We start from the raw sequence: 72,089 nt of genomic DNA, 5'->3' as shown, positions 1-72,089 counted from the left end.
TAATAAGCAGTGGCCTAATCCACAGCAAAGGATAGTCAGTGCAGACAAAAAAAAAAAAAAAAAAAGCTCGTGGAGTTTCTCAGGTTCTGCATTCAGACCTTCTCTATACTGAGAGTTTTACTTCCAGCAGTTCATCATGGAAGAACCACTGGGGTTGCCTGTGTGAAAGAAGCCGTACACGTTTGCACTAGGACCCTGAATTCCTGACAAACTCTGTTCTCCTAGCAGAAGACAAACCAGAGTTCGTGTAATCATGTGTGGGCACCTGGTCGGGAGAATATTCCAGACAAAGGAATGACCCCTTAGTCCACTGAGAATATTTTGCTAGACGCCAACTTTCCTTTACCTCCTTTTATTGAATTCTGAATCTTGAGCCAGGGTGGGAAACTTTTAAAAATAATCAAAGCTTTCTTCATTATTAAATAAAAACATTTTTTTCCAGTGCTGTTGGAATCAAATTAGCTGCTGCAAAAGAAAAATCTCAACTTTCATTGCTGTTTTCACCCTTTCAGCTCTAATCATCTTCAAGCGTTAAGGTGAATAATAATAATTTTTAAAAAGTTGAGGTCAACAGGAAGGGCCACGTGATGGGGACTGGCTTTAATAGGACAGGGAAAGCCATGGGACAAAAGGGGCCAGATGTTTTGACAGGGCACTGTGGAGCAAACAGAGTCTGGGAAAGGGAAAGAAGCATTTCAACACTTCTCAGAACAGGGGGCTTTTTGTATCCAGCACTTGGAAAGATCCCAGATCAAGCGCTTCCCTCTAAGAGGCAAAAGATGAGAAATTTGCATACGCATCAGTATTGTGAATGCAACATGTTACTCATTAATTATGAAAACCTCCACAGAGGGAGTATTTACCTATGCTAAGAACTTTACATACATCATCTTATTTAGTCCTCCTGCAAAGTTAGCTTTATTATTCCCATTTTACAGGTGAGGCCATTTATGCTGAGAAGTTACTTTACTTGTCCAAAACATTCTCAGTGTCAAATGTTGTTGCTAAATTGGAGCCCAGGCTGCCTGACTCCAGACCTGTGCTCCATCCCACTTGGAGTGACAGAAGGCACGAGAAGACACTTAGAACTCCAGGATGACTGTCTCCTTGTTACTGAGATCTATCAGACATTGCTCCCATTGCTAAAAGCAGTAGAGCCCCCTGGGGCAGTTATCCTGCTCCTCCTACCCACCATGACCACCACCCCGCCCCAGGAAAAATAACAGTCACAAAGAACTTCCCACATGGACTTGTTTATAATGTTGACAGAATTTCTTAGCGTGGCTTCATGAAAGGAATGCCACAGAAGCATGCCCGTCAGAGAGAAATGCACAGCTGGATTTTCTTCTTTCCTTCTTCAGACACAAAAGGAACGGGGCAACGTGTTTGTTGGAGGAAAAGAAAATCCTTCTGTGTGATATGTGTGTCCTTGTGCATCAATCTTTGGAAGACGTGGTCAAGTTGTAGCGCTCAGAAACTCTATCCCAGCACTCCTCTCTTCGGTAGTGAAGGTACCTCAAGGCTGGAGCTGGCTGAATGCAGGCTCCCCAGCTGCCAGGACCTGGATCTGATGGCTTTCTGGGCACAGCTGTTGGGGAGACTGGGCACCGTTCCGAGGGGAATGTGTCATCATCCAACTGCCTGGGCGGTAACAGGGGATGGGTGAGGTTTAGAACTCAGAGGAGCCCATTCTAACATATTCTTCTTTCACTGAAAGCTCGTGTCTTTTTGTCCAGGAGCTCTGCGTGTCTTTGGCCTCTCCTCTGCTTTCTGTCCCCTCTCCGTCCTCCAGACTCTCAGTGTCAGAGCAGATGGCTCTGTCATTCTCCTGGGGAAAATTGCTTTGTGTAGGCGACCAGCCCCTGAGTGTTTCCGACCCATAATATTCCTCAGAACAAAGCTGAGAAATGTCTCTGAGATGCGAGGTGAACTGCAGGCTAGGCTTCCAGAGCCCCTGCCCTCCGTCCAGCCGTCCTGTCCGGGACAACTGAGCTAATTAATGTGACTGAAGAACAGTTGAGCTACTCATGGGCTCCGAGAAGTTGCAGGGGGTCCAAGACAAACGTTACTTGACTCATATTGCTAAACAGCTTAAGTTTCAATTTTACTTAGATCGTCTTCTGTGCCAGGCAGCCAGTTCAGAGAAGGGATGCGTGACAAAGCTACCCCATCTGCAATGAATACCCTCTCCATTTTATTTGACCTGTGATGACGACGGGGTGGAAGTGGAGTGGGGAGGGGGTTTGTTCACAGCCTGTCTGAGGCATCATTGAAGGAGGAGAGAGAGGGAACATGTGCTACTACTTTCCTTTGCCCAGGTAAGACAAAGCAAAGTAATCAGGTTAAAACTGTATTTCAATTTCCTCCTCTGAAGAATGTTACTAAGTGAATTGATGCGTTCTTTCTTTTATCTGAAGATCTGTGATGACTCATATCTCCTGAAATAACTGATGTGCTTTTTTCAGCAGAAGTAGATGACCTGGCGTTATTGAAAAATGGCAAAGGAATCTTATAAGATCTTAGGACAATACTTTGTATCTATTTATGTATTTTCTTAGTCACTGAGGCACTGCTATGCATAGTGTAGAAAGGCAGCTCAGTTAGACACACTGGGTTAGAATCCCTGTGCTGCCTCTTGCTGGCTATTCGGCCCAAGCATACAACTTAATCTAAGACTCAGCTTCCTCACTTGCCAAATGAGGGGAATAATCATACCTACTTCCTTGGATTGTTATGAGGAACCAATGAAATAATAAACATATTAAGCACTTGGTCCAATGGCTGCATTACACTGGGTGTTCAATAAACAAATCCTAGTTCAAATATATCTACCTCAGACCATTGTAAAATTAAATATGCCAATGTGTGCCAGGGACCTGCACATAGTAGGTGCTTAAATATTACTTCTCCCATTCCTCCAGTGTCATGGCATCCAAGTTTGTTAAAACATTAGACGTAAGACTACACTTACGTTTACTTTCTATACTTTACGTCATTTTGTTGAATTACCTTGTGGATTTTAGTATTCCATCTATCGACCACTTTTGAATCAATGTGTCTCCTGAAGGAACCAAATTCTGATTCCTTCAACAAACAAGCAAACAAGCAAATTCAACCACAGATGAATTCCCCACTAAGCCACCATGTTGAGGACCATGTGAGGATTGCGCCGGATTCTCATGGGTACCACATCATCCAGTCAAACTCGTACATGTCCATCTGGTTCAGGGCCATAAACTTGAACTCCTCGGCTCGCCCCTCAGGCCTCAGAAATCTCTTCTAGCAAAGAGTGTATCTACAGGCCTGGCTATATGATTTACAATAGTCCTTATATATTCCAAGTCATGGGGAGAGGAAGAAGGCACTAAATGCCAGGGTTTTAAAGACAGTGCCTCACAGAAATGACCATAAATAGCAGCTCAGGAGGCCACTTACATGAAGTTAGACCCGCTTAGGACTGGGGGCTATTACAGGGTGAGCTTATCATAACTTGATTCAAGTGCAATAAGCGAGAAGTGGAGAAGATGACCAGTCAGTGTGAGAAAGCCAAGCGGAGATCAGATAACCACATTAAAAAGATTAAAATGTCCAGCCCGCTATAAATGCCTGCTAAAATCCTAAAAAGGAGTCTGGAGAGACTCATAAAATCATAACTAAGAAAGTAAGGGAGCCCTGAAGCTTTAACCAGATGTTCCTGTGATATGAATGACTGTGTTAGTAAATTTTCATCCTAGCAATACAGCTTTGTATTGATCTTTTGCTTTTATTAGTCAGTGCTGCTAGGAGATTAAATATTGTCTGGAAGGAAATACAGGCTTCCCTCTCTAGAAGGCTCTTCTCAGTAACCCAGTGTTTGTTATCGCAAAGCGCACCAGGGAGTTTATAATGAATTGCTCAACAGAGCAGAGGCTTGAGTCTATAAAAAGAGTTATAGAAGGGGTAGCCTTATAGAGAATAACCTCATTTGGGAAGCAAGCATTGTGTGCCGTGCCGAGTAGGAAACCTGTGGAGAGCTGTCTGAAACAGAAATAGACATGAGTATTTATGACCAGAAGCACCAATTGCAATATACAGTGCTAAACACTTAATCTATGGTTAGATTTTACTCCAGATCCAAGCTGAGGTCAGCAGAATTAAATCTTCAAGTGTATTTCAGCAGCCTTAAATCCTTCTGATACTGTTAGCGGTGGCAGGGTTCCAAAATGCATTCTGTTAATAAGACAGTAAAGTATAAAATCGAGTTATCTCCTTCAAGGAGAAAAACACAGAGTAAAGGAAACGAGTCTTGTAAAATTACATTCCCAGCACTCAGGCCTTTTCTACCTGAGTTCCTTTCAATTTAGTCTTTTACTACCAGACCATTCTCCTTGACAAATAACAGGAAAAAAAGAAAAGAAAAGAAATCATCTCCCACATTTTTTAACTATGAAAGAAATAGTACCCCTGAAAAAAGGCTTAGGATTTTTTTTTCTTATCTTTACAGGTCAGAAGAGGTTAAGATTTTGCCCATCAGCTTGTAACATGCAGTACGAAGTCTCCTTGGGCTAGCAAAAAGAATTCAGCAGCTGTCACCTTTTCTTTTTCACTTCACATAACTTTTGGTTTACCTGCAGCTAAAAGAAATTTATGCAGCTTACACAGGGGTGTTGTTCAAGATCCCAAGGCAACTCCATTAGTTTTCCCTGGAGCAGCATTACAAAGCTTGTTAAGATATGAAAAGGAAAGAAGGATGGAAGGAAGGAATGAAGAAAGGAAGGAAGGGAGAGAGGGAGGGAAGGAAGGAAAAGAGGGAGGATGGGGAGGGATGGAAGGGGGAGGGAGGGCACCGCACCCAATGCCAGCACCCTTTGAACACAGCATTGACCTGAAGCACTGCACTTGCTCAAATGAACAAAGTCAAAATGAAACCTAAAACTTCTGAATATCCGCTCTCACAGCCTAGAGTTTCTGCACAGATGGAATAAGAGACCACCCACAGCTCTGAGATCCCTGCAGGGCACCTTGGGTGTTAAGTAATGAATTTTAACCTTGACTCTGAATTTCATTGCTCTCAGGAGTTTCACGCAAACTCCTTGATTCGTCAATATGTATAACTGTTGGCAATTTCATGTTCTTTAGCAATTCTTTTTTTTTTTTTTTTTTTGCCTGTTCAGGAGTTTGAAAAAGATAGAAATTCCCTTGTGTTATAGAACTAATGTGATACAAGAAATTGAGCTGAAGCAATCCACTGGGCAGATACAAAAATACATGAAAGTATAGATTTATACTCCACTGGAAAACTATGTTATAGTTAGCTGAAAATTTAATACAGTGATTTAATGTTTCCCCTCAAAGGTAGTTCGGGATCTCTTCATAGGTAATTTTGGTTTGGTTTCTTTATTTGTAGATGAAAAATACCTGGAAAATACTCTATATGATACTTGGATATAACACCTGTGCATACTGGATAGCATACACCTTGATATCTTAGAACAAAGACACACACACACACACAATTTCATCACAGAGAACTGTGAAACTGAGGAAAACAAGAATATAAAACATATTGTAATTGAACCTATAATTAGAACAGAGACTTAGAAGTTCTTAAGAACTATTTTCATTGAGCTAAACAAGATATATAAATTATTTTAGAAAGTTTTCTTGGATAACTGCTTAAAATGAAACCTGAACAACTCTCATTCTCCTCCTCTAACTTTGCTGAGTTCCATGCAGACCCCTCACTTTCCTGTTACAACATCAGAGTTAACATTTATAGACCACAGCTTTTTAAAGCTGATTTGAGAAAGTCTAATCTAGATAGAATGTAAGAGATGCCCTATTTATAGTGACCCAACCACAGATCATGGGTAACTTGTGCAAATGGGGAATCTTTTTGTTGTTGCTGTTCATTCCATTCCCTTCAGTGAAAGAGGAAATTGTTTTTTGAGTTTGTCCTCAAATTCTGGATGTTTGACCTAGTCAGCACATATAGTTCCCAGGGCCTGGCTATTAGAACTACTATTCAGTGTGAATAACTCCAGCTACATTTTTTACCTTAAAGGTTCTACTCTAACAAGTCTTTCCAAATCCTGCTAGTTGACACTAATCCCTTCCTTCATCTAGCTTCCCGTTTGTATCTACCATGATTAAAGTTATTTCTGTAAGTGACTTCATGCCAAATTGTGAGCTTCTCGACTAGGTTTTTGCCATTTTTTATATCCTCTTCAGTACCCAGAACAGTACCTTTCACATAAAATGTCCCACATAAATGTCCCTTGGACTGAACTGCCTTTTCTAAAAACAGGGAATTAAATCCACCCATAGAGAACAGGATGAAGATGAATGAGCAGAGGACAGAAACGTACTCTAATGGTGTCGGAGATGAAGCCAACACACACCTGGTCCCAGACCCTTGCTAAGATGTGTATGTAAAACGAAATTAACTTCAAGAGAACTTAATGAGTAAAGTGAATGCTTTTGCTCCTCCAGGTGCTCCTGGAGAGGAGGTTAGCACCATGAGACGAGGTGGAGGGAGGAAGAGATGTTGCTGCCTCCGACCCCACAGTGATAGAGACAGGCACTCTTCCCGCTTGCCTCCGGTCTGCGTATGTCAAAATGACAGCAAGGAAAACAATTTACCCTTGACTCCAGGTGCCCCTGGCTGTAGAACTCCTTCTGTCACATCAGAGAAATGAAAAAGAGACCCCTTTTTCCATAAACAATTCTGAGCCACATAAATATTGTTCTATTCCCACTTAGAGCAGTTTCTGTGGCTGGTCTTTGTTCACTGGCACTAAATCCCGGCAGTGCAGTCACTCCTGTTTCTATGCACCAGATCAGAGCCCTGCAGCTGTCCCAGGATGGAGTGAATTGTGATGTACAGAGGCTCAGAAAGGAGATGGGTTGTTGCACTTTGATGCTATCTTGTGATGCCCTGTTATAACTTGCATCATTCTGCAGTGATAAAATGTCATCTTAACTTGAGATCATCCTAGCATCACCTTATTGCCTAATGTTGCTGTTTCCTTCTCACTGCTTGCCCAAGGAGAGAGAGGTTCTCAAACATTAGGAGATGTTCTTCTGATTTAATCAGCCTGGAGCTGTACCCAGAGATATGCATTTTAACAAACAGTCCATCCCAGGTGACTCTTACACAGTTTTATGGGCTAAGAGACTTTTTTGGTGGGGGGAGGGGGGTTGTAATAGACGGGTGAGGGAAATTAGAAGAAACGGCTCCCTTATTTTTTAGGAAAGAAAACATAAGAATATAATAATATAGTTAACTTCAATTTAACAAATAAACATATATTTCTACATCAAAAGCACTAGTTACTGAAGATTCAAAAACTGAATGAAACGGTTCTCTGTGCTCAAATAGCAAACGTGGACCAAAAAGAATTACCATCCTGGCTCAGACAATGGATCAGTTAGTTCAATGCCCTGCTCAAAAAGGAGAAAAAGGAACTTTAGGTAGAAGGACATGGTTAGTCTTTACCGTCAACCTTCCCATAAATGTCTGATGTGTCCTGACTTAGCATAGGAGTCAGTTGTCCATGTAGGTACCACTGATAACAGGGCGCAAGGGCACACCAAAGATCATCCAGCTCTGTCACCCCATGTCACCAATGAGGTAACGGAGGCCCCAAGAGGTTAAGGAACTTGTGAAAATTCTGTGGTTACTTTGCAGCAGAGCTCACACTAATACCAAGCCTTCCTATTCATTCCTTTTCTCACTTTAGCCTATCACTTGGAGTAGGCTGTCCATGAGTTCATTTATCCATTCAACCATTCATCCATTCTACAGATGCTTAGTAAGCACTTACCACAAGCCAGTTGCTGGGCTATACACTGAAGATGCAAAGTTGAGTAAGATCTTCTTTCTGTTCCCATAATGGCATAATCTACGGAAGATTTGAGATTAGAAAACAGGTTATACAAAGCCAATTTCCTTTGGTTTCTGTCATTAATACAGCTTTTCTAAGTGTTAAGGGAGATCCTTTCATTGTCTCCTGGCATGATTTTCAGATTTAGGTTATATCCTCGCTGGCATTTTGTTTCACTGTCTGATCAGCATGGATCTGTTTCTTCAGGCCTCTCATTGAGACTTCTCCACCTGTTTCTTTTTAGAGAGGAGGCAGCAAGCTTCAGGGATGGATGTACCATGATTTGGCACAGGGTAAAAGTTTTTATTACAACTTCCTTCAAAACAATGGCCTTTGAACCTGCAACACTTCTTTGGAATCATGACTCTCAGACCTTCCTCTACTTCCCAACGGACCCAACAGGCGATTATCCCAGATATAGTTTAGATATCTTTTTGCCTATACGCCTCACCTTTCATTGTCATGCATGAAAGCACACATACTCTGTCCGTTCACATAGCCTCTCAAGATGGTTTTAAAGTTGGCATTTTACAAACAGAAGATCTTAGTTACAATTTTTAAGTTTGAAAAGTTTACTGGGGACTCCATGCCCCCGGCTGTTCTTCTTAAATTACAAGAGAGAATGAAGGGATGGTTCTGATTCCTGACCCTCCTGAAATTCAGCCTTCTCTGTACTAGCCACTCCCTTTAGCAGCTGACTCTATTAATGAGCTCATCCTCTGTCTTAACTTCTCAGCCAAGGCAAATCCAAGGTAGCAAATTACATTTTACAGCTATAAAATCTAAAACATTATCCCACAGGAGCCTCAATACCTTGAAAGAGCTCACATTTGTATTATAGTAAAATGTCAGCAGCTCAGAAAAACAAGTACCCAGGTCCACAATGCACCATTTCTTGCTACTGTCAAGGATACTAAATTATTTTTCCCATGTGTGTATGTTACTTAGTAGTTTCCAAAAATGTACCTAATTTACCACCCAATTAGAGGATAAATTTCTTTTAGAACAGGGACTACATCTCTTATTTACTTTCAAAATAAAACCTAATAGATACATTTTTGGAGACAGTAGATGCAATTTGTTCAAAGGTCCATTTTGTCCTTAAATTCTAACAGCATCAATCATTCATTCAATTGTTGAGTGACTATCTCGTATTTGGCATAGTCCCTGTACTCAAGGATTTTGCAACCTTACTGAAAAGAAAAACACACGTGAAATAATTGGGATAATAGATCTAGAAGAACCTTAAAGTCTATCTCGTCATTTTCCTTGCTGTTCACCAATATTTCTGACTCCTCTCTCTTCTGAGTACCTGGGAAAATTGCATTTCTCAATCCCTTGAACTTTAGGTAGATCATGTGGCATGCTTTGACAAACAAATGCAAATGGAAAGGTTGTGGATCACATATTGGTGGAAACAGTAAAGAACTGGAGCATGCGTCTCCATTTCCCTTCTTTTTAGCAATTGTGGAAGAAGTTTCATGGTTGTCTTAGTCTTTTCAGGCTGCTATAACAAAACCCCATAGACTGGGTGGCTAATGAACAACAGAAACTTAATTCTCACAGTTCTGGGGGCCAGAAGTCCAAGATCAGGGTGTCAGCACAGGTGGGGGAGTGCCCTTGCCCAGGTCACAGACTTCTCATTGTGTCCTCACAGGTGGGAGGGGCAAGCTAGCTCTCTGGAGTCTCTTTCATAAGGACACTAATCCCATTCATGGGGGATCTGCTCTCAGGGCCTAATCACCTCCCAAAGGCCCCATCTCCTAGTATCATCACCTCAGGCATTAGATTTTCAATAAACATTCAGACCCCTGCAGTTGTGAAAGGCACAGAGCCTGAATTGCAGATTCAAGAGCATAGAGGACAGCTTCCCAGGGCCCCCTCTCCTCCCCAGGAGACTTTGTGTGAGCTAGAAAAACAATTTTTGTTGTGGTAGGCCACTGAGATTTAGGGTTATCTGTTACCAATAACCAGTCTAACCTAGACTTTCATTTCATAGATGGGAAAATTTTGTGTCCACCTGTGTCTTACCGAACCTCAACGTATTAAGAAACCAATATATTCATGGACTGGAAAAGCTGAAGATTTCTTCATGGGAGATGTCTCACTTGAGCTTCTCTCTGTAGGACATGTATGATTAATCCTGGGGAAATGATTATGGCATGGGTAAGAGTGTAACGGTGGCAGTGATGAGACAGCCCAGGTCAGGAGAAGATGGGAAGGAAATGGGTACCTAATTATAACAATAATAGTTCATAGCTGTTGGTGTTGAGCACTTTATTTGCATTATCTTATTTAATTCTTACAGCCATCCCTATTGAAATAATAATCATAACTATCTCAACCCTCCCTACAAGATAGTCATGATTACTATTTCCATTTCTTTTCAGAGTTAACCGAAGCTTAGAAAACTTTACTCTGAATATCTGGAAATCCTTCCCATCTTCTTCCCTGAGGATAGGAGGTGTCTCTTTTCTTCTGAAGACTCACTTCTTCACATATGCAATGAGTCCTATCCTCTCCTTTTCTCTGTGATGTTGCCCTAATGGTTGTCTCTTCTGTTTCCATTATTTGTAAATGCTCTGTTTCTACTGGTTCCATCCCTTCACCTTAAAAGCTAGGCAGATGAGTCCCATTTTAAAATAAAAAATGTTAAACAAAAATAAAGAACCAAAATAATTATACCCTAATTTGCCTTCAAGTTAGCACACTCTCTGTCTTCACCTCCTTAACCCATCACAGAAACTTTCCTGGATGAATCACCACTGACTTCTTGGTTGCCAAGTTCAGTGGACAAAATGAGCCCTGATTTTACTGGATCCATTGGCTAGAGCTAACTGGGCTTCTGAAGTTCTATGCTCCTCTGGATTCTTTTTACTCCTTTACTATTCTTTTTTTTTAAATCCAATTTGATGATTCCTCTTTCTGCACTAGCCCTACATTTGTGTCTTCAGTCCTTATTATTCTCACAGAGGACAGAACCCTGTCCACTTCTACAGGTGGACTAAATGTCAATATATTAAATCCCCTCCAAATCTAAAGCTCTGGAGCAGTTTTCTCTCAAGGACTTCATAAATGTGTATTCTGCCTCTTTATTCATGTGTTACCAAGTCCCCTTGAAATAAATAGGTAAAAAAACCAAACTCATCCTTTGCTACCCCAAACCTTCTCCTTCCCTTGAACTCCTTATCTTCATAAATAACTCCTTCAACTACCTACTCCTACAAACTGCAAGTCTGCAAGCCTACTTTTCTCCTCTTTCAATATAATTAGACTCCACAGCTTGAACCAACCATTTAGATAGCTCTCAATTTCTCTTTTTTGCCATCTTTGTTATTGGTTTAATTTAAGGCTTTGTCATCCTCATTTTGGCTAGATCACTTCCTGAATCATAGTAAGACTCCCTTCAAACCATTCTTCACACTTGAGCCAAAGCAATCTTTCTATTCCAGTATGTTCACGCCATTTCTCTACGTTGTTCATCACATTCTGGATAATATCTAAATGCCTTAGGAGATACACATGGTCTTTTATGGCCTGATCTTTGCTCAGGTCTCTAGCCTTTTCTGCTGCTACTCCCTTCTTCACACTAACTCCCTGAACCAAGCCAGAGATGTGCTGGCCCAGGAATGAGCTGAGGTCTCTTTGCCTTCATGCGGCCTCCACTGCCTGAAATACTCTTTACTCTTCCCAGTGGCTCCTCGGAAACTTTTCACCTGGCTTCTAGTCACAGTTCAAAGCCTTCTCTCCTGAAGCCCAAGTGCTCCCATGCTAGTGCCCCTGCAGCACATTGAGCGCAATCTCTAATGTTTTCATCATATGGCATAGTGGCCACGGTGACTGTGTACATGGCCCTCTACCAGCCGCAGGTACAAAACTACTGATCTCAGAGTCTGTGTTATATACTTCTTTTTATCCCTGTGCCTACACCAGTAAATAAAAACAGATGCTCAGTAAATATTGTTAAATAAGTGAATTAGTACAGATTATTTTAAATATAGATTATATCAAAAATTACTTAAAAATTTCGTTTGCATGTCCTAAAAATTAAGAGGAATTTTTTTTCCACATGATCATTTCATAGCTTGGTTCCATTTCTCTTCTCAAACGTATTTATCTATTTCACAGTAAGGGTTAGGCCTTCAAAATAATGCACAAAAATATAGTCAGCACCTTGTCATCAAGATTTATAGAACACCCACTCTAGGTTCAGAGCCCTGCAGTTAGGAGAGAAACACCTGGAAAACAAATGGACTTTTTTTTAAAATGTTGCTTGTCTCATTTATAGCTTAGAAGTTGCTTCTGAACCACAGGTGGGCATAAAGACAATTTGATCTTCAAGGATTACTGATATGTTTAAAAGATAGTTTTTATAATTCAACCTGCTTTCTGGATGACTGGAGCACACCAAATCACTCAGTGCCTTGATGAAAATAAGAGGGCTAGACATACTTCTGTTCAATACTGGAGCCCATATTTTGATTTTTTGGTGTGTGTGTGTGTGTGTGTGTGTGTGAGATAGTAATATAAATTGTCTTTTTTCATTTTCTCAGTCTCATTAACTTCATTCTCCGTTGCTTCATTATTTTCAGAACTGTCTTCTATAGCTGCATTTTTTCTAACCCACTAATCTGTCAGCTGTTACAGTGTTTTTAATTATATTTTTCCAATATTTCTTTGCTTGTCATCTTTTATTTTTAATTTACATGCATATATTATTTTTATGATGACGCATAAGAATGGCTGCATGCTATATGCAATCTATAGTTACCAAACTTTTTATAGGAACTTTGCCTCTTGTGTCTCACAGTGAAATTGCATTTCTGCTACTCTTTCCAGATTTATGCAGAGAAGAGACCATTAGGAAGAACTTAGACCCATGTTGGTAGGTTCTGAAGATTAGCTCTCAATCAGTGATTGCAATAGATAATCTCATTCTGATTTTGGTCCTTTATGTTTTAAATTGCCATCCTGAGCAGAAGCATTTAGAAGGTGGCCCTTAGTAACAAACTGTCTTCAAGGTCTTAACTGTGACAAACCAACCTCCAACATCAAGTGCCATGGTACATGAGGGACACCCTGATCAAAGAAGAGCATGATGGAGATGGAGCAGGGATTTAGAAGAAGCTGAGCCACAGAGAAAGCCAGTGTTCTGGAGAGTAAGTCGGTCAGCTGCACTAGGACTGAGGTTAAAATTCAGGCTCAAAGTGTTCATGTTCTTTGTGACTGTTTGCATGAGTATTACTGGGACTCTAGCTCAAAGCACGGATGTTCTCTGGCTCTGTGTCATGGAACAGAAGGAAGCAAAATCATGATAATAATACCAGATAATATTTATTGAGTTTTAATGTGTGCCAAGCACCATTCCAAATACCTTCAATGTACATTATATCATTTAACCTCACAACAAACCTATGAAGCAGGTACTTTATTATTTTCATTTAAAAAATGAGAAAACCAAGGACTGAGGATAAAGCAACTTGGCCAAAGTCACACATATTGATACGTAATAGAGTTAGGAGTTGAACCTAGGCTTTCTTACCCCAAAACCCTTGCTCTTAGGTACTGCACTGATAAAAAATACCAGCAAAATACATATTTAGGAGAAATATTGGAAGATCAGTTTTTTTCTGCCCAACTCTTTAACGCAAGAATGCCCCAGTCTTTGGTCTTTTTTTCTTTACTTACACTCAGATCTTTAGGAGCTCAGCCAGCCTTACAGCTTTGAGTAACATCTGTACGCTGACAAACTCCCAAATTTAGATCTTCAGTTCAGATCAGTTTCAAAATACCAAACTCACGTGTCCAGTTGCCTTCTTGATATCTCCACTCTGATGTGAAATGAATACCTCAAACTTAACAACCCAAGCTGAACTGATTTTTTCCCACAGTCAAATTTCTCCCACAGCATTCCAGATCTCAGTCAATGGTAACTCCATTATCCCAGTTGTTCAAGTCAAAACCTAAGTCTTTCTTGACTCTTTCACTCTAATCCAATCTGTTGGCAAATCCTGTTAGCTCCCTCTTCAAAATTTATTTAGAATCAGATGACTTCTCCTACCCCCACCATGAAACCATCCTGGTCCTGACCACCATTCTGTCTCACCTGAGTTACTGTAATAATCTCATAATTGGTTTAACTGCCTCCAATCCCATCCATTTACAGTTTATTCTATACAGAGCAGTCAGATCGATTGTTTTAAAGTGTAAGTCAGATCACAGCAATCCTCTGTTGACAACCTTGCAATGCCTCCTAATTTCACCTGGAGTAAAAGTCCAAGTTTTATAATGGCCTATAAGACCCTGTGCGATCTGACTCTCTCTTAAAAATGTCTTGAGAGGAGAGGATATTTTCTCCTCTTTTTCTTTTCCTCCTCTCCTCCTTCTTCCTCTCCTCCTCCTGCTCTACTTTATTCTCATCTTTATTCTACTTCATTGTTGACTTACTCCATAACAAAAGTTCCAAACAAAATGGAATTCAGTACTTGGTAGTGTTTATTGAATGAAACATGAATTCTCTCTTTGGCCAAACAACTTTCCACACAGTCATGTAAACGAAAGGTGTGGAACTCATCCTTGACTACTCTTTTTCCATCATTCATTATATTTAATTAGTCCTGAGACCATAGACATGGCTCTCAAGTCCATTTTTTCCTCTCTATCTCCATTACCCCTGCCTAAGTGCAAGGCCTTTTTACCTTCCACCTATATCCCCACAATAGCCCCCAAGAGTTTTCCCTTTCATTGGCCTCTTCCTTCATCTATTCTCCATCCTACAGACAAAGCTATATTTCTAAAAGGTCACTCAGATATCATTTCTTGACTTAAAGAACACTAATGATTTCCCTTTATTTACAGCTTTGCTTTTTAACCTTTTTGGATCAAGGATCCCTTGCAAGTCTGACAATATATATGAACTTCCAAGAAAAGTACAAGTAAGTACCAGAGTTTGCACTGAATTTCAGGTGACTCACAGATGCTCTGTAACTACCCAAGGAAGTATTTAGCTCCCAGGGATTCCACATTAACCAACCTTGGATCACAGGAGAGTGAAGCACAGTTCTTCAGTCTCTGGCCCATGACCACCAGCAGCCTCATCTTCCACGACTACCTTTACTCTTCCAGACCAAGATCAAGGGAAATATTTTTCTAATCTCCTCACAAAGTTTACCCTTCCTATTCTCTGCCTCAAAAGCATGTATATCAATTATTACATTAGGTTTTTTTTTAATTGAAGTATAGTTGATTTACAATGTTGTGTTAGCTTCTGGTGTACAGCAAAATGATTCATATTCTTTTCCATATTCTTTTCCATTATGGTTTATTACAGGATATTGAATATACAATTATTTAATACTTGTGCTATACAGTAGGACAATGTCATTTATCCATTTCATATATGGTAGTTTGTATCTGCTAATCCCAAACTCCTAATTTATCCCTCCTCTTTTGGTACCATAAGTTTGTTTTCCATGTCCGTATCACATTAGGTTTTAAGTATTTCTAAACATTTTCTCTCCCTAGAGCTTTCAATTTTTAGAAGAGAGGTGTAGTATCTAATTTTGGGTTTATGTCCCAGTCCTGCCATAGATGCTAGGGCACACTTGGTATTTGGTAAATATTTACTGGGTGACTATATTAAAGGTTAGAAAAAAGAAGGATGTTGATTTCCCTGTTAAAGATTTGCCCATCCTGGCGTCTTCTATCCTTTCTGATATCAACCAGAAAAGAGATAACTCAAGCGCATCAGATTACAATGTGATGGTAATTATATATAACTAACAGTGGTTACCAGTGGATCAGGGAAGCAGGGGACGGGTCAAGACAGGGGTATGGGATTAAGTGATACAAACTACTATATAAAAAGTAGATACGCAACAAGGATACATTGTACAGCATAGTAGTTATAGCCATTATTTTGTAACAATTTTTAATGGAGTATAATCTATAAAGTAGAGTCACTATGCTGTATACGTAAAACTAATAAACTATTGTAAGTCAACTATACCTCAATTTAAAAATTAAATAAATAAAACTTTCTTAGTGTAATGCTCTATATACTAAAAATTGGGAACCACTGACGTAGAACTCACTTTCATTCTCTTTCATTTGTATGTTAGATCTGGGTTTCTTCCTTCTTTTATTGACTCCCCTTTGTTAAGACAATATTTTAAATTCATCATGACTGCTGATTACCATTTTTTGTTTGTTTGTTTTCGTAAGCAGGAACAAGATTAAGAGGAAGAGGTTAGATCTAGAAAAGTGGGCTAGCAATACTTAACTCATAGGATTATTGTGAGAATTTAATGGATAATATATATAAATTTTTTATTTAGCATAGTTCACAGCCCAAACGAAGTGCTCAGTAAATGGTAGTTATTACTAATAGTAGTAATAATAAACAACCCTGAAATTTGTCATTTTCCCAATAAGATATAAATATATAGTTCATAGTATATGTACGTTTGCAAGTAATTAATATAACATTATTATATATAATACTATAATATATATATTCATATAAAAGATTTCTAATTAGTAGATCATTTGCCTCTTCTTATTCACCTACTCATTGTCCTGTCATCTGACTCCTGTCTGTCTGTCTAGCAGTTTGACTATCAGCCTCAGCTCCGAAGTAGAGGTAGTTGAAGATCAAATCTTATTCAGCACTTAGAAAATTGCTTCATTCTATTAGGTAATTTTAAAAGTACTCAGATGAATCACTATGAAGACTAATTTTGAAAACCATGTTTGATCAGTGGTACAGTTTTGGTTGATAGCTCTGCTATTCCCACAGGAACCTTAACAAAATATTTTCAAAGAGGAACACTTTGAAGGAAGAAAAGATGATGGGAGGAGGCAAACTTGGGGGAACAACCGTGCTTCATAAGAATTCTTCACACGGTTTCTCACTCATTAGACAAGCTTATGAACTGTGAATCATGTCGATGGTGACTCTCTATCAACTAGGACCAAACTAAGATTCTGGAAAGATCTCTTCAATAACACAAAGAAAATGAGTCAAGGAGAGTCTCAAAGGTTTTTCTATAGGAAAAAAAAAGTAAAGCAGTATAAATTTGATTTAAGCCAGACTTCTCTCTCCTGAACTAAAATTTGTCACGATCACAGCCACCCTGATGTCATTTAGAATTTCTTCATCGTTAGAAATCTCTAAGTGAGAACGAAACTGTAACATGAGTTCCCATTTTTAAGTTTGAAGGTTTCAGCAGGGATTCCATCAGCTCCTGAACTCTTGCTGTATCTACCTTATGATTTTCAGGGGATTGAATAGAATAGCACAAAGAACTCTGGGATCTGGAAAGTTGCAAGTGAGACTCTGTGAAATGCAACTTCCAATATGCATTTGCCCTCTTTGTAATAATCTCTATCTTTAGTTCTTAACATGCAGGAACATAAAAGGCTTTACTATAATAGGGGTGGGGTAGGGGAGCACAATAGGACATTCCATGAGAGTCTGAAGAGACAGGGACATTTGTTAGCTATGAGACAAGGTTTCCAGAGGATGCTCTCAAACAATAGAGAGCAGTGGGAGATGGGGTCTGGAAGGAAGGACTGCTGCCTAGTATGGGGATGAGAATACAGGAGAGAACAGCTGACACAAGATTGACAAAGAGTTACCTTCTGAGAAGGCTTCACCAGAACCTCTTGTCAGCTTTTTCTTTACTGATGATCCTTCTCATATTTTCATGTCCTTCCGTTTCCACTCAGATCCCACAACATATCACTTCAGGAACGCTCCTCCTGATATCCTCAGACTTTTCATCTCATTGTCCTTTTTATAACCATTCATCTGGCTAAATCCTAGAAAATTCTGTTTGTCCTTCCCTGTGCATGTGCCCAGGATGCTAACCACTGCTGGAGAGAACCACAACTGGGCAGTCTAGGGTCACTGTAAATTCATGTGATGGAAATTCAAAGATGTCTGGGCAATCATCATTCCTCCTACTCACTGCTCTGTCCCATTCAGCATGGCAGTCTTGTCAAATCTCCCAAATCTTTAAATCCATGTCCCCTCAGTCTCCCCTTACACTCTGAGCAAACAATCGATTATTTTACTGGCAATATGGACACTGTGGGATGAGAACACCTCTGCTTGCTGCTCCCAACCCCACAAAATAAGCCCCACTTTACCCATGCCTTCCCACTCCCCTCCTCACACTTGGGAAGAGAGAGTTCCAGATTACATGCCTTCTGTTCTATCACTTTTCTTTTCCTTGCTCTATCCTTCAGGTTCTCCCTCTCTGATTCTTTCTGTTCAGCAAATATTTCTCCTGTGTTAACTTTAACTTCCCTTCCTTCTCCCTCCTTCCAACCAAGTATCTTGAAAGAGCTGTTTGCATTTACTCTTTTACCTCCTGACCTTCCCCTCCCACCAGTCCACCAAATGGCTCTGCCTTCCAAGTCACAATTCCAATGGTTGTTTTTCAATCTTTATCTGACTTACCCTAGTCACTCTCCCCAGCCATGAAATTCTTCAGGTTTGCTCCTCATCTCCCCACGCTGCTCTTCTCACTCTCTAATCCAGGCTCCCCTTCCACACTTCATCCCTAAAATGTCAGTTTTTTGTTCAATTTAAATGTGGTAGATATTTGCATTTGTGTGTCAGTTGTTGTTTGTGACCTCTGGGGTAATTGGATTTTTCTAAATTATTTGTGAAAGGTATTTTACATTTTGAAGTTTTAAAGTTACCCAAACCTCATAGGTTTTGTCATAGGCATTGAAAATATTCCAAATTTTTTATTTGCTTTTCAATTTTTAAGAAAATTTTACTTTTATGTACTAAAATATGTTGATCCTTTCCTTTACAGTTTCTGTTTTTGGTGTCATGATTAGACAGGCCTTGCTTATACTAATATTAAATATTGATCTATTTTTTATAAGAAAAAATTTTAGAGCAGTTTAAGGTTTATGGCAAAATACAGAGGAAGGTACAGAGATTTCCCATAACCCTTCTGCCCCGCACGTGCATTGCCTCCCTGATAATCAACCTCCCCACCCAAGTGGTACGTTTGTTACAACTGATGAACCTGATGGTGACTGATACATCATAATCACCAATAGTCCATAGTGTACATTAGGGTTCATGCTTGGTGGTATACATCCTATGGATTTGGAAAAATGTTTAATAACATGTATCCATCACTACAGTATCACAAAGAGTATTTTCACTACCTAAAAAATCTGCTGTAGTCCACCTATTCATTCCTTCCTCACCCTGAACGCCTGACAACCACCGATATTTTTACTGTCTCTGCAGTTTTGTCTTTTCCAGAATGTTATACAATTGGAATCATATAGCATGTAGCCTTTTCAGATTGGCTTCTTTTACTTAGTAATGTACATGTGTTTCCTCCATGTCTTTTCACCGCTTGATAGTTCATTTCTTTTTAGCACTGGATAGTATTCCATTGTCTGGATGTATTACAGTTTATCTATTCACCAATGAAGGACATCTTGGTTGCTTCAAAGTTTTGGCAAATATGAATAAAGCTGCTATAAACCTCTGTGTGCTGGTTTCTGTGTGCACATGTGTTTTCATCTCCTGTAGATTAGGTACCAAGGAACACATTTATTGAATCACATGGTAAGAGTTTGTTTAGTTCTGTAAGAACTAAACTCCAAACTGCCTTCAAAGTGACAGCACCATCTTGCATTCCCACCAGCAATGAATGAGATTTCCTGTTACTCCACATCCTTGTCAGCATTTGGTGCTGTCAGTGTTCTGGGTTTTGGCCATTCTAACTGGTGTGTAGTGTGGTTCTGTTTTTCTTCTGATAGTTTTATGGTTTAATTTTTGAGGTTCAAATCTTTAATTTATCTGAAATTTATTTGGGTGGAAGTTTATTATGATGTGGAGAAGAGAGCTACTGTTAATTTGTTCCAAATGTTAAGCCACTTGCCTCCCAAAGAATTTACTGAAAAATCCTTTTCTAAAGATATTTTAAATATCACCTTTTTTGTTCTATTAACTTCCCATAATTCTTGGGACGTCTATCTCTATTTTGGTCTATTCTGTTCTGTTGATCTGTCCTATTTCTGGACCTATTCCTTAATGCTTTTAATAATGCAGATTTATAATGCAGTTCAGTAACTTGGGATAATAGACTTCTATAACTGTTTTTATTGACTGGTTTTATACTTTTATTTTCTCAGGTAAACTACTGAAGCATTTGCTCACATTATACAGAGTAATTTACTATTTATGTCTTGATTGTAGTTTGTTAAATTTGTACATTAACTTGGAGAAATATGGAAAACTGTATGCTTTCAAGTTTTTTCTTCCAGATGTTATATCTTTCTTTTTTGATTCCCAGGAGAGGATTAAATTGTTCTACCTATAAATCTCATGGTTTTTCTTAATTTCAATCCTAGATAATTTACATTTTTTGTTTTGGCTACCATTGTGAATGGGATTTTTATTTTCCATTATATTTGTATAGAGGTAGACTTTATGTGATTATCTTGATTCCAGGTACTATACAAAATCTGCTTAGTAGTTTCAGTAATTTTCTAGTTTATTCTGTATCATTTTTAAGTATTTTAATCTATAACTTGCAAAAAAAAGAGATAACTTCTCTTTCCAATAAATATAAATTTAAAATTTTGTTTTATAACTGACTGCAATGTAAATAAATTTCGTAAAATATATGAAAAGGAATGGAGATTTTTCTTGTATTTAATTTGGAAGTCTCTGATTTTATTATTAGGCATGATATTTTCTGTTTAGTTAACAGATTTTATATCTATGTATTTATTCATATGCACCTAGAATATATCAGGAAGGATAACCAGAAACTACTAACAGTGATTGTGTCTGGGAAGGAGTCTGATTGGTGGCACAGTTAAGTAGGGATATACTCCATGACTATACTTATGTGTCTTGAATTTTGTACCATTTACAAGTATAACTCATTCAAGACAGAAACAATAGAATTAACAAATCAAAGAAACATTTATTTTGTTATTAAGAAATTATTTATTTAGTCTTAGTTTCTATGGTGTTAAAAAAATACTTAGCCATGGGTGGTGAATTAAACATGTGTTTCTTTCTATATTCATTGACCTGATCATGTGATTTTTTTAATCCGATCTTTGGTATATTACATCTAAAATGTATCTAATTTTAAACCATCTTCATTGGTTTTGATATTTTAGTCTTTTTTCCTGATGAAATAACATATTTTATTTAGCATCTCTGTATCTATGGTCATAAATGAGATTGTTTGGCAGTGGGGGGAGTTGCAAGGTTTTGATCAGGTTTTGATGTCAGTAACATGAAACAAACTGACAAGTCCTCCAGACTTTCTTATGCTCACAAGTTTATTTAGTATGGAATTTCTCCAGTGCTTGAAAAATTGAGGGAACTCATCTGTAAAACCACCTGGTTTAACACTTCTTTTGGAAGAAATATTTTGAGAAAATCTTTAATTTTTTAAATTACTATGATTCTATTAAAGTTTTCAATGAAGAAAATATGCCTTAATATTTCCTATGAACTATTGACTTGAAAGACACCTTCTAAACGCAGTCAGTGTGAGTGTGATTTTAGATCAAGTCTAGACCACACTGTGTTTATAAATGATAAAAATCATTAAAAAGTGAATTTATTAACATAAAAAGTTTACTTTCTGATTTAAAATTATAAAATTTCTTTCATAAATCACCAAATCTTGCTCTTATCAAAATAGAAATACATATTTATATTTCATAATCTGAATTTTTCAACTAACTCACCTGGTTACATGTGTTCATTAATAACATAAGCCAACTCTTAAAATATCTGATTTTCTGCTCAGAGTCCATAATAGTAGGAACTGAAATGAAAAATTTATCTTACTCTAGAGAAGAAATCTCTGTAACTCAACCATATCTCTGCCACTCATGAATCACCAAGTCTGGGCTTTACTTGTGGGATAAATATTTCTGTTATGTATACCTTCTTGTCCTTTTTGTATAACTATATATTTCTTTCTTTGCATCCACTTTTATTTATATGCATCCTACCTCTGATACTCACAGTGGAGACTTAGCTTGGAGGAAATCAATTAAATCTACCAGTATTCTTTTTGCTGTATAATACTGCTGATCAAAACAGCAAATTTGCCAGGGTCTTTACCGTATTTTCTTCAAAGTAGAGGCACAAGCTGGAAAAGGGAGTGAGGTGAACATTTGATCAAGATGACAAGCACCAGTGGATCCCTGCTGCTAGCTGGAACACAAGCCCAATGACATGTATTTGGTGTCATTCTGATGTAGATTCTGACAGAGGCCAATTTATGGTCCAATTTATCTCTTGACTCTCAGACGAAGGCCAAGCAAGCTATAAAATGTAATAAGAATTTCTTCAATCAATGTCCAGAGGAAAAACAAATCACTCAGTTACTGACACAATATTGCACCAACACCCAGGCAAAGTTCTCACGAGTGTATGACATGCCCCCAAGCTACAAAGAGCATGGAGACAAAAAACCCACCATAGCAACACCACATCCTAATGGAGGAAGTCCTAAACTTTACAGCTGCTAATAGGTCCTCACCTTTCTTTTTCCTTTATTCTAATAGTACTTCCATTTGGGGGAGAAGGGGAGAGGAGTATCAAATAAATAAATAAATAAACTATTCTCCTTCCTTCTGAGATTTTAGTTTCAGGCTTATTTCTGACCTCCTTGCTGTGAACTCCTTCTTTCCTCTTCTCCCTACCTCCTTTCCATCCTATCAGTCCCCCTTTGGCAGAGAAAGTGACATATTTGTCCCTTGGCAGATCATTCCAACTTAGGCTCCTAGTGAGGTAACAAAGATTAGTCCCTGATCGCAGTTTCAATCCAGCCAGTCGTGAGCTCGTGTATTTTCACTCTGTCTCTTCTTTTAGATGTTTTCTAACCAGACACATGCTGTTAAGCACTGCTACAAGTCAGTGCATGGAGGGTTTCAGAGAAGAAAGATGGGAGAATCAGCTGTCCATGAGGTCTACTCTAATTGTTTCTGATTTGTTTCTTCCAAATCCTATTTTAAGACTGTCACTGTGCACCACGCCCCGAAACACACCCAAAGTGAAAAGCTATAGGAGTGCCATTGTGTTCTCTTTCAAATGTGGCTTCATATATGTGTGCAGTGAGGGCTGGAGTCAGAGTAATATTGTTTATTGGTATGAGGGGACAAAATGGCTAACCTGAGGCCCTTCATATTTGAAAGAGTTTGCCTTCGGAACATTAGGAAAGTTACAGGGCAGGGCAGGAAAACAGAACACATTTTTTAGAGGTGATTTTTCCTCTTTTTGTAGAAGAGTAGGGGAACTGTTAAGAAGACCTAAAATGCTGAGAGACATTGTGGGGTACTGGGTGAGAACCGCGGGCAGCTCTGGTTCACGTGGCAGTGCCGGCACTTCACGGCTGTGTAATGGGTTGGGAAGGTATCCCCGACTTAGCAGTGCTTCTGAAAAGGCCAGTGCTCACAAATGAAAGAGTCACGCAGTAATTATCATTAGTATTTGGTAATTATCTAATATATTCCTGAAAAGGAACAAAGCTCAATCCAGTCAGGGCAGATTTTGTCCATGCACAGTTCAAGAAGGAGTGGTCTCATGCACTGATTGGCTTTGCCTCTGGAACCGTCCCCAACCCCACTAGTTCAAAATTAACCACGCCTCCTTGTGTTCTGAAAGCAAGTCAACTGTGATTCTCTATTGTCAGGGAAAATTCAGGTGTTGTAGGGCCCAAATCAATACAATTGGGTGGACTTTTAAAAAAATACAAAGCAATTTTCAAAAGTGATTATTTATTTTAGATTGAGAAAAGAAACCACAACTTCTTAGAGCGTTGGAGATTTGCATTCCTTTCTCCCGACACCTCTTTAGGTGTTTTACTAGTTGTGTTTACACAGAAGCGATTCCTGGTTGCAACCTGGCTTTCCCTCCCCACCTAGAACCTTTACCTGCACCAGCAACTGCCAGGACTCAAGAGACTGGTGCTGGTGAGCAGCCCTGGAAACTTAAACTTCTGTCTTTCATATTGTTCCTCAACAACGTGTGTCTCTCTTTCCAGGAGATCCCAGAATGCTGTCTTGAATAATATGGATACAGTAATTGCAAATCAAATCACATTCTGAACTGTTTCACTGTTTATTTCTGTTGAGTAATTTTTCCAATTGTAAAAGTGCCCTGAGTTCATGACGGAGGTTTTGAAAAACCCAGAGAATGAATTAAAGAAGAGAATTAGAATATCAGTAATGTCATCGCCATTAAATATTGTTGTATTTCCTTCTTATCTTTTTCCTGTAAATATATTTGTATGTGTTACATAATTTCACTTAAAACATCCTGCTTTTCATTTTTATCTTTTTCTAATTTCCTTTCTCATTAAGAACATTTTGAAAGCATGAGGTTTAATGGTGAAAATCTCATGTTATATAGATGTACCATACTTTTGTAGCCACTCCCCTAATATGACTCAGGGCACTGTGTCCTATGTTGGGCCTATTTCTAACAAATAGGCACAATACCCTGTAGTATCCTTCTAATGTTTTTAGTCCTCCCACTTTATCTCTTGGCCTTTGAGATGGAGATAATACAGAAATCTTGGAGTTAGGCTTCAGGGCAGTAGAGAGAAGGAAAGGGTATAGGCTGACTAAAACTTGCTATTAAATTTAAATTGCTACAAAATTCCCTACACCAAAAAGTCTATTAAACCTATTAAATAGAAATTAAGTAATAGTGTTTTTCTCTATACTTAAAACCCTACAAAAATGTTAAGCACAGATTTAGTAGATATATAGATAAATGAATAGATAAAAAGGACAATAGATTCCATTAAAATAGCACCCTGAGAAATGGTTTAGCCACTTAATTGGAACGATGGCCAAGGGAGAAATTTAAAGCAAAGCATTTCAATGACTATAAACAAATGAACAAATGGTTCACTTAATTCATTTCAGTGTCTGGTCTGGTGGTACCCAAAAGTCCATTCAAAAGAATGTCTCCTTGCACTGCCCCAGGGGTTCCTTCTTTCTGCCCTGCTCTGAATATATACAAATGTTTAAAATTCATGTCTGATATAAAAACCATCCATTCAGATCATGTTAAATGTCTTGGGTTCTATTTTGGAGTCTCAGAATTCTGACCAACACCACAAGAATAACATGATCTGACTTTAAAGAAGTCTGCCTTGGGTTTAGAGGGTGCCTCCCCAAGCAGGAAGAGTTCTAAAAATGTTTCATTATAAAGCATTCATTTGTGACTAAGCTATACTTAAGATGGAAGAGACTTGGACTTGGACTGCAGAAACATTTTTGGAGCATGTACATTGTGCCAGAAATTGAACAGTATGCTTTCACATTTTTCATCTCATTTAATTCTCCAAAGAATCCTCTGAGGAAGGATTCTTAAACCCACTTAATGAGTAAAGACAGTGAGACTCGGAGATGCTTAATGATGAGCCCATAACCCTCATCTGTTTACTCATCTGTTTATTCAGGAAATTTTTTGAGTATCTACTCTGTGCCATGCCCAGAACAAGGCTCTTAGGATACATAATCCCTACCTTCAAACTGGTTACAATCTTGTGTACTTCACTGCTAGACGAGTAAACAATGTGAAAATGCAGCAATAGGAGTAAAGTGGTGTCATGGGATCACATAGGAGTGATGTATAGCTTGGGTTTCAGATGGTGGATCCAATGCAAGCTTTACAGTGGAGGAAATAACAAGCTAAGGAAACGTTTTCCCAATGAAGACTGGCAGGACATGGGGGAGAATGGTTAAAAGTATTCCAGGCAGGGGGTAGAAAAGACACAGTAGGCTGAAGGTGAAGAAGAGGATCATGTGTGTGAAGGTAGGTCTGAATGGATTTCAAACTCTAGGTGAACGGAGCGCAAAATTATAGCTCTATGAGTGGTATAGCCAAAGAAGTAAACATTAAGATTTTATGTCAAATTAAAACTTTTAAAGTTAATATTAAATCCAAAGGAAAGCCTTTGATGTTAAGCCTTTGTGTTAAGCAAGAACAGACATAGCCAGGCTTGTGGTTTAGAAAGAGCACTCTGGCTGTGGCTGGAGAATGCATTACGGGCTCTAAAAGTGTTAACATAGAGGAGAGTCAGGAGACTACTAGGTAATCCAGATAAGAAAGATGATGATGGCCTGACTAAGAGGCAGTGGTAATGGGGAGAATAGATCTGAGAGTTGTTTACGAGAAGGAATTAATACAAAATTAACTTTTACTGAAGGGTAAAAGGGAGAGGGAGAAGAGCCATGACTTGGCTGGAGAAATGACAATACCATTCACTGGAATGGTTAGTACGAGAGAGAAAAGGAGGTCTGACTGTCAAAGATCAAGAGCTAGGTTTTGAACATGTAGAGTTTGTGGTCACAGTGTTAAGTTGGAGGTGCCCAGCAGATAGCTGGACTTATAAGCCTGAAGCCTGGATCCATGGGCATGAAAGTCAACTGAGCACCGGTGCTAACAGAACCCACCCATGGAAGTTGACGAGAAACAGTTAGTGGAGGAGAAGAGTTCATAATGGAGAGCAAGAAGGATTGACTGGAGAGGTATAAGAAGAACGCGAAGAATGTGTTCTTTCAGAAACCAGAAGGGAATAAGGGGCTTTAAAAGGGAAGAGCTAATTTGCAATATTATATGTGGTCCAGTAAGATAAGTGCTGAAACTTGCCCATTACCTTTTGCAAATAGGAGGATATTGGTGACTTTCTCTAGGTCACCTTCATGGAGGTAAGGGTAGAAACCATATTGTTGTGGGTTTAGGAATAAATGGGAAGTGAAATGGAGACAGAGGGCTAGCTCACTCTATTGGGAAGCCTAAAGGAGGAAGCGAAAATATTGAATGGTAGCTAAAGGAGGAATGCAATTTCAAAAGAGGGTTTTGTAAAATGCAGTTTTGTGTGGATGTGGACGTGCACGTGTGTGCATATGTGTGGTCGTGGTATTTTCATTTTTCCTCTATGTGCGTATGTGGTTTTCTCTGCAGGGTTACTTTGAAGCCAGGTCTTCTGATTTCTATTCCAAGACTTTTTGGTTTTACCACAACTAAAGAGCCTGTGCTATAAAACTGTTATAAAAGAATTCTGTAAAGCTGTTCCAAAGGCCAAGTGAGCCATTGCCCTAAACCTAGGCTAAGTAGTTTTTATCCCATTAGATTAATAAATGGTAAATACATGTAATACACCATGAAGACCAGATATTCTTGCCTAAATGAATTAGAAAAATGACAGGACTAGTAGCGAACAACGCAATTACTAAACTGTTACTGAACAGTTCTTTTGGAGGGAGACACTTAAAGAGGCAATAATTAGCTAACTTTGAATGTTAGATTTCTTCCCTTGGCTTCGGAATTTTTCAAGCAAATTCTAAAAAGGAAGCAGCTTGTCTCCATGGTTGGTAATCTTTGCAGCACAATGAGAACATTTCCATAATATGCTTTGGAAAAAAAAATGTGTCATTCTTTTTTCTCTACCACATGACTTTTAAGTTAAAAACTTAGGGTGCTTAATGGACACTGCTGTTTATTAGCACCTCTATCTTAGGATGAGCAGGAGAAGGGAAAATATTATAAAATTTAAATCATACCACATATAAAAACTAATGCAAAATGGATCAAAGACCTAGATACAATATCTAAAACTATAAAATTCTTAGAAGAAAACATAGGCAAAATTCTTTGTGACCTCAGATTAGGCAATGGTTTCTTAGATATGACATCAAAAGCACAAGCCACAAAAAGAAGAGGTAAATTGATTTCATCAATAGTTAAAACTTGTTTTTCAAAGGATTTCATCAAGAAAGTGAAAAGACAACACACAAAATGGAAAAAATATTTGCAAATCATACAGCTGATAAGGGACTATTACCCAGAATACATAAAGAACTCTTACAATTCAACAATAAAAAGACAAATAATACAATTAAAATATATTTGAATAGACATTTCTCCAAAGAAGATATACAAATGGTCAATTAAGTATGTGAAAAGATGCTTGACACCATTAGCCACCAAGGAAAAGCAAATCAAAACCACAATGAAATACCACATCATGTCTACTAGGATTGCTATAATCTAAAAGACAGATAATGGGCTCCCCTGGTGGTGCAGTGGTTAAGAATCCGCCTGCAAATGCAGGGGACGCGGGTTCAATCCCTGGTCGGGGAAGATCCCACAGGCTGTGGAGCAACTAAGCCCGTGTGCCACAACAACTGAGCCTGCACTCTAGAGCCCATGAGCCACAACTATTGAGCCTACATGCCACAACTACTGAAGCCCGTGCACCTAGAGCCCATGCTCCACAACAAGAGAAGCCACCGCAACGAGAGGCCCACACAACACAACGAAGTGTAGCCCCTGGTCTCTGCAACTAGAGAAAGCCTGCGCGCAGCAAAAAAGACACAACGCAGCCAATAAATAAATAAATAAATAAAAGACAATATCATGTATTGGTCAGGATTTGGAGAAATTGGAACTCTCATACATTGCTGGTTGGAATGTAGAATGGTGATGCTGCTTTGGAAAACGGTTTGGTAGTCCTTTATATTAAATATGTATTTACCATATAGTGTATGAATTCCACTTCTAAGTATATATATACTCAAGAGAAATGAAAACATACATCTACATAAAAACTTGCAAACGAATGCTCATACAGTGTTATTCACAACAGTCAAAAAGTGGAAACAACTCAAATCTCCCTCGCTTAACTAATGGATAAATAATGTGGTATATTCATGTAAGCAAATATTCTTCAGTCATAATAAGGAATGAAATACTGATACATGCTACAATATGATGAACCTTGGAAACTTTATGCTGAGTGAAAGAAGCCAGGCACAAAAGGCCACATATTGTATGATTCCATTTATACGAAATGCCAGCATAGGCAAATCTACAGGGACGGAAAATAGATTACTGGTTGCCAGGGGCTGTGGGGAGAGCAGAATAGGAGTGACTGCTAATAGGTATGGGGTTTCTTTCTGGGTTAATAAAAATGTTCTGGAATTAGATAGTGGTAACGATTACACAGCTTTGTGAACATACTAAATAACACCGAATTGTACATTTTAAAGGGGTAAATTTTATGTTATGTGAGTGATATCTCAGTTTTAAAGAAGAAAAAAAGAGACATCGATCAGTAATTACTTAAGAAAGACCATTGATTATCAGCTCTGACAGCACATTAAATACTAAGTTCTATTAAACCCCATTCCTCAGGTTAGACTATTTTCATCGTATTCATGTTTAAATCCTAAGAGAGAGGATACACTACATATACAGAGAGAGAGAGAGAGAGAGAGAGAGAGAGAGAGAGAGATTTATACTATATGCTTCAAAATATCTTGAAATAAAAAGAAACATTAAAAATTATTTTCTTAACCTGCCTTAGGGACCATGGCTGGGAACCTTCCATAGAGAAGGATCGCACAGCTTATCCATGGAATCTGTGCAGCCAGCTGATGGTGCACAGGAGAGAATGGTCTCTGTCTTAGACGCCTGGCCAGTCAGTGTACTTACTCATCTTTGAGTTTCCTAAGCAGTGAAAGAGACTTAGCCCAGCATGGCTGTCTCCAGTCCCTTCCAGCTCTGTCATTCAGGGTCTCTGAACACAGAAAAGTCTGTCTAGACAACGCAATGATACTTTCACAACACAGGGCTGGCAGACCATGATCTTTCAAGAAAACCAACAAATGAAAACAGAACAACAAACCCCAGTATGGTCATATAGAGATGACCTAATTTGAATCCTCTGTAATGAAACTCGATCTTTTCTTGTTCCTTCAAAGACATTGGAATAATCCTCAATGAACAACCAGAGCCACCTCCAGAGTGAGATTAATCAGGACAACTGCCACCAGCTCAGTGCCAAGCACACAGTGCTTGGTGCCTGAGGACCCAGGCCTGGGTGGTACCAGGGCTGAGGATGATGTAGTATTTCAGGAAGGCTACGATGGGGATATAGGGAGAAAAGAGAAATGAATTCCCTAATGAAATCATCCTGAGGCTTTTGTAATCTACACATGTTCGTATCATTGTCCAGTGTCCTTCCCACCTGCCCAGTTATCAGGCCTCTTGGCCTCTTCTATGCTTTCCTTCTCACAGATGCTTAGACTAAAAAGAGGAATGGGGAGAGGGGAGGAGAGATAGAAGGTGGGTTTGCCACAATCTCCACTCCACCTGGAATGCATCAAGAGTGAGAGCTTCCTGGAAATGAGATGCTTTGTGAACTGAGGAAGGTCAGGGCAAGATGATAAACAGCCGGGCTTTGAAGCCACACTGCCAGGGTTGGAATTCTGACTCTGTAACCTACTGGTTGTGTGATTTGGGGTCAACGTTTCGTCTGGGAACTCCAGTTTCCTCATGTGTAAAGTGCTATAAATTCCTACCCCAAAGAGCTGTTGTGAGAATTAAATGAAATATGTTTATTAAATGGTAGATATTATTTTAAACAATGACAAAATGCTATCGTATCTGTGCTCATAATTGCTCCATCTTTAGTCCTATTTCCCCCAGCATTTTCTAAGTTGGCTTAGATCTAGCTATAGCGGAGTTGATCCAACTATGCTCTTTATATCAACATGATTTGATGCATATTTATTAAGGTCTGTGTTAAAATCCCAGGGATCAGACAGAACCACCTTCACATTCTTGACCCAAATATACATACCAGCTGTGGGTCCCTAAGAAAGAAGTGTAATTTTTCCAATACTCATTTAAAAAATATATAAAGTGGAGACTTTAATAAGATACCATGTCTAAAGTCTTAGAATAGTACTGAGGAAACAATTAGTATAAATAAAGTGTAGTTTTCCTCCTCTTCCTCCTTCTTCTCACGTGTGCTAAATTACCTTTATTCACGTTTCTTCGATAATTCAAATCAATTAAATTATGTTGACTGGCTCAACAACCAACAACCTGATGGATAACTGATTTAACCAGAGTAAATTGTACAGATAGTGAAAGTAGCTGAAAAATACAAACTCTCTCCATTGTTATGATCTGGAGCATCTGCTAAGTGGAGAAACTGTGTTAGAGTTTTAAAAGTAATATCTAGAGAAAATTGTTGCCAGGGTTTACCTTGTCTCTCTGTCTCTGCCTCTGTCTCTGTCTCTCTGTCTCTGTCTCTGTCTCTGTCTCTGTCTCTCTCTCTCTCTCTCTCACACACACACACACACACACACACACACACACACACACACACACTGCTTCTGGCTTTAACTTAGCCCTTCCTTCACAAGTACTCAGCTTTGCCTTTCATTTCTTTCCATATAAATGTAGAAATAAGTTTCTCCAATTTACTGAAAAGTATCTCCCAAAGGGACCAAGGGAGGCAGGAAATTAAACTGTGGTGCTGAAATCATCTCAGCACTCCAGCTTTACCCCACAAATGTAAATTTAGGGAATTCCACTTGTCAGTCCTCTTTGAAGCTTTGAATAATTGGATCCCAATTATTCTTAACCACATTATTCAGGCCTATGTTCAACTTAATATCTAAATAGATTACATTTTTTGCCACCTACTAAAATTCCCCAAAGTGAATCTTGCCATATTATGCTCTTCAGTTAAGAGTGAAATTTCTGACTAAAAATGTTTTTACTTATATTCCGAGATGGCTGCAAAATCCTCCATGATAACTAAAGCTGTGAGAATTGGCATCACGTTTGAATTGGTATCAACTTGTAGTAAAAATATGCTCAGGAAGAAGGAATCATTGTACTTTCTACCAATCAGTTTAATACCTGAGACATCTTCCTTCTTGCTAATAGCTACTCCTAATAGTTATAAAGTCAAAACAGAGAGCAAAGAATATAAAGGAAAATCATAGTATCTGGAAAATATCCTTTTGAACAGGTTGAATACAGTATAAATTACCTATTCTTACTCTACCTTCGAAACAAATTAATGTTTAAAACCGTGCCATGCACATTCTCTTGTTATATTATTTTCTTTTGATTTTCTGTTTCATACAGAGCACTGTCATCAACTGGCTATGCTACAGTTTTGTGGACCCTGAATATCAATGCTTTCTTCCAACTTTGCAAGAGAAAGTAAGACTGTAGCATGAAAACCTTTCTTAAATTGATTTTAAAAATAGACATATCTTCACAGAGCATGGAGAATGGAGACGGTGCTAGTATTATCTTTATAGCATACACATACCATCACTGAAAACTATTTACTAACTACCTGAGTGCTCTACTAGATGCTTCCTTTCTTCCAGTTGTTTAAAAACCTAAATTCACCTTTATTATCTTGGATGAATGTTCACAGAATGGGCGGGGCGCGGGTGCGCGCGGCGTCAGAGGAGGGGGCGTTAAAATTGTTCAGCGTCTATGATGAGCCACACCCTGAGCTTGCTATGCACTTGTTATACCTAATCTCACTTAATCCTCACAGAAACCAAACTCTTTAGGATCAGTAATGTGCTCCAGTTTTCACAACTAGGTCTCTCTGACACCACAGGCCTGTTTGTTCCATTATACCGAAGGTTCTCAACTGGGGAACTTTCGTCAATGTCTGGACGTGTCCTGATCATCAGGACTGCTGGAAGGCAACTTGCATCTAGTGAGTAAAGGACAGGAATGCAACTAATCGTGCAACAATGCAAAGAACCACCCCCGTTAGCTGCTGCACCAAAGGATTATCTTGTCCAAAATGTCTTTAGTTTGAGAACCCCTGTATTACACCACGTCACAAATAGGGACATTGACAAGATATAATAAAATGTCATACCAGGCATGAGTGGAGAACTATGTTTACATTTTGTGATTACTTGAGACAAAATTACTATATGGATTTATCAATCCTAATTTAATATCACAAACCAATGATGACAGAACGTGATCAAGAAGTTTATCAGGTGGTAGAAACAAATCATTCTAGAATAAATTTTTCTTTTTCCATTTCTTACCCCCTAGAACATCCACAAAACAAATTCATTTGTGTTAAGAAATAATTATTTTTTAGAAATTTATCTAACTTTTCCATTTTCTTTTCCTGATTTTAAATCCTACAATTTTCAAAATAGATAGGGTGAATAAGAAATATTGAGCCAATGGATTCAGAGTTCAGAGTCTTTACACTCAAAGTATTTTAAATACCATATCAAGTTTATTGTAATAATAATTCTATACATAGTGTAGTGTGTCATATACTGTTTGCTATTGTTATGTGAGAAAAGAAACAAAAATGGGTAAAAAGAATTTCTAATCCACTGGGTGGCCATCAGCCCCAGGCAAGGTTCTCCATGAATTACTTAATACTCCCTCAATTCTCTTTGCCTCTCTGGGTACAACAGCAGGCTGACTCTTCCTCCCCCCCCCCCTTCTTTCCTTCCTTCCTTCCTTCTTTTCTCCCTTCCTCCCTTCTTTTTAATCTTTCTTCTCTTTTTTTTTTCTTCGTTCAGTACAAAATTGACAATGAGAAAACAGTAGGGGTTAGTTGCAGTCATGAGATTTATAAATGGTTGGTTAGAAACAATTTCCAAAGTCAACTCCAGCCCACACATGAACTTTACATGTCTCATTCCAAGTCTGCCCAGATGGGCCATTTACTCTGCAATGGGTATCTGCAGCCTCCATTGTTGTCACTTGCTTTTCAGGAGCCACTCAGATGGCAGGTTAGTATTTCCCATCTCTGCAGGGCTACTCAACAGGTGAGATGGGTGACGACTGAGGAGAGCCTGTTTGGCCCCACAGGATGCTACAATGGCACCACTTGAGGGAAATCTTTTTTCTAATGAACCTCTCTGCCTCCTACCCTGCTCCTCCCAGGTGTGGCTTGAATTTTAAATTCTGGATCATAACAGTCAGATGTCTATATCTTATATTTCCGTATGTAAGCCAATCATGAGCAGTAAAGTACAACTTTCTTCCCCAAATGGTCACTAGTGTCAGAGGCTGGCAGTTTAAAGAACATGCTACATATATTTTTAATACTGACTTTAAAATCTGTTCTTAGCAGTGTTTGAATCTGGACCTGCAAAATTACAGGCGGTTGTCTCTGTTTTTCTATAGTTTTTTTTTTGTATTTTTCATATTTTCTTGGGTAAAAGATAAATTAACTGTGTCATTAAGCTAATTCATCTATAATGCCATAACTGCTGTGTCTGTACAATAGGCAAGGAAGAACACAGCAGAAAGTTTCACAGGCTGCTGAGAAACCTCAAAATGTAGATCTCAGAACTAAAAAGCTATTAGAAAATATAAGATAGAAATAATAAGCATAAAATTATGTACAGGTTTCAAATAGATTTTGAGGTAGATTTCCCAAATGCCATATTTGAACTGTTCTTTTGAATGGACAGAGACACATATTCTTTTTCCATGTAGGTAGAATTCATTAGTAGGCCAATCTCCTTCTTAATGGTTAGCTGTAAAAATTAGAAATTCTAATTTCTTAAGATGTAATTGTTCAGGAAAAGACACATTAAAACTCAAATATACAGGAGGCTTTTACTACATTGAAGCTACTGCTGTATTGTAGATTATCTCAGCATCTTCTTTCTTGAAATCTAAAATCTCAGGATTTGGGACACCTAAGTTATACTCATCGAAGATATTTCTAACTTTCCACATTAAAAATTGTCCCAGTAAGAAATCTGGACTCATGTGATAAAGGACGAGTAAAGTACTTGCTATAAATGTGCCAATTTTAATTTTAGAAACAGTGTTTTAATACAACAATTTCCAAAGTGCAAAAAGTTATCAGGAAAGATGACTTTAAATCTATCCTAGATTTCCTACTGCAAATACTACTGTATTTACTACTTATAAAATATACATGTACTATATGTAAATGCCAGTATATTCATGTGCCGTGTTTAGGAAAGAAGCATTCTCATTGAGTTAAGGCTATGTGCTGCTTCTAAAAACACTGCAACAAAATTGTAAATCATGCATGAAATGGAATGACCTTGCTGAACCATAGACAGAATATTGGGCAGGACATGCAATAGTTACAGTGCTAAGGCTTTTCTATTCCGATAACATATTTGGAAAGGAAAAAAAATAGCAAAAGCAAAAATAAATGTAAGACATATTTCTGACCAAGATGAGTAACAGGGACCAGAGTTACCCTACCTAGAAACAACCAAAACAAGGACAAAATATATAAAATGTTAGTTTGCAAGACACTGTACATCAGACAACAACAGCAACAGCAACAACAATGAAAACAGTACCCTTAAGAGATGGTAAACAAAGTGAGCTGAACAGAGAAAGGGGTCTAGAGATCTACAGAGGTTCCCCCTTGAGTATTAAGCTGAGTATTGATCGATGCAAAGAAAACTACTGCTAGCAAGGGAAAGAACTTGCAAGGATTAGAGGTTAACAGTGCCCAGAGCTCAAATAGGACTGGAAATAGTGCCTGATTCTACTAGCCAAGCTAGAAAATCTCAAGATTCATAAGGCATTGGGTAGCAGACTCAGAAAGGTCTTGCCTCACTAGTAAGGAATAATTAGCCCTAGACTATGCATGCTCTGGCCTTACCTACTGAACCTTAAAACCAAGACCTGAGAAAATTAACATGTTTCTAAGCAACTAACTGCATCCCAGAACAAAGATCCAATATATTTATAAGAATTCAGAAATATCTCTTTTATTAAAAAGGTAAGATACACAATGTCTGGCATCCAGTAGAAAATTACCAGACATGCAAAGAAATGGAAAAATATGAACCATAATGAGTGGATAAATCAACCAATTAAGATTGACTTAGAACTGACAGAGATGTTGAAATTAGCAGACAAGGACAATTAAAGCAGTTTGTATAACTGTGTTCCATATACTCAAAAAGTTAAGTAGAGACAGTGGGAATATAAAAAATAACAAAATCAAACTTCCAGAGATGAAAACTACAATGTGTAAGAACAAAAATACATTTGATAGGATTAACATCTTATTATATAATAAAGATGAAAAGATTAGTGAACTGTAGGAACATTAAAAAATAAAACACACAGAGAAAAGAGAATTTTAAAAAGTGGGCCAAGTATCAATGATTTTTTAGACAATTTCTGGCAGCCTAATATATGCATAATTAAAGTTTTTGAAAAAGAGAAGGCAGTACAAAAATATTTGACCACAGTTTCTACTTTAAGATATAGAAAAGGTGATCAAGTAAGACCCAAAGTAAGGAGAAGGAAGAAAATAATACAGAGTAGAGTGGAAATAAATGAATTAGAAAACAGAAAAAAAAAAGGGGGGGGAATCAATGAAATCAAAAGCTTATTTTTAGGAAGATCAATAAAATTGATATACCTCCAGCCAGATTTAGTACTGAAGTAGAGAGAAGACACAAATCACCAAAATGAAGATTGAGAGCGGTGACACCACTATAGATTGTACATATGTTAAGGAAATGTTATCTACAACTTCATGCTAATAAATTCAATAGTTTAAAATAAGTGGCCCAATTCCTTGAAAGACACAAACTACCAAATGTCATTTGAGAACAAATAAATAATCTGAATGGCCCAATATCTATTAAAGAAATTATATTTGTATTTTAAAACTTTCCACAAAGAAAATTCTAGACCCAGGTAGCTTTACTGGTGATTTCTACCAAATAAGTAAGGTAGAAATAATGCCAATTTTTTTCTCCCATAAAATTAAAGGAAGAATATTTCTCAATTCATTTGATGAGATTAGCTTTACTCTGATAACAAAACCAGACAAAATCATCTTAAAGAAATTACACATGGTTATCCCTTGTGAATACAATATAAGCAAAATTTCTAAACAAAATTTTAACAAATTCAATCCAACAAGATGATATCATATTAATATCATATCATGTCAAAAATGATAGTACATGTTACCAAATGGGTTTATCCAAGGAATGCAGGGTTGGTTTAACACTTGAAAATTAATCAATATAAGTAACTCTTTTAAAAAAGAAGAAAAGGAAAAATAAAGTTTATATATTACTGATTAAAAAAAACACTCAGCAAAGCAGGAATAGAAGTGAATTTTTCAACCTACATCTACAGCATGCTTAATAGTTGAAGACTAAATGCTCTCTTACTAAAATTACAAACATGATCATGATGTCTGCTCTGACCTCTTCTATTCAACATTCTACTGGAGGCTCTAGATAGTTCAAACAATGAATGAGAAGAAATAAAGTCATACAAATTAGAAACCAAACTGTCTTTATTCTCAGAATACATGATTGGTTATGTAGAAAATCCAATAGGATTTACAAACAAACAAACAAACAAAAAACCTACTAGAACCAATAAGTGAACTTAGGTGAAAGGATAAGATATGAATATAGAGAAACCAATTGTATTTCTATATACTAGAAACAAACTATTGGAAACTGATATTTTCAATTTACAGTAGCATCAAAAGTTACAAAATACTTAAGGATTGGTCTGAAAAAAGATCTGTACACTGAAAACTATGAAAAAGCACTCAGAAAATTCAAAGAGGACCTAGATAAATGGAGAGAAAATTGTGCCTGGATTGGAGGGCTCAGTATTTTTAAGGTGTCAATTTACCCTAAATTAATCTATGTATTCAATGTAATCTCAATCAAAATCCTAACCTCATTTTCAGCAGAAATCACAAACTGATTTTTAAATTCATATGAAAATGCAAAGGCCCTAGAATAGCTGTAACAATTTTGTAGACGAATCAAGGTGGAGGATTAACACAACCTACTTGCAAGACCTACTATAGAGCTCAGTAATCAAGACAGTTTGATTTTGGTATAAAGATAGACCAGTGGGATGGAATCAAGAACTCAGAAATAGACCCAAACCTATATGGATGACTGCTTTTCAACAAAAATACAACAACAAAAAAAGTTCAATGGATAAAGAATAGTCTTTTCAACAACTGGTGTGGAACAATTAGACATTCATATGCAAAAGAAATAAAGATCCACATCTTGCATTATACGCAAAACTAATTCAAAATGGATCATTGACCTAACAGGAAAACCTAAAACTATAAAACTTCTAGAAGAAAACATTGGAGAAAACCTTTGTGACCTTGGGTTAGGTCAAGTTTTTTTAGATATAACACATAAAGCATGATTAATAAAAGTTAAAAAAATTGATAAATTGCTTCTTCAAAATTAAAAATTCATATTCTTTGAAAGATACTGTTAAGAGGTTAAAAAGATAAGCCACAGAGTGGAAGAAAATGTTTACAAATTACACATCTGATAAAGAACTAGTATCCAGAATATATAAATAACTTTTGAAACTCAATAATAAGGAAAAGAATAATCCAATAAAAACATGGGGGAAAGGTTAGAACAGATATTTTACAAAGGGACATATATGGATGTCAACTAAACACATGAAATGATGCTCTATATCATTAGTAATTAGCAAACTACATTTTAAAACCACAATGAAATATCATTACATACCTATTAAAAGACTGACCATTCCAATTTTTGGTAAGGGTATAGAGGAACTGGGACTCTTACGCACTACTGGTGGATGTGTGAGACAGTACAACCATTTTAGAAATTATTTTGGCAGTTTCTAAAAAAGTTAAATGTATACCAACCATCTGATCCAGCCATTTCAGTATTAGGCATCTACCCAACAGAAATGAAAACATATGTCCATGCAATGTCTTGTATACAAATATTCATAGCACCTTTATTTGTAATCGCTAAAATCTGGAAACAATTCATATACCCATCAACATGTGAATGGATAAACACACTGTGATATATCCATACAGTGGAATATTACTCAGCAAAAAAAAGGAAAAGAAAAAGGAATGAATACATTACAACATGGATAGATCTCAAAATAATTGCTAAGTGGAAGAAGACAGACCACAAAAGAGTACCTATCATATGATTACACTTATTTAAAATTCTAGAAAATGCAAACTAATTAACAGTGACAGATCATTGGTTGTCTGGGGACTGGGACAGTGTGCCGTGATGCTGAGGAGGGAGATTAGCAGGTAGCAAGATGGTAGAACCCCAGCTGCCCTGAGGTGGACACTTGCTTTTACTTTCCACAGGTGAGCACATCACATTAGGAAAGATGCTCTTCACTCAGGAGGAGACAGTTTGGGTGGACCTGAGATTGCTGAAGAAGGCCATTTATTTATAATACAGGGAGTGGAAAATTAGGCCATTGTATCTCTGCACAGGGGAAGAATTCATAAAAAGTCACACAGAATTATTCTTATATAACTGACAAAGACATCGTTGTAAGGTGGAAACAGAGCTTTATTTGTCTTACTTAAAATGATATATAGAGCACTTGTCTGTTTATTCCACTGCAAACAGCTTCTGCAAAAACAGCCATGAATCCCTGGGGGTTTCTACTGATAGTTATAAGTTACTTGAGCAAAATCTCTCAAGCAAGTTGCTGCCTTGCAGGTATCCATTATTCTAAATTCAAAGACCTTTTTCTTGTTGTTTGTTTGTTTGTGTTGAGTGTGTATTTTTTCCCAAAATTACGTTACATGCAATATTACTTTAAAAAATATAAAATGTGTCAGAACATAGCTACTTTTCAAATAGGTAAGTATATACACCTAAATCAAAACACGCACAGCCAAAGGGGGAAACACTCAATAAATAGGCTTCATAATCAAATCTGGCTCAGGTTAAAGCGAAGTTAGTTTGATGGATTCATCTGGGGCCCTAGTAAATAACAGCCTCTGTAATTAAGCTACCTGAGCTTAGCCTGCCTGGGAGTTTACGGGCAGCTCAAAGGTGGAAGAGTGACAACCAGGAGGCAGACTTCGGAAATGAGTAGTCAGCTTGCCCATCCACGTGCTGGTCCCTCCTCAGCACTCAGCCCATTTCACTGAAAGCTGAGCCAGGGAAGGATGCTGTTCTCCACATACAGACTCAAATGTCCATGGAATTGACTGGCAAAGCTCATGTTTGGAAACGGGAAGCAAGCCAAAATCAACAAATACTGAAGTCACTGAGTCCTCTTTTGTCACAAAATCTGGAATCTGTCATTTCCATTTCCATATATATCTATATTACATCTATGTGTATGTGTGTGTATATGCAATCATATGTGTGTACCCAAGCATATATATATTCCATAAAGAAAATGCTCCAGCAGAAAGAGAAGCAGTGGCTTTGCAGCATACAATTCTGGGTTCAAATTTTAGCTTAGTCACTTTGTCGCTTGCAACTTATTGTTTAAGAAAAAGCAATTTTTGAGCAATAGCTATGTGCCAGATACACTAGGCGATGGGGAGACAGTCACTGCCACAGGAGCTCCCCCTCTATTTGGGATGGAAAAGCACACAAATAACTTTGATAAAATATGCCAAATGCTAACCTAGAAATAAGTAGGGTGTTGTGTAATTATAGAGGGATAGGAGATTTCAGATTTAATCTCCTGAAGGATGAAACAGAACTAAATTTTATAGGATGAAAAATTTAACTTTCTTGAGCCTCACTTTGCTTAACTATAAAATGGAGCTTATAATATGTACATCTGTAGTTTTGGTATAGGAAGTAAGCAAAGCATGATATGAAGTTTTTAGTAAGAAACGTTTATTTCTGCCTCGTTGGCCCTCTTCCCTTCTCCTAGCTCTCAAATTCAAAGAATGAATAAAAACAATCTTTTGCCAAGATCTTTTGCCACTACCACACATAGAAGGATGGAAAGGAGAGTATTATAAATTGAAATAAGGATTCTCTATTTCTCTTTATTATGACAAATTAATTCATACCACTGAAAGAGAAAAACAAAACTCTTATTCATTCTGAACATTTAATTTTCCCCTTCAATTTCTTCCTTCATCATGCTTATATGAAAAGGAAACTGATTTCTTCCATTTTGAGAGGTAATTCTATTTCCCTTATTGTTCAGTTCATGTATGTTACAGCCCACACCATCTCTGGTGTAGCAGAGAGAGGAGCTGCTCAGATAGCCCCTCAAGGAAGGACTCATTTCCTGGCTTCAAGGAGTGTGGCTGGCTGACGGTCTTCAAATATACGTTCCTTCAGAACAAGCCTGAAGTTTGAAGTGTGGGTCACGATCTTCTCAGGCGGCCTCCAGCCAGTGGTGTGTTGGCTCATACCAGCTCATACCCGCAGGAGAAACAATGTGAATATCTTTTCCAAACTCTGTGTTCAGTGATATCATGTTGGCAGCTTGAAATCAGCCATGGTGCGAGTATTTACACCACAGAAATTAGCAAACACTACAAATCAGGCTTTCCTATCACTGGACAGCCCTTGTTAAACATTTGCCAGGACACTAGCCAATGACTGAGCAGTGTACAAGGACCTGGCTGTCTCTGCCCAACGTGGGACCCGTGACAAGCGATCTCTGCTCTGGAGCTCCCTGCGGAGCTTACAAAGACTGTCCAGCCTGTACCTTGGACTGATGCAGCACCCTGTCCAATACTGCTTCCTCCCATTTTCCTCTCACAGATGTTATTCCCTAATAACTTCTGTACTTCTCACTCTGCCTCAGCATCTGCTGGTGGAGAATGCAAACTGGGACAGGTGGTACTAGAATTAGCCTGAGAAAGAAGGTGTTAAGAAAGGGTTTTGAGGCTGGATAATCATCTACTGGCTGGTAATGAAAACCCACCCTTGGTGAGAGGTGGTACACAGGTCAGGATGGTAGCCAAGGGCACTGACAAGAGACAGCTATGGAGATGGTTAATAGAAAAGCTTCACTGGAGGCAAAATAGATGGGTGACTGACAAGGGACGTATATGTACATGCACACACACACACACACACACACACGAAGCAAGAATGGATGAACAAGAGTCTGAGAGTGGTTGTCCCAATAAAGTCGTAATACCCAATTGTTTTTGGACCAGAGCCAGTATTCAGCCCTGGAACCCACAACTGAAGATGTGGCTAGATCCCCAGGGGAAGAACACTGCAACACCAGCAAGTTTACACTGTAATGATCTGCCCAGTCCTTCTCCAAAGAGACACATAGCCATATACAGACCTACAGAAGTGGACATGAAATGAAAAGATCTTTATATCACATGCTAAGGCTCAGCAGAAACCATCCTAGGGAAGAGGCACTAAACAACTACATAGGCAAAATAGACAAAATGGTCTGCACAGGTGAAGCCGGTGAGCTTTTGTTAGTGGCCACGCCAATCCAGGCAGAAGGAGCACACAAAGTGGCCATGGCAGCAGAGACAGAAGGTAAGCATGTAACCAACATCATGAACTCCTACTTACCAAAGCAATCCAGCTACTGCCACCTCTGAATTTCCAATCCACCAGTTCTCATGACAAATTCTGAGTCCCTAGCTGATACCATTCCCTAAGAGACTGATTGACCACTTCCTGACAAGCTGAATACATTAGTTCCCTTCCATCATGAAAGGGCCGGCAGTTCATTTTCATAGGAAGAGATGCCTATTGTAAGTATAGATTTGCTTCTTCCGTGCATAGCACCTCAGCCAGCCCTAGCCATCCAGGGTCTCATCGCAGGACTGATCCCAAGGATGAGACCCCACATGACACAGCAGCTCATCAGGGTACATACTTTTCAGCAATAGAGATGCTAGCCGGATGAGGTGCTGGAATGACCTGCTACGAGTGCAGGTAAAACATCATCATGGAGGTAATAAGTTATGAGTAGGAGATGCATCTTTCAGAGCATGGTGTATGCACTGAATCAGAGACTTTATCTGGCACCGTGTCCCACTAAAAAGAATGCATGAGTCTGGGAACCAAGGAGCCTCAGCAGGAGTAGCTCCATTCACCATCACTCTCAATGACCTACTGGGAGAACTTGTGCTTTGGTCTCTGCAGCTCTGGGCTTTGTAGGGTTAGAGGTCTTCATCTCGAAAGGTGTCTACTCTGTCCAGGGGATACAATAAAGGTGCCACGACTGCTGCCTGGGCACGTTGGTTTCCTTGTGCCCAGGAATCAGCAGGCAAGAGGAGGAGTCACCATTCTCTCAGGGACAATTGACCTTACTCAGGCGAAAGAGGAAGGGCTACTGTTATACAATGGGGGTAGACAAATGTATGTGTGACCCACTTGGGTGCCTCTCGGTACTCCCCTGTCCAGTTGCAAATATAAATGGACAAGTGAAGCTAGCCAGGCCTGCAAACATTGTGGTTGCCAGAGCCTCAGACTCCTCAGGAACGAGGATTTGATCATAACACCAGGTAAGCTACCTGAAATCAGCAGAGGCAGTACTGAGGGTGAGGAGGCTCTTAGAGCAGTGGACTGAACCAGGGGTGGGGAGGATACCATGAGTACAGTTGAGGCCTGAGACAGGCTGCAGCAATGGGGCATCCTACAGGCCTCCCTTCTTTAACTTCCATCAGGAATAGAGCCCCACCAGAGCCCCTGGAGGTTCTGCTCCCGGAAAGCACATAGAGAAGTGAATCTGTGCAGAGCAAGGGGTGGACCATGGAAGGTATGGAGACCTGCTGCTCCGATGCCCCTTTCAAGAAAGACCCACTGCCCAGCTTTAAGGAGCAATTATGGGACAGTTTCCAGATGTTAGCATCTTCAGGATCTGCCTCAGCTTTCAAGCTACGGTCACAATCTTCTTGAAGAGGCCTCCAGCTAATGACTGAGCAAAGTGTTGGCACAAGAACCGGACCATTTCTGCCCAACGCAGACGTTCTTTAATGGGCAATCTTTGCTCTGGAGCTCCGCTTTGGGCTGGCAGGGACTTAGTCCATGGAGCGATAGATCCCCCGCCCGGTGCTGCTTCCTTCCCTTTTCCTTTCATGGATATTATTCCCCAATAAGCCACGTGCGTTCCTGAATCTCTCTCAGCATCTGATTCTTGAGGAACCCAACCTGTGACCAGGGAATTGCCCTCCTGAAGTACTTGTCTGAAACAGAAGAACTTTTCTGAGGATCTTTCTCTCTGGCCCCTCAGAGGGGAATAGGTAAGGGGCCCCTGCTTCTGACCTTGCAGGCTCAGATTCAGATGACTGTGATGATGGACTCCCTCAGCCTATGGCCCAGATGCTGCTCTTGGCTTTGGGATCATGTTTCCTACTGTCTGATGATCTTTGCCTTTTCTTTATATCCCAGTTCTGGTCAGCGTGTTTTGCACCATCTCACACTTACTGCTTTCCTTCTTCCTGCACTATCCCCTGGATGCTTTCAATTCTGCTCTTTAGAATGAAGTACCTGCTTCCTGCATGGAACCTAGGAGCACAGGTTGTGTCTATCTTCCCACTCGTGTTCTCATTGACCTTGCAGCTATGTCCTCTTGTAATCCAGACCCTTAGAATGAATCGAAAACCCCAGTTTTAACCCGACCCTTCCAAGCAGGCCACTCCTGGTCCAACCTATCCTACAGCTATGGAAATTCTGGTTCTGACATTAACTTAGACCTGGGGAAGAAGGGAATAATTTTCTTGGCTTTCTTCTCTACCCCATCACCCCACACTGCCACATAATTGCATGCACCCTCTGTAGACTTAATTACAAATTATTTCTTCAGAAGCCTTATGTGACATTTCTAAGCATCAGGTGATTCAGGTTAACTTAAATTTGTTTCAAGAACTAATTATTTATTAATCACTAACTGAACACTTACTATAAGCTAGCACTTAGTCTCTTCCAAGCAAGTAGACCCAGCAGTAGCACATATGTAGAGCTTGGTTTGTTTGCTTATTTGCTTGCTTTACTTCTCTCTGAATTTCTTCATGGACATTTTGTATAGGTATTCTACTCTTTTCTGGTGTTAAATTTCAGGCTGTTGATCCAATGTGTACTGCTACTTTACCAAAAATTGTCTTGTAATATTATTCAAACTGACATCGTAAAGGATATTTGCAGATCAAAAATCTGACTTATTTTGTTGTTCCTCTTACCTCATTATTTCTGCTTTCTCTCTCACATTTAAATTTTCACCTCTCTTCTTATTCTTTTGAAAAACTTAAGTTTAGAGAAAGGGAGAGTCTCCTTTTGACTACCACTATGATTTTTGCTTTTTTTTCTTTCTTTTAAGGACCTGGGTGAAACTGGAATTTTTTAAGTTAGGGGCAAGAAAGAAAAATTTAATTTTGAGCACAACCTTCTAAATGTATACTGCGAGCTTACACCATCTGTAGCCATACAGTTCTCCATCCACATTAACCTGCCTTTACTATTCCACTACTGGATGTCACTACTGCAGAAAACTCTTGCCCAAGAAGATGAAGTTGCAGATAATTTTGTTTGTCTCAGAAATGTCCCCCAAATTCTTTTTTCTAAACAATAGACTAATGGCCTATCAACTAGCCCTTCTTAGAGTTAGTATCCCATTCTCAGGTCTCAGCAAAGAAATATTTACACAAGATTTTCTTAGAAACTCTTGTCTTGATGTGTCCAGCAGTCCTAGATTATTATGTCACCAAGCCTGCCCAGCCCTAATTGGGTCAGCTCCCCAGCCAACATCACCTCCCTAAGTACTTCCCCTTTACCCCAGAAACCTCATAAATATCTCACTTTTGTTCTTTTTGCTCAGTTATGCGACTAAGACTCAGCTTTGCTTTATCATGTCATTTTGCTGTTTTCTTTTTCAGGGAATCAGCAGTCAACCAAAACCACTTGGTGGGTAGCTAGCACTGACCTGTCTTGTGGAAAGCCATGATGAATAGCACCGCCAAGGTGATTTCAGTCTAGCCAACAAGAGGGATAAATAAAATTTATCATACGAAGCAGAATAAATAAACGCTATAACAGATGCATAAGCAAACAGTCCTGATGGGACACAGAGAAGGATCTGCTAAAGTTTTGCAGAGGAGGTGATAACAGAATTTAGGGTGTTGTAAAAGTGAGCTTGAGGTGATACGGAGGCTTACATCTTGCAGTTGCTGTCTCCTAATTCTCCTGCAGATGCCTGCAGACACTTTCATGAGAAATAACATAATTCCAAGATTGCTTGAGCAGTTATTCTGTGCCTAGAAAATGTGGTGAATACTGGGGCTCCATTAACGAAGAAAATATACTTCCCTTTCAAAAAAAAAAATTGCAAGGAAGCAGAATCTTTCTGTCTAGCAGAGTCCTTCCACTCTCTCTACTGCCTGTGGGCCCCCTTCCTGGCCATCTGCTGGAGTCGAAGTTATGAGACAGGGCACCATACTCCGTGATCAGTCACCCATGCTTCCTGCAACCTTCTCAAACATTGGATAAACACATCAGAGCACTTGTTTAAACAGAGCTTATTGAAACTAAACTCTCATGGTTCTCTTATTATATCTTTTCATGGGGTTTGGTTGATGAGGGGGACGGTGGAACTAGAGGAGGTGTACCCTATACATTTTAGCAAATATGAAGCAGATTAAACAAAGTGAGGTTTTTTTCCTGGCAATTGTATTAATTTTCTCTTAGGAAAGTATGGATTTTGTTTGTGCAGCTGACAATTACTGTGGAAGGTGCAACATGGCCTGCCATTAGCTTTCTGAAGATGATCTCAATTTGAGAATAATTAGAGGGACATTTCATAAGCCTAAATGGGAACAACTGCCTTTAGAAATAAATGTTCTAGCCACATACTGATTATACTTTCAAAACCTAAAGGTGCAAACACTATAGGTGTGTTCATAGTAATTGTATTTTTCCAGTGACCACACACACACAAAAATAGCAACCTGATTTCCACTGAGTTCATAAAGTTCTAGCATCTTGCAGTGATTCAGCCTAACTTTGCTGAGAAGAATTCCAAGTGAGTGAAGAAACAGCAGGTGCTGGCAGCAAAGGTCTCATTCTATTCTGTGTCCAGACAACAAGGTCCAAAGAGTTCCATAAAATGACCAAAAGTTGATCAGGGCCACAGGAATGCTATCAGGGCAACGTAGGCACAACCTTCCATCTCATTAGCACTGTTTGTCTCATATTGTGTTAGCATCCATTTTCACTAATATGATACAAAAATATAATGATGTATAAGTGTTTTTTAATGTCATGTAAGTGAAAACAGGTGGGTAATTTACCATGGGCTCATTCAGATTGGAGCTGACTGGCATTTCACAAAGAATGCTGAGATGCTAAGGGGTTTGCTTTTTTTTTTTTTTTTTTTTTGGTGTGGGGAACTTGTGTTCACTTGGGTCAAATTTCAGCAATGATAGTTTTTTTAAAATCACTTAGTCAAGTCCATGTGAGACATAACACCATAGGTCTGTAAACCCAAAGCAAAAATCAGGAGAGCGAATTTGCTGGGGCTGAAAGCCTCAACAAACAACAAACCTGTTTATACAGTTAACCTCCATTCAGAAAGGAAGTAAAGAGGGAGCGAGTAGCCTAAACGAGGTATCATGGGTATTAAAAGAAGTCTGTATTCGGAGAACGAGCCCTTGATTAGAGCATTTGCCCTGCCTGGGTATGCGGCTGCTCAACTAATGGGAAGTTCTGGAGGCATAAGTCAAGTGTGTTACTTTATACAAGGCACAACCACGTTCAGTGGTATTGACTGGTCCCTATCAATCAATAGGAAGTTAGAAAGGTTTAGAACACCTCCAGATCTTTCCATAAGAGACTCCAGTTACTTTCCTGCTGCCATCATTATTAATAAGATATCCATAATCTGGATTAATTTCATCTTCATCAATATTAGCTGAGCTCATAAATCTAGCGAAGCCAGGTGTCTTGAGTGCCTTTTCCTGGGACAAGTATTATTCTGATTCTCCCCTATTTGCTGACAAAAGGTTATAATATATTTAATAAGATCCAAGGAAGTAAAGAGTGAATTTTCTAAGTGAAAGTGAGATTCTCCTTTCTACTCTCAGGTACATGTAGAGATAGCATCTTTCTCAAACTTATTTTTTTTCCACATTTTCTCTTTTCCCATTTTAATATTGAAATAGAAGAAACATGTTCCCCACCGAGCACATTTCTGCAGCCTTGTTCTGTGTCTCACTTTGCTCGTCCAGCCTGTGGTTCTACATTCCAGAATGCCCTGCGGGAGAACGAAATTGTGTCCAGACGCAGCCATGGGAATGGAATTTCCCATACCTTGAGAGTGACCTCCACTGTGACCTTAAAATTAAAAACTTGTTTGTGAACTCCTCAGAGAGAAAAAAGTATATAACAGTAGCTGCTGTTTAAAAATATAATTGGCAAGCACAGTATAGAAACAACACATGAGTCAATCACGGGCTCCCTTAAATACCAACAACTCACAACAGATTTCCTGTGTTTTGCTGCCCATGAATGGACCAACTACCCGTGTAAACATCCAGGAGGGAAAAGAACTATTCCTTTCTAATCCCAGTTTGCACTGGTAACTTTTCCCAAGTATTTGTCTTAGGACTGGCATTTCTCACTCATTCAGTCACAGTCTGAGAATTTGTCATCAAGCTTGTTTGTGTTTAAGAACACAGATTAGGGCTTTGGCATTAGAGAAAGGCTTAAGTCTTAACTTTATCATTTGCCAGATGTGTGACTTCAGTTTCCTGATCTGTAAAACAGAGATAAATGATATTACATACCTGAGACACGCAGTTGTTATGAGGGCAAAAGGATATAGCATATATCACTAGCTGTATTTCACTAATAATATCCTATGACATGAATTTTTCTTCTTATGAAAATAGTTGAATGACTATTGCTCAAAGCAAGAGAGTTTCTGAGATGGCTGTATCCATATCTGCCTTATGAGAAAATGACTAATGCAGTCATGTATTACTAATATTGTCCACAACGTGTCACATTTCACAGTTTACGAACATATTCACGTTATGTTATTTAATCCTTGCAACAATGCTGTGAATGGTTATATTGCCTGTATTGTCCAGATGACATATTACTACCTCCATTTACATGTTGGGAAGGTAAGATCCAAATATTGGAAGTAATTTTTTCAAGACCAGATATTGTCTGTGCAACCAGACCATGAACTTGAGGAAGGTCCTGCTTTAGGAAGTCCTCTGCCATTTCAATAGAGCAGGTGGACAAAGTAACTGGCCGTGTTGGGAATTCTGAATTGGTTCTGTCACTGAAAATGAAAACAAGGACCTGTGTTGGACAGGGTCCAGTGTGCCAGTGGTCAGTCAGCATTTCCATGTCGACCAAGAATGCATTGTTGTTTAGTGCCAATGTTTTTGTTGCTTTTCAGTTCTTTTAAGCTGCAGTGATTTAATAGATGGCTTGCTAGAAGTTGGTCTTTTGTTGTTGTTGGCTTTTTTAAAAAATAAGTTTATTTATTTATTTGTTTATTTGTTTATTGGCTGCATTGGGTCTTCATTGCTGCACATGGGCTTTCTCTAGTTGTGGTGAGCAGGGGCTACTCTTCATTGTGGTGCATGGGCTCCTCATTGTGGTGGTTTCTCTTGTTGTGGAGCATGGGCTCTAGGTGCTTGGGCTTCAGTAGTTGTGGCACACAGGTTCAGAAGTTGTGGCCCATGGGCTTAGCTGCTCTGTGGCATGTGGGATCTTCCCCTGTATTGGCAGGCGGATTCTTAACCACCTAGGAAGTCCCTGTTGTTGTTGGTTTTTACTTGTCTGTTTGTTTTGCCTAAATAAGGAATTGTTGCTGACTCAGCTCTTCAAAAGTCAAAATATTACTGCAAAGCAAATGGGCAGGATGTCTTCGGTTGTTCAAGTCATGAAAAAAAACCTTCATCTTCGGCAAAGTTGATAGACATAAGAGGTTTCAAAAGATTGGAAGGTACATTTTTATGTCTGTTTCATGATCCTCAATAACTGCTTTAACCTGCTGATGTAAAATTGAATGTCACTAATATCCTAATTAGTTGAGGACCAGTTGTGTGTCCAGAATTCTGCAAGATATCACGAGGAATATTTTATTCTTTAATTGACACAACAGTTTCTGCCACAAGGTGCTAAAAATCTAGCAGATATTAAATGCTTTGCTGACTCTTTCAAGAACAATACCAGATAAAATGTAATTAAATGTTATAAGACGTTTTATAACTGTCAGACAGAGGAGTTGCAGAGGTGACAGTTGGCTTCCGCAGCCAGGGAAGGAACCCTCTCCTAGTTGAACCTGCTCCATTGGCACTCACAGTCCAGAAAGGGAACTCCCTGTTGTTATGAAGGACCCCTCAGGAAAATCCCAAAGAGGCCTCTGAAAAACAGATATAGAACATATCTTCCTCCTTACAGGAATGGCTCAATGATCACTGCTTTTAAATAAAATATCTCAAGGTGGCTGTCTTCCTGAAACATCCCCAGTCTTCTGTATAAGGAAGACAGACTAACGTCCTTCTTGGGTTCTGCTTTTTGTTTCTGTATGACTTTTTTTTGTATGATTCTCTAATATACTTTGAGAGAAATTCATCCCTTTATATCCCAAATAAAGAAAGAGAACACTATAATGAGATTTCACCATGGGGGGAGATTGTAATTCAATTTTACACAATCTCAGATTCCTGACCTTAAGAAATTCATTTAAGAATAACAACCCTCTCCTCTTTTTTGTTGGAATGAGATTAGTCCAATAAGAATGCAGAAACTCAGCTCTAATGCAAAAGTAGCCTTTTGGTGGTCTACTCCCAATCATTAAGCAAACAATGAGCCTAAGTCTAAGGACCAGGGAACATGCCCACAGTCAGACAGAATGTAAAAAGCAGCTGAGTAACACCTAGAAATTGTCTGGAGGTTGCAACTGATAGGGAACACAGGGCATACGCTATTGCTTTGGCTTGTTTCTTGCTTTCCTGAAATTTCCATCTTAATGGGATTAAAGATATCAAAGTATGGTCTAGCCCAGAGACAGGAGGCCTTTCTAATTCACCAGACCCTAAAACATCTGTTTTTTAAATCCCACCCAGCCAGCCACAGCTGATGGAACAGGTTGAATACCAACACAGGTGGTCAGTACAACGCATGGCCAAGAACAGATCAGAATTACTTTTTCAAGAACTTCCTTCAGATGATAGAAGTAGGATACTGAGTTGAGAAACTGAAAGAGTAATATATACAAGTCCAAAGATTCCTGTTGATGAGATTCTAGGCGATGTCCTGCTTCTTACAAGAATTTAAGGATTTGTCATAAAGGATTTGTCCTTAAACTAGCTGATTTCCAACAAAACCATCTCTGAGTAAGAGCATGTGCAAGTCTTTCTAGTCTATCAAGGGAATTCTGATAGGAAGGAGTGTAGTGGGCTGGAGGAATCAGTGTAGAGTTCTTTTCAGAGAGAGGAAGCCAGTGTCCACATGATGTTGTTTTTTTTAAGTTTTTAACAACATTTTTGTGTTCTAGTGGTAATACATGTTCATTATGGAATCCGAAAAAGCACAAAAATAAAAATAGCATGTACTCCAAGTACTAAGCACTATTAATATTTGGCTGTCAATAATTATAGTCAGATATATCACTTTTTTAAAAAGCTGGATTGTGATGTATATAATATTTTAAACTTTTTCCCACCTAATATAACTTGAACAAATATTAAATCATTACATAGTATTTTAGTCCCCGTACTGTAGACACTTAAGCTATTTCCATTTTTTTACTCTTAGAAGATATCCCAAAATTAGGATCCTTGCAACAGCATATGTGTTTGTATAGACCTCTGATTATTTATTCCACAGAATAATCTACAAGAGGAAAAAAATACACTTCCTACCAGATCAAGATAAGCCTGAAAGCATTTCCAAATACAAAAGCAAGAGAGGAAAACATAATAAAAATTATCAATAAGTTTGGCTTCCTAAAAATGGAAAACAAGGCTTCTTTTCTCCATTTTTTCCTATATCTAAGGATATGCCTTACTGCCCAGGTACACATCTTATATATGGGTGGACATGTTGGCTACCACTATATTAGCTGTACAGCAGGAGGGAGCTGGGGGATTTATTTCAGTCAACAAATTCCAAAGGTACCAGCAAGTATAAAGGCCAAGTATCCAAATGTGGCCATTTGAGACTAGAAGATCCGTGTGGTCTTACCCTCAGAGGTCTCCTTTGAGTCTGGGCTCTCGCCTCATATAACCAATATGTGCAACTCCAACCCACATATAGAATCGATTTCAAGAGGACAAGAGAGAGAATAAATAGGTCATCACACAAGCCTTACAGATCCCTTGGTCTTTTTCTTTTATTTAGGTAAGAAATTTTTAAAGAATGAATGCCATTTAAGCCTATTAAAAAGCTTATTTGTTCTAACATAACGCACAAAAACACATTGGTGAATTATCAAGCTGACAGTGCACTTAGTAATGAGTGAGGATTAATGTCTTTGAAGAAATGTGATTCATGAATAAAAACTGGTATAAAATTAAACTCTAGACATACACAGTCATTTGTAATCTTTAAAAAGAAGACAGTGCTGAGCTGTGAATTATTTTTGCATGGGACCAAGGTAAGAGATATGCAACTATGAGGCGAGAAGAGGTGTTGGGTCAGCTCTTCTGGTCTGCCTGTAGGCCCGCCACTCTCACCCTGCCTCTGGACTTTAAGACAGCCCAACACAACCATCCAAAGGTCAGTAGCAACCGCCTCCAGAGTGTTTGCAGCTAGACCTTCCTTCTTTATTTCCAGCTTTTCTTCTTCCAGCACTATTTCCACCAGATTCCAAACTCTCAGTAATTTTTATGGGTTGAATTGCGGTCCCTAAAAGATGCCAAAGTCCTAATCCCCTAGTACCAGGGCATGTGGCCTTATTTTTTGAAATAGGGCCTTTACCGATGATCAAACTTAGATGAGATCAGCAAAATGAGTCCTAATCCAATATGACTCTGTTCTTATAAAAAGGGGAAATTTGATCCAGACGCACATACTGGGGGAACACCATGTGAACAAGAAGGCAGAGATTGGGATGAGGTATCTCCAAGCCAAGGAACACCAAAGATTGCCAGCAAACCACCAGAAGCAGGAAGAAGCATCGGGTAGATTCTCCCTCACAGCCCTCAGAAGGAACCAAATCGTTCAACACCTCGGTCTTAGACGTACAACCTCCAGACTTGTGAGAGAATAAATTTCTGTTGTTCAAGCCACTCAGTTTGCTATACCTTGTTCTGAAAGCCCCAGGAAACGAATACCATAATGCTTCCTGACCCAGAGCCAGACTTTGTCCTTTATACTCAATCTCTCCATATGTCCAGCCTCCCACCCCTCTGCCCTAGTCCTGACTCCCAGGAACCCATCTCAGCCTGGCCCAGCTGTATGCTTCTTGATGTACTTTCCCACCCTGAATGTCTGTGTACGGGGGATAGGGAGCCTGGGGTCTGGACACTGACAGAGGAGCTGAAAGGTCCGGAAATCAGCTATTGAGCCTCTGCTGCCTCCACATGCTACAGGAGGGAAAGGAGATAAGAGCTGGTTCTGCTACCGGAAGCTTCCAGAAGGCAGCTGCTCCTCGGTGCCCCAGGCCTGTGTGTCCCCAGTGCAGCCACCTCCAGTGCAGGCTGCTGGCCAGGAGGAGCATGGACTCTACAGGCAGGTGGTTTAAGCCGGCCTCCTGACTCTACCACTTACTGGTTGTGTGACCCAGGGCAAACTACATCTCTGCTCCTCAGTTTCTCCATCTATAAAATGGAAACAATGATAGTCCCTCACCGGGTTATTGTGGGGATTTAAAAAGTCAGTACAGGTAAAGCGCGGGCACAATGCCTAGTTCAGAGTGAGTGGTATGCAAGTATTTGCTTTTTTCTTTCTTTCTTTTTTTATGTAGGACTGTCCCAGTTTTCTTGAGACTGTCTCAGTGTATACCTGTGGTTTTGGCATAATTTTAGCCCCACCAACAACAACCACCAACCCACTTGCCCCATTCCTTTACTCTCATAAGAGATATACTACTATACCTCAAACTACTAGGTATAAAACAAAGATATAAGGATGTAACGTACAGCACAGAGAAAATAGCCAATATTTTATGATAATTTTATATGGAGTATAATTTATAAAAATATCAAATCACCATGTTGTACACCTGAAACTAATATAATATTGTAACTATACTTAATTAAAAATAAAAGTTAAAAAACTAAAAACAGACAAACAAAACAATCTGCGGTCACTCTACAAATCAGGGTCTTCTCTGATTCTGAAATATAAGGTCATTTCCAGGGAGGCCCCAATTTAATGCTTTGGTGTCTGGACATATTTCTTTCTTAGAGACAGGAGAAGGCTTATCCTGAGACAGCTCAGTTTGAGTATTCCTGTTGAATGCCTACCACCATCCCAAGGCTTGGGGTGATCTCTATGACAGCAGCCTGGCCATACTTTCACCTATACTTTCTCCTCTTTGCTAACCACCACAAGGGCTGGACCCCTCAAGCCACTCAGCAATAACTACTTTATTATCAGGGATTATGAGGCACAAACTCCACGCAGCTGGTGATTATATAGACAAAGACATAGTCCAGTTTCATGGACACATCTTTCAGACCTTAAAAGGAGACACTCACCTAAACTCAATTCTCTTCCCAGGGGAGGATTCTCTGGCTGGCTCCTCAAAGAGTCCTGCGTTCTCTTTCACTTCCAATCTGCTTTTATTCAGAGTTGAGTCCCTGCTCAATTACATATGCATTCTACACTGGTCTCTTCTGATTGTTCTTTCGCCTCTGTTTTCCTCCCTCCCTTTTAATAAGTGTTTATTGATCCATCTATTATGTGCCAGGCATAGTTCTAAGTGTCAGAGATACTATAGTGAATAAGACAGAAAAAGTCTGTGCCTTTGTGGAATCTGTATTCTCACGGGGAAAAAGAAACATCAGACAAACAAACAACTTTAAAATATATATATATATACTATTTTACATCAGGGATTGGCAAAAAATTTTCTGTAAAGGACCAGCCAGCAAATATTTTAGGTGTTGTTGGCCTCTGTTGCAAGTATTCAGCTCTGCCATTGTAGTGCCAAATCATCACAGACGTACGCATGGTGTGGCTGTGTTTCAATAAAACTTTATTTATAAAAACAGGCAGCAGGTCAGCTAAGCCATAGGTCCATAGTTTGACAGTCTTCTTTTAGAAAGTGATAAATTCCATGAAGAAAATAGAATGGGATGACTGAGAGGAAGAATAACTTAGGGTGGTCAGCAAAGTCCCCTCTGAGGAGCAGACCTTTGCACTAGGCCCTAAATGATGGGGAAGAGAAAGTCAAGGCTCAGAGTGGTCTAGGCAAAGGTGTCGGCTGGTGTGAAAATCCTCACAGAAGAATGAGCTTGGAATGGTCTAGAATAGGGGGGAAGAGTCAGAGTGACTGCAGCATACTGTGGAGAGCAACTAGAAAAGTCATGAAGGAGGGAGCCAGAGCCAAGGTAAGTGCTTTGTATTTTATCCCAAGTGAAACTGCAGCCATTGGAGGATTTTAAGCAAAAGAGTGGCATATTCTGATTTACGTTTTTCTAAAGTGTGCTCTCGTTGCTCTGTGGAGAAGAAATGATAGGGGATAAGATGTGACCACAGAGACTCGTCAGTGACCCATGCGTGCAGAGTTCCAATGAGGGTCTAGTTTTTACCTCTAGTCTAAAGTGCAAAACTGGCTGAACTTTCCCCGGACCCCTCCCCCATTTCAGGGAGGGCTCTTTGGTTGCAAACAAAAGAGACCAGCTCTGAACGACTTGAGTGAAAAGGGAATTTATTAGAAAGGCATGGGCATGGGTATCTAAATATCAGCCTGGGAAAGGACAGGGAAGTATCTAAGAGTTGAGAAAGGGCCCCTTTAATGAGAATCGGCTACAAATAATGAGGGAAAACAATCCCTGGATTACTAAGATTCCTCAGAGTCCAGTTGGCTGAGCATTTGCCGTAAGCCCACCCTTGGAGGGGGAGAGCATAGCACCTTGACTTAAAGTCTCAGCCAGAGCACACACGATGAGGGAGATGTGATTACCCCAATAAGGAAGTAGGGTGTCACTGCCACTGGAGAGAACGGACACTGGGTGGCCCAATTAGAACAACAACCTTCAAGATCCTCTTTTTCTGGTGTTCAGTTTCTACTGAAAGGAAAACCTCTTTTCTTCCTTTAATTGTTCTCCCACCATTAGCTTTAGTTCCCCTTAGAAAGGAGACATTTATTGGGCTAGAAAAACATGTCCTGTTTATCCATGTCCCCCACTGCACACCACCCAGAGATCCGTTTCCATGAAAACACTGCTTTGATGAGGGTTAGAATCGTGTCATCTGAAAGTCAAGCTGCTCCCGGACCCTCTTAGCCTCACCCACGTGAATTAGGACTTCAAATTGGCCACATGGTTTTCCCTGCTGTTTCCCAAATACAGCAAGCATGTCCACTATTTCACGTATGCTTTTTCTCCCACCTAAAGCTCTTCCAAATATTCTGAAATGTTTGTTGAGTACCACTATATATAAGGCACTGTGCTAAGCACAGAACAATCACTCTGGTGCTTTAAGCAGATTTCTCAGATTTTAATGTGCATCCAAACCACTGGGGACCTTGTTAAAATAAGACTCCTACTCTGATTTTGGGGGCTGAGGCCTGGTCATCTGCATTTCTCACAAGCTCCCAGGTTTTGTTGATACTTCAGGTCTGCTGGTCATGTGTGAAGTAGTAATGTTCTAAGCATATGTACTCAATAACACCTTCATTCACTAATAAAAACTACCATCTTTACAGTGTTTTGAGGGAGTTCCCTGGTGGCCTAGCAGTTAGGATTCTGGGCTTTCACTGCCAAGGCCTGGGTTCAATCCCTGGTTGGGGAACTGAGATCCCACAAGCCAAGCTGTACAGCCAAATAAGTAAATAAATAAATAAATGAATAAATAAATAAATAAAAGAAATGTAGAGTGTTTGAATTTCACAAAGTAATTTTCAAACATTATCTTATTTAACTCTTAGGACAATCCTATGAGTCAGCACAGTAGAAATTACTATATCCATTTTTAAGAAACATTTTACCTCCTACACACACACACAGACACACACACACACACACACACATTTGTATATACCTACATGATTTCTCTGAACCATTTTAAAGTAAGTTGCAGATATCATGATACCTTATGCCTAAATACTCCAGTAGTTTCTCGTGAGAAAAAGATATTCTTCTACTTAATCTCAATACCATTGTCACGCATAAGAATTTTAATGTTGACTATCTAATATCTAAGATATAACACATATTCAGTTTCCTAATTGTCCTCAAAATGTCCTTTATAGCTGGGTCTTTCTTTTTTGGATCCAAGATCTGATCAAGGATCATATATTGCATTAGTCAATATGTGCTTTAAGTCTTCAAACCTTTTTTCCAGTGGTATTATAATTTTATTAATTATATTATCTCTACTGTTAGATTGCTTCCATCTGGATGTTGCAAGTCATGTCTTATATGTGCTTATATTCTTGCAGATCTTAGAATATTATCATGTACTAATCAGAAGCTCAATAAATTCATTCATTCCCAACCAAAAGTGATGGAGAGAGTGATCAGTAGCCCATAAATTTCTTTTGACCTAAGCCATTTGATCATGACATCTAATTTTTAGAAATATGGTATAGAAAGACTCTCAGATAATTTCAGAAAATAGAATTATGCACATATACACCCAGAGTTCTGGAAAATGACGTAGGCTTTTGACTCAGCGTGTAGCCCAGGTATACAACGCTTTTGAGTTTTGCATATCGGTTTTAATTTGCTCACATTCAAATGTTATACCCAGACATACATTCGCTTTTGGAATCTTGAGTCCTTACAATAAACAAAAACAAACCCTTTATAACAAAACAACAAATCTTTTTAATCTTTTATGATAATAACATTTTTGAAGATTCCAGGAAAGTTTTCATGTAAAATATGCTATGATCCAGATTTTCCTTATTATTTACTCATGGTTATATTCAGGCTAAATGTTTGACAAAAATATTACGTAGATGATACTCTATGCTTCCCGTTATGTTGTATCAGGGGACTCAGTATCAGTTTAGCTCGTAATTGGTCATACTAAGTTTTAATCACTTGGTTAGAGTGGTGTCCACCAAACTTTTCATTGTGGAGATGCTTTTTTCTACCTTGCAATTAATAAATAATGTGTTAAGTGATTCGTCGAGACCCTGAGATATTTTTCTCCATCAGATTTAACATATTCCTAAAACTTTTTTGTTTTAAATAATTATAGATACACAAGAGGTTCTGAAAAATAAAAAGTACAGGGAGGTCTTGTGCACACTTCACCCTGCCTCCCCCAGAGTTAATGTCTTGCGTAACTACAGAGCACTACCAAATCCAGGAAGTCAGGACTGGTACAGTTCACAGAGCTCATTCGGATCTCACCAGTTTTATACTCATTTGTGTGTTTGTGTGTAAATAGTTCTATGCAATTTTATCAAGTGCTTAGCTTTGTGTAATCACCACCACAACCAAGATAGAGAATGTTCCATCGCCACAGGGCTCCCTTACGTTAATTCTCTGTGGCTAGAACCACCACCACCAGCCATCCCAACCCCCTGGTAACCACTACTATGCTCTCCATCTTTACACATTTTTATATAAGATATATAAATAGAATCGTACAGTATGTAAACTTTGGGGATTCAGTTAATCCCCTTGAGATCCATCAGGTTGTTGTGTGCATCGATAGTTGATTGCTTGCTATTACCCAGTAGTAGTCCATGGTATGGATATACCACCACCTAATGGTTTTTTAACATGCACTAATAATCCTTACCTGAGTTAAGTGTTACCTCAGAGTTTGCAAAATAAAGATTCATCTTATAAAATTATTCCTTCACTATATCCATTTCACATGGAAAATTTGAGGCTCAAGATTGTGAAACTATTACGGAATGGGTGCAAGACAATCTCAGGATCTCCAGCTACAAATCTTATATTTTGTGTAGTCCACCATATTTATTAAGTACCTATTAGGTACCTCCCTATTCTAGGTACAAGGAACAGAAAAATAAAAATAACAATTTGTCCTTCTACCCAAAGTTGACAACTATTTAAATGTAACAGCTGTATGAACAAAGTCTTCCAAGTTTGGTGACAACTAGAAACCCACAGATCCAAGAAGCTCAATGAAACCCAAATAGAGGAAAGCTAAGCAAAATTTACTCCTGCCAAGGCATAATCTAATTGCTGAAAGCCAGTGGTAAAGAGAAAAAGCTTGAAAGCAGCCAGAGGGGAAAAAAGATGTACAGAGTGGAAAAAAAGTATGATTAGATTTCTTGCAAGAAACCAAAGGAGCTAGAAGTAAATGCGGCAATATCTTTTCAGAGCTGAAAGAAAAATAAATAAATAAAACTGCAAACCCAGACTTCTATTCCTAACAAAAATATCTTACAAAAGTGGTGAGATATTCTGCTTCTGGTTAATATGAAGTAATAGAATCAAATTTACCATCCGATCTAAAACACCAAAGCGCACACACACACACACACAAATGTGTCTATACATATATTTTAGGTGCATATATGTATATATATGAAATAATGATGCTCAATATATTGAATGTCAGGCAAGGAAGGAGAGGGAAGCGAATGAGTTGAGCCCTAAAATTATCCCAGGTTACTGTTTGGGAAAAGTTTCCAGGCTGATACAGGGAGAGGGATTCAGGCAAGACCAGAGTTCTTTACAAGTTGAGAAGACTAATCTGTGAATCTGGAATATACAAGGTAACCAGAGTTTCCAGCATAAAGCACTGGAAAGAAGAGCATTGCACAGAAAGAGGACCCTGCAGAGCACTGCCCTTGGATATTTGGTTGAATATTGGCTAACACCTGTATGTGACGAAACTACCCAAGTTTGGGGAAAGAACCACCCAAAAGGATTGAGGTAAACAGTCCCCAGAGCTCATACAGTGCTTGGAATAAGTCTATTCCCAATGGTCAGCATGGAAAACCTGGTAAGTTACGAGGTATTAGTTAAAGTACAAACAAGAGCATTGTCTCAGTCCTAGGGAAAATTTGCTACTCTGGTCATGTCTAACTAACCATACATGTGAGACCTGAAAGGACAAAGTGTTTCCAATTAATTGAACCTCATTTCAGAACAAAGCTCAATAATATTTATAGGAATAGAAAAATAGCCAGTACCAAACAAGTAAAGGAAAAATACTTCACATACAATCAAAATTTACTAAGTAAGTGAAACAAAACAAAACAAAACAAAAAACAGGAAAATATAGCCCATAATGAGGAGAAAAAATGGGAGGGAGGAAATGGAAGTGTAATGTTTAAGCTTCTGATACTGTACATGAATTGCTATAATTTATTTGAAAGTAGGCTATAATAAGTTAATTGCTTGCTGTGAAACCTAAAGCAACCACTAAAAAGACGAAACAATGAAGTATAGGTAATAGGCCAATATGGTAGATATAATGCAATTATAAAAATGCACAATTATTCCAAAAAAAGGCAAGGAAAAAAGGAAAAAGGAACAAATAACAGATACAATAAATTGGGGAAAAAGCAAGATGTTAGGTTTCAACCCTACTCTACGACCATTACACTATATGTAAAAGGTATATGTCGGTAAACAAGCACACGAAAAGATGTTTAACATAACTAGTCAACAGTCAGGACAAAGTGAATATAAACCACAAAGATATACCACCACTAGTAGAATAGTGAAAATTGAAGACTGACATCACGAAGTATCCATGAGGTTTTAGAGAAACGGGAATTCTCATACAATGCTTGTGGTGATGCAAAATGGTAATTTACTTTGGAAAACTGTCAGACGATAAATTTCTTATAAAGTTAAATGTGCCTTGGCATTGGACCCAGCAAGTCTACTCTTTAGGATTTATTTACCTAAGAGAAATGAAAATGCATCCACACAAAGACATGCATATAAATGTTGATAGCAACTTTACTCATGAAAACAAAATAAAACTGGAACCAATACAAATGTCCATTAAATCATGAATAGAGAAATTAACTGTGTTATATCCACATAATGGGATATTTCTCATCAATAAAATGGCATGAACTTAATTATAGTAGTAGTTATACAACAGTACAACTGAATACATTTGTCAAAAGTTATTGAATAGTACATTTGAAACTAGTGATTTTTTTGGTATGTAATTTATATCTCAATAGAGCTGATGTGTATATATATGTATAATATATATACATAAGTGCATGTAAATATAAATACATTTGGAACTGAAGAGTGAATTCAGTGTTGTAATATTTGAAACCACTGGTTTTATAGGAATCCTGAAAGAAAGGCAATGGTTATAATATCATCACCTTTTAAAAATAAAAAAATAGTCTCACATATTATGTGATTCGTCCACAGTTACATAGCTATTTTAAAAAGCCATAACAAGGTTCCCCCTATTCAATGATGATATATGAATATAAACTACACGTACAATGGAATTATAAAGGGGTTGCTGAGTTCCATCTATTAAAAAGTCAAATCATCATTCACTTGCTTTTTGTGACCCACCCAACTCTTTTTAAAAAGCCATGGATGGGAAGTGCTGACCAAAGATGCTTTCTACCTCTCAGCGTTCATTTTCTACAGATATCCCTCCTACCTACATAGAAATACGCATGCATAGAAACTATACCCATACCCATACAATCCTCGAAAGAATAAGTAATTTAGACAGCTCTGAGCATTGATTGGTGGAGAGGGACCAGGGAGATGAGTGGATAAATGAGGGAATAATGAAAGAGAGGATCCAGAGGAGCAAGAAAGATTGAGAGTGGGCAACATGACCAAGAGAATCCAGAATCTCTGTGGTCCTTAATTGTCTATTATTTTGTCATTTGATAGAGTTAGATTTGCAGCCTCAAAGGCTTTTTAATTATTAACTTTGGGGCTACAGTTGCATTTACAGATAATAAATTTCTCACACTAATTATCCAAAAATTAACACAGATTAAAAAGTAAACATTAACTTTCTACAACCAAAACAATTATCTGGGCTTATGAAAAGAACCTATGTAAAAAAAGCATTAGCTTAGCAAACAAAAAGGTGTCTGCTGTTATGCATACAAGAGGCATTCAGCACGGATTAAAATGCAGGCAAAATGAACACACTAAGAATGTGACAAATTTTTATGCAAGTATAATTTTATTCCAGATAGGCAACAATTCTTTTTTAAAATGAAATGACTAAAATCTAGCAAAAGAGCTAGTAATGACTACACCGCTTCTCATATTTTTTTTAAGAAATTAAATTAAACCATTTTTCACTTTGATGGGCAAAAAAAAGTAAAATGGTCAGAAAACAGTAGTGTTTTGGGTTTTGAAACAGTAAGCAAGGTCCCTCTCATTTTCCACAAAGATTCACTTCCCCGGTGTGGCTTTGTCATCAGGGAATATACGTGTATTTTTATAGCTGTTAAAAACCCATGAATTCTAGGGTTTGTGACAGAGAGACTAAACTGCTTTTAATGATGGTGGCATGAACAATAATTCCAGATAGTGTATGCCACAATGCACAAAATAGATCATAATACCATCAAATTGGGTATTAGAACTGAAATCTGTACATGTAAATATTAAAGAAAATGGTAGGCATCAGAATAAAGCATAGTGGTTGCCGAGAAAAAAATCAACTTAGAAACAATCTTATGATTTAAAGAACCGATAACCACAGTGTGACTAAACTGTCAAATCTTAACTGCATTTGGAGTAGGGAATGGACAGGGGAGAAGAGAGAGCATGGACCAAGAAATGGTGTTCACACAACTGACTTTATAAACACTGACCTGGCACACGTGGGGTATAGAGACATACTTAAGAAATCCTAATTGAGACATACAAGTGATCTCCTTGGGAAAAAATTGTTTTAAATTATAAACCTGGGCAGGGTGGGTGGGAGAAAGAGGGACAAAATGTGGGACTGGGGAAGAGGTGGCAGGGAAAGAATTTCCAGATTGCCCACTTCATGCAGTGACTGTCTTGCTCCATTACTTCCTATGATGAGCAAGTGCTTTAGGGGACCTTTTTTTTTTTTTTTTTTTTTTTCCTGCAGTAGGTCAATGTGCTCTGTAAAGAGAAGCAACAGGAAGAGGGCAATGGTTTTGTGCTGTGAAGGAAAACTACAGAAACCTATTAAAGGGAAAGACGGAACAATATTCCTTAGGATACGTTCCCTCCTGTAGCTTTTTTGTACTTGCCAGACATTATTTCAAGGACAAATAGTTGTCCTTTCATGACCTGCAACTAAAGGAGCATGGTATTTCGGTTGGAAAGATGGAGACAGAGATTTCATTCCTTTTACTCTTGTAGATATAAAGAGTGAGTTTGGCTCTACAAACAATTACTTGTTACTTATCTTCTTATAAGGCACACAAGCTATTTGTGATATTTATGTACAAGTGCTTAGAGACAACACTCCTGAAGAAAATACAGTAAGCAGTTACTGAAATGGGCATATGAGAAAGCAAAATGAAAGTTCAATCTGAAGGAAGATGCCATAACAAAAAAAATAAACTCAGGTTGCAAATGGAAGGGGAAAATAGTAACATTAAAAAAAGGAAAGAGCTGCTTTAAGTATTGCTCTAAGGGGAGTTCACCAAGGTAGGGTCTGAAAGAGCTAAATATTACTAACAGACTTCAACTTGGGGATAAACAGATAAGATAGTGATAAAATTTGTCTTTATACAGCAGTTTTCCCTTAACAGTCTCAAAGTACCTCACATGTATATTGGAAAATAAGAAGTTTCTGACCATAGGAGCAGCTAAACATTTGAACAAGTTGCTAGGGGAGCTTGAAGCACCGGTTTTGGAGATTCTTAAAATGGAGTGGCTTCTTATTTATCTGAAATTGTTATGGACCATTGGTTTTCAAGTTCTAGCTTGCATCAGAATTTGGAGGGTTTGCTGAAATACGGATTTCTGGATCTACCATTGAAGTTTCTGATTCCACAGTTCTGGGAGTTGGAGTGGGCTGGAGAGTTTGCATTTGTAACAAATTCTGAATGATGCTATTGCTGTAGGTCCAGGACCACATTGGTTAAAGGCATAGATCTGTCTAATAATGGGAACAACCACCATCTACTGACCTCTGACTATGTTCAGGCCATGTGCACTGTAGCAGGTGGATGCCACCTTCCTCCCCATTGTACCAAGTGTGAAACTACAGAGGAGAGATGATAAACTATTTCTCAAGTCACTCAGCAAGTTAGGGGCAGCACTGGTATTCAAACATGAGCTGACCTGAATTCGGGTCCTTCACTCTAAACAACAGTGTTATGTTGTCTCGTGGTGGGGGTAAGAATGATCCCTAAGAACTGTGCACACTTACGAGTTTCAAACCTTAAAACACACAAAATGCAGGGGAAAAGTACACCACAAAATGTAAAGTACATGCTTTTCTGAGCTGTCATAATCTTTAGACCACACCTTAAAACATTTTTTTATTTTATACTGGATTATAGTTGATTAACAATGTCGTGTTAGTTTCAGGTGCAGAAAAGTGATTCAGTTATACATATACATGTATCTATTCTTTTTCAAATTCTTTTCCCATTTAGGTTATTACAAAATATTGAGCAGAGTTCCCTGTACTATACAGTAGGTCCTTCCTGGTTATCTATTTTAAATATAGTAGTGTGTATATGTCAATCCCAAACTCCCAATCTATCCCCCCAGGCCCTTCCCCCCGGTAACCATAAATTCATTTTGGGCCCCACTTTGATATGTAAGGCCACATCTCTCCTCTAGGTATTAGTTATGAACTGTACTGCTGCAACCAAAAATCAGCTGTCTCTTTGTTCTCCTTTTCAAGCTTCTCCCCACTCTTGGCACCATCAGAGATAAAATCCAATGATACAAAATCATGTTAGAGTGACGTGACTATTGTAAGGGATAGAGGGAAGGGCTCACCATGCCCCTGACCTTCCCCACTGAACCCTCAGTCCCATTTGTTCCCCATTCCTGAATCCTTCTTCTCTTTTCCTCTCCAGTATGCAAGTTTTCACCCTACTTTTAATTAGTGGAGTTTCTCTCTTTTCTGAAAACTGGTTATCTCTCAGGTACCCCAGATTCTGGAGGTTGCTTTTACCCTATAACAGGCTTATGAAAGCATTTTTTTCTCTTCCACAATGGTCTCCCTACAAAGAAAATTTCCTATCAGGTGCTTGAGAACATATTTAAAAGTTCCTAATAATTTCAAATAGAGGGTTTATACATTCCAGGTCTATACCATCCATAGGTGGCTATTGAGCCCTTGAAAAGTGTTCAAATTGAGATTTGCTGGCATTATAAAATACAAATAAGATTTAGTATGAAAAGAAAAATGTAAAATATATCATTAATAATTTTTTACACTGGTTACATATTGAAATAATAACATTTTGGATATACTGGTTTAAACAGAATATATTATTGAAATAAATTTTACCTCTTTCTTTTTACTTTCATTATTGTGACTACTAGTAAATTTTAAATTGTGAATATGGCTAGCATTGTATTTCTATTGGTCAGGACTGTTGTAGATCCCAAAGAGAACTAAGCAAACTGACAAGTGGAGAATATGTAAGGCTGGATTTTTCTGAAAGTAAGTGCACTGAAAAGTCATTTTTTACAACAGAAGAAGCAGAAACATCTATTATATACTTATCTCTACCTGGCAAATGTCAAAAGCTCTGGTCTTAAAGGGCTTCAGCTGTTGCTGACCAGGGGCCCTTGACACCAGGGTCAGCAGGCCAGACAATTTTTGATCCATCTGATACAACGCTTACACTATGCCTTACACGGCATTGCATTACACAGTAGCTGATGAATGAATGAATACCTTCTTCATTTTGGCTAGAAGCATTTTGGCAGAAAGATTTATGTTTTTTATTCATTGCACAGCACCTCATGCACAGCAAGGGCTAGTAAATATTTGTTGAAGGAATGGCAGCCTGGGAGTACTGGGGAGCAGGGTGGGTGACAAGGTAAAGGCCTGTACCACCTGGGAATATTTGGTTTGGCTAAACACAGACACAGTTCAAACTAGCAAACTCACCACAGAGGGCCCAGGCTTCATCATTCTTAAAGCCACAGGTCTGGGCTTTGTCTGTGCCTTATTTAATTATGAAATGTGCGATTCAATATGTCATTTAATGTTTGTGGCACAGTCTCCAAGTTGAAATTTGCATAGCAGGAAATGAGTCGAGTGTATTTTTTCATGAAAGATTTCAGAAACTCTAAAAAGAGACCTGAAAATTAGAATATCTGTGATTCCCTTGGTGCTACCTGCAAAGAAATAAAACTCAAGCATTTAGAAATTTAAGGGGCATCAACAAGTCAGCAGTGGACCATCCAATCCAAGCGAAATGGAGTGTTTCCACAGATGCTTACAACTCTCTCCCACTTCTTGCTTCTGTTTCCTCTTTACTCTATCCAAATATAAAAGAGTAAAAGTCACACAAACATAACAAAGAGACTGAAGTAAGAAAAACTGAGGTTGCTAACTTCGCAAAAGCAAGAACACAAACATTTTTCAAGACTAGGAAATAAAGAAAAGAATAGTTTCAGATTCTACGACAGGCAGGCTAAGCATGTGCTTCAGTTATCAGTAAATAGCAGGCACGAGAAAGGTTTTCTTTTTCAGATATGAAAAAAGAACATCCAGGTAATCATCCTGGGACAAATTAAAAACTAATAAATGGATGTCATTCTCATATAGCTTAATGTTGTTTATTTTGAATTAAATATGGGGATGGACACCATAAACTTAATAGCTCTTAGATCTTAATCTGGACCTGGGAGGATGTAATTACAACATGATGTATTACCCACACTTGAAAATACTGTGGGTCAATCTAGGGTCTCCAGACAATAACTTTACACAGTAAAGTCAAATGGAATGTGGTCATTGTGACAACAACTCCCCTTAAAGATGTTCCTCTCTGCCGGTGAAACCCTGAGTTTTCACAGTTGGGCTGGCCTCTAAGAATCCATGGTTAAGATTATCAGATAAAATATTTAGTCACCACTGGTGGTTATATTTTTTCTTGAATATAGTCAAGGAAAACAGGATCTGTAAGCAAGATGTTGAGACCATAAAAATATCTGTATCGAGGATTTTTAGGGCAGCAAAACTACTCATATTATCTATATGATTCCATAACGGCAGATCCATGTCATAGATTTGTCAAAACCTATGAATGTACAACAAAAAGAGTGAACTTTGTGATAATGATGGGTGAAAGTTGTTTCATCAATGATAACATACACTCAGACGCAAGATGTTGATAGTGGAGAGGCTGTGTGTGTGTGTGTGTGTGTGTGTGTGTGTGTGTGTGTGTGTGTGTGTGTGGTGAGGACGCGGTATGTGAGAACTCTGTGTGCTCTGTTCAATTTTGCTGTGAACCTAAAACTGCTCTAAAAATAAAGCCTATTAATGAATCTATATCTTATATTTTACTTCTATCTATATGTCTGCATCAGATCAAAAAAACATTTTCATACTAGTGGGAGTTTCTGTATTAAACATATTGATGGAAGATGTGTGAGATAGTACCGGTAGTCTGGCGATCAGTCTAAGGAAGAGAAGAAACAAATCTCACCTCACCGACTAGGGGATAGAAAAGAAATCTTGAAGAAGAAGATGGAGGAGGAGGAGAGAAAGGGAGAGAAGGAGAAGAAAGAGAGAAAGAATAAGAGAGAGAGGAAAGGAAGGAGGAAAGAGGATTCTGTTAAAAATTATTGCTTTGGGATACGGTTGTTCTAAGGTTTTCCATGCTCACAGTTGGTATATTTGGCCTTGTAGCCTAGTACTGGGAAGTGGTGATTGCTGTCGATTGTGTGAGATCCAGGATGATAGGATCAGTCACGTCACAGCCGCTCAGAGAACAGCCTCGGACTAGGTGAGCATGATGTAATAAATAAGGCAGATAAAAGTGCATTTAGAAAGTTGCTTACCCAGAGGAAAGAACACACTAAAAATGCAAAATAATAATAACACTAGTAATAGTAGTAGTAGTTGCAGCAGTAGTAATAGTGATGAGGAGTGGGACCTCAGACAGCAGCAACAAAAATCTATATAAATCCATTATTAAGAATAAATATACTGAAATACAAGAGTTTGTACCTCTGCAGGGAATCATTTTTTAAACGAACTGCTGGTAGTATTTTTTTTTTTTTTTTGGCATAATGAGATGATCTCAGGTAAGGGAAATTTTAGACTGAATGTCAAGAAAAAAATTCCTGACTGTGAGAACTATTGGATTACAAAGTGGTCTCTCAAGGGAAGAAGTGGCAACTCCACCTGCACTGCTCTGGGAATAGGTTTGTTAGTTAAATTGTACAGCTTTTCTTAGTTGACTGCTTGACATTTCAGCAACAGAGCCAAATCATGCACGGGTCAACTAAGAAGAATGCTTACTACAATCATCTTCTGACACCTCCACCACTGAATTAGGAAAAATATGTAGTTACTATTTTATTCTATGTGATAAAGCCTGTCAGTTTTTTACAGTATGAAATCTGTTCTTCAATACCCTTGGATTGCTTTTTAAATGATCCCTGATATCCATAAAAAAGGATGCCTTGGCAGTGCTAAGAAAATAGCATTTGAGAGTTGACTAGAAATAATGAAGAGAGATTGTGTCCACTATTTGCACAAAACTGCTGCTAGAATCTTAACCATCCCTTAGACTTCAAATAATAACCTTGCTAATAATAAACTAGATTAAAGGCAACAACAAACCAAATGACTTTTAATTCTCATGGAAGCAGAAAGGAAAAAACAACAGTTTAAGAAAAAGAAGGCTTGCAGAGAATCAATAAATTAAGAACTGCAGATTGTGACATTATTATCCTGTAAATACTCCTTAGTGGTACTTTCAGGATCTCTTCAAACAAAGAAATAGAAAATTAACACAATCCCATCCAATATTAGCATGGAATGAATGCAATAAAGGTGAAATACTAGTACTCTCAGGGCCTGGAGCACGGCCCAGGGCAAATTATTGAGTGTTCTCATCCTCTAACACTTTTAATAGTGTTAGAAGTGGCCATCAAGGGCAGCCTCGAAAGGCACGAGGAGGCAAGGAGAACTCCAACATGGACCACACACAATCTGGATGTTGTACCAGGCAGCCAGCCCCTATATCCCACAATATAACTCATGAACCACTGCATAAATATAAGCTTTGGATATTTTTATGAGCGCTTTTGTCGAGTCCTTCGTCCTACCTGTTACCTGTCAGCCACTAGAATCTCTGATCGTCAATGATCAGCAAGAACCAAGAACACTATCTTCCTATGAAAAGAAGATCAACTAGTTTTTGCCATTGTAGGTGGGCATGTCCCTATCAAAGCCACATGCCAGTGTGGGTTTTAGTTAATTACAATCACAATTTTGATTCTCTTGCATTAAGACAAATGCAGAGCTGAAACCATATGTATGTTGGTGTACATTAAGGCTGGCTGCTAAGATGCCATTGTGTTCTACATTGACTACTAGAAACCAAAGGGTAGAACCCCAGGCAGAGCCTATAAAAGTACCTGCAGTTTTGCTCTCCTTTTTGCTGGGGAATTTGCACCATGTGAAAGGGAAAATACTGACTTGTGTGTCAACTGTTCACTCACTCATTCAGTTAGTCAGTCAGTAAATATTTATTGGAAATTCAGAGGTGACCAAAAGTAAAATAGTCCTTGCTCTTCAGGAAAATGAAGTCTAGCTCCATGAACTCTTGAATCCTTGCTCTATGATCAACCGCATATGATACTATGGCCAAATTAACCTTTCTGAAACTCAGTTTTCCCATCAGGAAAATGGGGCTATTAACACCTATGAAGATGTGTGGCTTCAAGAATAAGTTAAGTACCTGTATAAACAATGCCTGAGCACTTAACAAGCATTCAGTAAATGTTTTCTAAACTCCTGCCCATACTTGCAACTATGAAATGTTCTGCTATTTGTATACATTGTACTAACTAGATTCCAGGGTAATCTGTTCAGTATTATATAAAAGCAAGGAGAGTGTATGTACCTTTCAGAAAAGATCTAGTAGCTGATATATATATAATACTTAATGAAAGAATAAACATGAGGAGGAACTCGGATTACAATTGAGGAGATTAGCACATTTATAGGTTAACTGTTAGGACCAATCTTCATATAAAATGATGTCTCTCAATCACTGAAACAACTTTAGAAGGAGGAGCCAAAAGGAAGTACAATCACCATGAATGTGTCAAAAATTACTTTTATAGCTACTTTTTATCTTTTCTATCTTTTGTTGAAAAATCTATATAGATATGAGAGTCAATAAGGCAAAAGCCATTCTTGACATAAGAAACAATAATGAAATAATTATTTAGATTCATCAGCATTGGGTTCTACACATAGTAAGATTATATTAGCCCACATAAAATATATAAAAGTTTATAAAAGCACTTGGAGTGCTGGAGCTGAAGGAGATGCTTAAGATCATCTAGTTCAAGTTCTCTATGGATGAAACCTTAGGCAATATTGACTAAGTAAAGTAACACAGCTGGTAAGTGACAGAGAGTGGACCAGAGATGTCAGATTTCAATTTCTTGTAATGCTCCTTTCCTCTTCATAATGTATAAGAATATATCTGAAGCTGTGTGTTGATTAACACGGTGTCTATACCAGACACTATTCTAGACGCTGGGAATAGAGTGATAAACAAGCTAAGCACAATTGTTTTCCTTACAGAGTTTATAGTTTAGCTGGGAAGATAGTTAATATAGTCAGGACTTAGTGGATCAGGGAAGAGTCCCCAAGGGAATATTGTTAAGTTGAAGCCTCAAGTGTGAGGTAGACAAATGGGGCAAGAAAATGGGGATGGGGAAGGTGGGCAGGAGAGAGCAGTTGTTGAGCTGGAAGACAGAAGGCTGGGAGTTGAAGGATGGGGTGAAAGAGGCCAGAGGGAGGGCAGAGGGAGGTGACTCTAAAGAGATGAGTAGGAAGGGCTTGGGAAATCAAGTTAGAGTTTGAAAGTTACCTTAAGAGGAAAGGGAAGCCAGTGAACACTTTTAGTAGGGGAATTGAAATGATTATATTTGCATTCAGTGTGATTAGTCTGGCTACATTGTAGAGAAATAATTGGAGAAAGAGGCAGAAGCAAGAGGCCTGTTTGGGGTAATAGGATGAGCTGGTGGCACTAAAGGTGGAGTGAAACAGACATGAGAGACATTTACAAGGTGAAAGTGGGGGTGGGGATTTGTTGATTGCACAATTATGGGGACAGTGAGGAAACAGGGAACGTCAAGAGTTTAAGATCTTAGGTTTGCCACATGGGAACATGCAAAGAGAAGACTCAAGGACTAGCTGTAGTAATGGGGTGTGTGTGCATGTTGAGCTTAAGATGCTAGAAGATATGTGATAATTCTCTTCCCCAAACTGTAAGAGATTCCAACACAGAACCCATTATACAACACTATCATCACATGGGAAAGATAATAAAAAATGAAGACTGAAAACATTTTACCAGACATTTGGAGAAAATGCAAATTTCCTAGAAAGATATTTGCAATATGAACAAATCCTTGGGCAGATGGAGCTGGGAGAGTTGGAAGAACATTCCCTAAGCAAAACTCTTGTGGTAGTAAACACTCCGGGTAAGTGACAAATACATTGAGATGTTGTGAAAGATGTGTTTGCAGTCGGGCTCAGAGAGCACAGAGGGCCATACGTGGAATTAGGTGCACCTGTGCATAGCACAAAACACTTCAAACAAAACAGTGGTGGCTTCTCTCTCACCAGAGGGGAAACAAATGACAAATGGAAGCTTCAAAATTGCCCCAAGACCTAAACACTTACACAGACACTGAAAACGTCAGCAGTGCAAATGACTTTTCCCTTTCTCCCCCCAGCTTCCGGTCAGCGCATGTTCTGTTTCTGAGTCCCTCCAACTTCGGAAAGAAGCAAGTACAGCCTCTTTGACCAGCCTTGTAGAGCAGGCTTCTGCTTCTGACTCCCATATCACCCCTATTTCTTTAGAGGAAAAAAACATAAACATTTCGAATGCCCAAAACTGTCACTCTACCAAACATTTTAAAACACAAATCTTTCATGAAATTACCCAATAACAGCTTGTCAACACTCACTCTTGATTGATGTCATAGTTAGGGTTCCTCTAGAAGCAGACCCTGAGACAGGAAACCCAAGCACACAGTGTACCAGGGAGGTGAAGGGACACAGCAGAGGCGTAAGGGAGTGAGATGAGGAAAGTCAGGAAGCCAGGGAAATGTGTTATCAAGCCAGCTGCCACTGTAGGTGACTGTAAATGAGTCAGTTATCCCATTCAAGAGATGACAGAGCTGGGTATTTACATATTAAATCCCACCAGTCATGGATTGAGAGCTGTAGGTAGGTGTGTGTCTGGATGGGGGCTGTTAATTCTCCTAGGGGTAGCAAAGTGCTAAGAGAAAGTCCTCAGGCAAAGAAATGCATATTCTGGCAGCAGGGGGTCCAGAGGTGTTCACTGAGGTGGTGAGGATGATGGGA

Source organism: Hippopotamus amphibius, chromosome 11 (genome assembly GCF_030028045.1).
Source record: "Hippopotamus amphibius kiboko isolate mHipAmp2 chromosome 11, mHipAmp2.hap2, whole genome shotgun sequence".
NCBI classification, from domain to species: domain Eukaryota; kingdom Metazoa; phylum Chordata; class Mammalia; order Artiodactyla; family Hippopotamidae; genus Hippopotamus; species Hippopotamus amphibius.
Note: the sequence above shows the minus strand (reverse complement) of the source record.